Source organism: Mercenaria mercenaria, unplaced genomic scaffold (assembly GCF_021730395.1).
Source record: "Mercenaria mercenaria strain notata unplaced genomic scaffold, MADL_Memer_1 contig_1936, whole genome shotgun sequence".
Lineage (NCBI taxonomy): Eukaryota > Metazoa > Mollusca > Bivalvia > Venerida > Veneridae > Mercenaria > Mercenaria mercenaria.
The window spans coordinates 1-72,089 of record NW_026459956.1 but is presented as its reverse complement, the minus strand read 5'-3'; the positions used below and the strand labels follow the sequence as shown (position 1 = coordinate 72,089).

The 72,089-nt window shown below is 32.7% G+C and overlaps 1 protein-coding gene and 2 long non-coding RNA genes across 4 annotated transcripts; 1 reads left to right on the top strand and 2 right to left on the bottom strand.

The window, feature by feature from the left end:
• Window positions 1-30,563: 30,563 nt before the first annotated feature.
• Window positions 30,564-51,360, bottom strand: LOC128552008 (uncharacterized; the record flags this gene model as incomplete). The annotated part of the gene is made up of 3 exons (XM_053532994.1): window positions 50,776-51,360; window positions 31,296-31,361; window positions 30,564-30,947 (listed from the first exon to the last, which is right to left on the bottom strand). Coding segments are annotated over exons 1-3 (850 nt in total), but the record flags the coding sequence as incomplete, so codon positions are not given.
• LOC123562725 (uncharacterized) lies at window positions 35,220-41,907 on the top strand. The gene is made up of 3 exons (XR_008368946.1): window positions 35,220-35,292; window positions 38,211-38,319; window positions 41,258-41,907. It is a non-coding gene; the product is annotated as an uncharacterized LOC123562725 (long non-coding RNA).
• An 8,060-nt stretch (window positions 51,361-59,420) lies between the features above and the next one.
• Window positions 59,421-71,940, bottom strand: LOC128552007 (uncharacterized). 2 transcript variants are annotated; one of them, XR_008368947.1, is made up of 5 exons: window positions 71,866-71,940; window positions 70,634-70,716; window positions 68,860-68,909; window positions 68,023-68,218; window positions 59,421-59,537 (listed from the first exon to the last, which is right to left on the bottom strand). It is a non-coding gene; the product is annotated as an uncharacterized LOC128552007 (long non-coding RNA). The 2 variants fall into 2 exon arrangements; XR_008368948.1 differs by lacking the exon at window positions 71,866-71,940 and having other exon boundaries at window positions 70,634-70,747.
• Between the last annotated feature and the right edge of the window lie 149 nt (window positions 71,941-72,089).

Genomic DNA, 72,089 nt, shown 5'->3' with positions numbered 1-72,089 from the left:
TTTAAAAACGGGATGTTTCCCAAAAAATTTATACTGATTAAATTGGCGAACAGTGCTGATCATCATCGGGACTGAATGGATGTCCCAGGTGTTTCATGATCACACTGGTCGCAAAGACAGAATAAATCATGTTCAGCCTGATAAGGGTTAAAGAATGGGAATTTTACAGTAATAGTATTTTTTAGAAAACCCCAAAGGATTAGGGGCCGGGGTTTTATTTCATAACAACCCATTCATGATGATGAACATTTTTCCCATTGACATAAAAATTTTCCCTCATGAGAAAAAAAAATTGTACGGAAAAGTCTTTTTTTTTTTCGGCCCTTTTGGGGCCCTAAAATGGTGACCTTCGAGCTGGGGGTTTTTGGTCTTGGCAGGACCCCTTTGGTATCATCATGGTAAACCTTTTGCCAAGTTATCAAAAAGGGCCCCTTCCCATGGTCACGGGAGATTGACCGACAAAAAAAAGGCTTTTTAAAACCTTTAAACCTTTAAAGTGTGCCCTTTTAAACCTTGGGGAGCAAGGGTTTGGGTCTTGTGCATAACACGGGGTCTTTTTGGTGAACATTTATGCCGAGTAATTCCAAAACCCCTTTAGGTAGGGCAGTTTTTGACCAGAAAAAAAAACAAAACCCGTTTAACCTTTGACATTAAGTGAAACTGGACTTAGGAGTTTAGGGGTTTCGGGGTTTTAGAAAATTTTACTTTGAACACCCAGAAAACATTTTCTAAAAAAACAATATGAAAGTTACTTTTTTTTCTAAAAGGGAAAATTTTTTTAAAGTTACAATTTTTATGTGGGAACTATGCTCAGAAAAGTTAAAGTTTAAAATCAAAAGTCCAAATTTTAATTTCCCAAATTTTCATAATATCTTTAAAAATTTGGGTGAGGTTTAAAAAAAGTTTTTTGTAAATTAAATAAAAAGCAAGTTCTTCTTTCCTGGCAATTTTTTTTTTTTCCCCTTTTTCTTGATTTTTTTTTTGTTTCCCCCAATGTTTTTGGAAAAAGTTTTAAACCCTTTTGTATTATCCCTGTAGCCATTTTGGGAAAATTTTTTTTCAGAATTATGCTCAAAAAATTTGGAAAAAGAAATGTTGCACGGAAAACATATTTTCCAGAAGGTACCCTTTTTCCCTTTTTTAGGGAATCAGAAAATTGGGAAGTTTAAAAAGGGTATTTTGAAAATTTTTCTTGGGCAGTTTTCATTCATGATGCAATTTTTCTTCCTCTCAAATTTACTTGATTTTTTTTTCTTGTTTCGGGAAAATATGGTAGACATTTTGCAGATGTATGATCATCAAATAGTTCAGTTTTTTTGGGACCGGGCTTTAAAACAATTGTGGCCCTTAAGATGTTTCATCTGAAAGGAAACCCAATTTAGCCATTTTTACACATTTATAAATTAAAACATGTTTTTTTATGTTCATAAAACAAAAAATTTTAGAATGAAAATTTTTTAAAAATTTTTAAATTTTACCCGTTTTTGGAAAACCCTTATCAAAAAATTTTGCCCTTTAAAAAAAAGGGGAAAAAAAACAGTCCCTTTACCAATTTAAAAAGGACAAAGAAAATAGCTATGACTTTTTTACAGATGTTATTATTTGGGTCTGTATGTTTTCTTTTTTAATTAAATTTTTCCAAACAAACCACTATATATAGGAATGATCACTTAATGCCCCAAAATTTTTATAAAAATTTCTTAGGGAATTTGGGTTTAAAAACGGCAAAGTGGCAACAAAAGAAAAATTTGTATTTGTGAATTTTAAAGGACACCCATTCAAAAAAAAGTCCCCGAAATGAATTTTTGAAATATGGGGCATCCCTACTTGTGTTGAAAATTTTCATATAAACCCTTAAACTTTTGCACTGTGACACAGTATGAAAACTGAGGAGTTTGAAATAAAATTTTTTTAAATATAAAAAAGGGGCAAAAACACTCCAAATTTAGTTTTTGGGCTAAAATAAAATAAAAGGCCTTAATTTCTTTTAAAGGGTTTAAAAAGTTTTTTATTACAAGTTTAAAGGGGGCATTGGTTGAAAGTGGGGGAGGAGTGAGTACATAAAAAACAAAAGAAAAGAAACTGAAAAATTTTTCCCTTTTAATTCAAGTTCAAAAAAGGACCAAAAACTTTAGAAAACTGTCATCAGATGTAAAATCCACTTTTATAATGTATTTTATAATTTGCTGGGGGGCCCAAGAAGGATACCAGGGACCCAATTTAAATATGATGGAATCTGCAGAAAGAGAGTTTTAATGCAAAAGGATAAAGGAAAAGCTAGGGTATGAAAATTTGAAAAAAAAAAGGGAAAATAATTGAAAAAAACAAAAAATAAATTTGTTTACCCCTGAAAATATGTGCCGGTCCATTCATGCGGATGTCCCAAGTTTCTTTTAAAATGTTTAAAAAATAAATTACTTTAAAAATTACATAAACGGGTTTTAAAAACTACCCTGTCCCTTTTGATGTCTACTGTTCATATTTTGGGCCAAAGCCCCAAAACTGGCGCATTAAAGGATTTTGTTAACCTTTAACCATACTGTAACCATAAAAAAACCCCAAATGTACATTTAATATACAAAAATTTTTTCTTTCAAAATTAAACGGTGTTTTTCTCTATAAAATTTCGGCACTTAAATTTAAAAAAAATTTTAAAAATCCCAAATTTAGATAATTCTTAAAACATTTTTTATAGTTTTTTAAAAAAAAATGCTGAATGCCATATTTTTTTCAAAAATTTGTTATAAAATGGTGGGGAAAATTGGAGTTTTTCTTTTTGGCAATTTTAGCATTCTTTTGCCCCTTTTTATTTTTTGAATGAATTTATATTTCTTCTGAAAAAAAGTATAGGATAGTAAAAAAAAAACTATAGGAAAAATATTGGTGGTTTTCAAAATAATAAAGAAAAAGGTGAAAAGGGGGGAAAAATTTAAAAAACCTATTTTTTTGGTGGTCCTTTTTTTTAGGACGGGCAAAAATTTAAAATTTAAAGGGAAAATATAAAATTTTGGGGAAAAGTGTTGAGAAATCCCCAATCAGTAATATTTTGAAACCCTTCCCGTTCTTTAATTTTCGGGAGAATTTCCGGGAAGCCCCGGTAAAAATTTTCCCGGGTTGTTTTATAAAAAGGAAATGTTAACGAAAAATGTTTTTCAAAATATGAGTTTGGGGTTTTTGTGTATAGTTTGAAACTTATTTAAAAACTGTTTGGGGGATTTTTGGTTTTTAAAACCCCCTTTTCTGCAAAAATCGGGACTAAAAAAAATCTTCCCTTAGAAAAGTTTTTTTGCTGAATAAAAATAATTAACATTTTGGGTTATAAAACTTTTTTTTTTTTACATTTTGGGTTTTAAAAAACCCACTTTCCCAAAATTTTCCCAAAAATTTTTGGGTGTTTTTTAAGAGATGCACGGGGGACCCCATACAAAAAATTTCAGTTTTAATATTCTTTTTAAGTATTGTTTTTCTGTTAAAAAACAAGATTAATGGGGGAATATTAAAGACAAAAGTCTATTGAACATTACTTTTTCCCCAAAATAACTACAAAAAAATGAAAATTTTCGCAACACAAACATGAAAATTCAGCAAAAATTTTAATGCTTTTTAAAAGAAAAAAAAAAGTGACTTTAAACCCAAAAACCATTGAAATCATTTAGTTTACTGCACGGGTTATTTGGTAGAAAAATGACAAAAATCAGGGATGGTAAAATGGAATGGTAAAATTTTTAAATTTTATAATGTACTAATTTTTGAAGATTTCAAGGGGAAAAATTTGGAGCAAAATATAATTTATGGAATATGTTCATAGTAAGTAAAATTCTTTTAACACACAAAATAGGGTACTGAAATTAAACATTGTAGGTAAACTTTTTAAATTTAAAAAAAAAAGGGTTTTCCCCCTTTTAAAAATGAAAAATTTAGAAAAAAAGCAAAAAAAAATAAATTTTTAAATTTTTCCCGGGATTTTTTTATAAAGTTAATTATCAAGTATGGGATGCATTTAAAATTTCAAAACTGCTAAGAATATTTGAAATGCCACAAAATATTACGTTTTAAAGGGTATGTAAAATGATGAATGTCAAAAAAAAAGGGGCAAAAGGGGACATCCCCTTTGGCCCTTTAAAATGTGAAGCTGAAAACTGCTTTTGACCAAATTTTAACTTCCCGAGAGTGAAATAAAATAAAAAACCCTTTTTTTTTAAAGGGAAAACCCTTTCAAGGGAAAATTTTTTGGGGGGTAGACATATATGAAAATTTTGGGGAAAGTTTTTTATAAAACAATAAAAACCTAAGGTTTTCTTTTTAAAAGGGGGGGATTAAAAAATCTTAGGGAAAAAAAAATTATGCTTTTAAAAAAAGTAATGGGGTTTGGGATTTGTAGTGTTCAACTTTTAAAAGTATCATTTTTTTTTATGAAAGGGGTTTTCCCTTTAAAGGGTGAAAAATATTTGGGAGGAATTAAAAAAGTAGTTAAAGAAAAGAAGTATTTTTTTTTTTAAATGGGGAGGTTCAGTTTTATTTAAAAAAAGCCCAAAGCTTTTTTAAAAAATTAAAATTTGGTTTTAAAAAAATTAAAACCCCAGTTGAAAAATATCCCTTTTTGCAAAATTTTAAAACTTTTGATGCAGAGGGGACAAAAATTTGCCTTTTAATTTAACATAACTTTAAAAAAAGCTTGAGCCCCCCATCTGAAATTTCACCAATTTCTCGAATTAAAATTTATTTTGGGTATGATTTGCCCCCAAAAACATATTCTAAAAAAAATGAAACTGAAAGAAAGTAAGGTTGGGAAAAAAAAAAGAAAAAGCTTCATTTTTTTTAAAAAAAAATAAAGGGAAACAGCCTTTTTATGGAATCTTTACAAGTGGGATTAATGATCTTTAAAAAAATTTTAGTAGCTTAAATTTTTTTATGCTGATTCTTAGGGGTTACAGCCCCAGTGTTTTTGAAGTTGAAAAACCCCAATTTATGCATGCCATGTAAAAAAAAATAAATTTTGATTCCCATTTTTATTCACATTTGCTGTAATAAGGCCCCACTGTATGTTATTTTATTCCATTGTATAAAAGTATAAAATTTTTTGAATTTTTTGGGCATGATTTATGCTTTATTGACCCCTTTACTTGGGCAGCTATGCAGAGGGGTCCTTTTTTTTGGCTTATTAAGACATTGTTCTTTTTTTTTTTTCGAAATTTTTTTGTGAATATATATTGAACATTGAAAAATTTTCCTTTGAGTATTTTTGGTCGACATCATTATTTTTGTTTAAAAGAAAGTCAAAAGTGAAGCCCGCAAAAGGTTCAAAAAGTTTGCAAATTACATTTTTCCATGGTGCAGGTTTCATTATCTGAAAAAAAAACAAAGACGGAATTTTTAAAAGAAAAGTGACCTTTTATTTTAAAATTTTTGGCTTTAGAAATTTTTGATGGTTTTTTCCGGTGATTCAAACCGTCCCATCAGACATATTTTATGGTAAATGCAGTCTAAGTTCAAAATTTTGTCAATTTGAATGCAAAAAGTCAAACAAAGTTTTTTTCTAAGGAAACCCAATTTATCATTTGTTATTCTGACGTTTTCCCAAACTATGAAAAATGCGTTAATTCTGCATCGATCTCTTTCAAGTTGAGAAAAGATTTGGGTTTTTAGTCTACCGTGGATTTAATGATAAACTATTGGTTTTCAGTGATACAAATGCAAATTTTTTTTTGCCCTTTTTTTTTTTTTTTTTTCCCCCCCCCCCCCGCCCAAAAATAGGCAAATCATTCCCCAGATTCCCTTTAAATAGGTGACTGGGTAAAACCTTTCTTTTAATTTGTTACAAAAATAACTAATTAATAAAATTTAAAAAACTTTGCCCCTTACCAAATTTTTTCCCAGTCCCAGAACAAATCGACCTGTTTAAAATAGTAAAAACCCGGGGGGAGGCTTTTTACGGACCGTCCTTAAATTCCGAAAGGGGAAAAATCCAAAATTTATTAATTAATTCCATTGCGGAAAATTTTGGGGGAATTTAAAATTTTATGCTTTAAAGTATCGCTTTTGATTTTAAACATTTTAAAAAAAATGTTCGTGAATTGGGGCTTTTGCTGTTTTACGTTTCGCGCCCCCAAATCAAAGAAAAACCATAAGGCCATGTGCTCAGCCTGAAACATTTCTACCCCACTAAAAAAATTTTTGTGTGAAAAAATATGCTGAAAAATTTTAATTTTTTTTTGGTTTAATTTCTTTGTGCTGCAACCCTTTTTAAAAATTTAAAAAGGGGCACCCTTGATTTTATGGTAAATTTCCCTTGTAATGAATTTTGGAATTTTTTTCATAGTTTCGCATGTTTATCTCAAAATTTGTTGGGGAAATGATGTTTTTCTGCATGAAAAAAAAAAAAAATAAAAATTGTCTGAAATTTTCGACTTAAAAAAAGGCACTTTATCAAAATTTTTTTTAAAATTGATTGCGCAGGAAGTAGAATTTTTTTCCCAGGTACGTTTTGGTCCCCAATTTTGGCAGAAAAATGCTTGAAGTAGCAGTGTCGATTTGAAAAAATATGACCGCCTAAAAATATTTTTTTTTGTTTTTGTCCCGATTTTCGGGGGAAAAAGTTGGGGATTTTTTTTTCAAAATAATACTTTGAAGGGGAGCTAAATCATTTTCAATGGCATTTATTTATCAAATTATGTAATTCTTAAAAAAAATTTTGCAAAAAAGGGTTGTAAAGACAAGGGAATAAAATGTGATATATTTTGGGTATAGAAGGGACCTTAAGAACCAAAAAAGTATGTATTTAAGCCCTTTCAGAAAAAGAGCAACGGGGAAAACACCCCTTAAGGGGCCGGACGAAAAGGCCAGGAAAACAAAAATCAAAACAGTTCAATTTTTTGGTAGGATTTAAAAATGTTTTCATAAAAGGGGGCCCCCCCCCCCCCCCGCCCCCCCCTTTCCCTCAGGGCGCAATCAAAGTGGGAAAACGTAGTGTCCAAATGTAAAGGGTTTTAACACTAAACATACGGGGATGTTCAAAAAAGTTGGGTCTAACCCCTTTTAAAAAAAACTTTTTTAATCTTTCCAAAATTCTTTGGAAAAAATTTCCATTTACCAAGATTTTTTAAGTTTGTAAACCACATCCCCCTAAAAAAAAGGGTTTAGAAATACCCTTTTCGCAGAAGTGTAATCATGTTCACAAAAAATTTTTTTTCCAAAAAAAAATATTAAAGGAAAGTATTTCCAAAAATTTTTTATATTAATGGTGTCCAAAACTGTAAAATGCTAAAGAGGGAAGTAAAGTACCAAATTTAAAAAATTTTAAAAAGGGTTTTGCGTACCTCTTGTAATTTATGTGATTTCGAAACAAAAAAGGGAAAATTTGTAATGCTTTCCCTCACCCGAATTTCATTTACTGAACCATATCCCAAAAAAAAAATAGATTGTGGTATCGGTTATCCCTTATAAAACCAACTAAGGGTTTACGAGGGCCAATGCCGTTTAAAAAATTTTTTGAAAAAAGCTGGGGGAAGAAGAATTTTGTAAAGAAATTTCTTAAAGAGCCCCTTTAAACAAAGGGAAATAAGAGTCTAAAAAAAAACGAAATTCAATTTTTAAAAAAAAAAAATTTTGTCCTTTTCTGTGAAAAGGAAAATATAGAAGGCGAAATGCCCGTATGGGGAAACACTTCAAAAAAGGAAAAAAAAGGAAGGGGGAAATTCTCTTTAAAAGTAAAATTAATTTTAGACTAAACACAAAACCCAAAAGTTTTCCCGTTATTTTTTTCATTAAAAGGGGGGAGGGTTAAAATTGGAAAAGGCCCCCGGGTTTTATTTTCAAACAAATTGGAAATTCCCCCAAAAAAAAAATTAAAGTTTTTTCCTAACAATATGGAAAGATGGCATTTTTGATTTCCGACTTTTGGGCTTTAGGATTTCATTTCCCAAATTTCTAAATCATTGGATAATGAGTAAAAAAAATTGGGAATTTAAATAATTAAATGAATTTAAATTTTGAAAGTGTTGAATTATTTTAAAAACAAAAGGCCCCTTTATCCATTGATTTCATGGGGTTTATTAAAAAAAAACAAAAAAAAAGAAGATACCTCCCAAAAAGAGTTTTATTCAATTTTTAAAACGAAACACATATATCTGATAAGAATTTAAAAATGTAAAAATTTTTTGGAAAAAAATTTAAAATTTAAAAACAAAAAGGGGAATATCATGATTATAAATTTAAAAAAAAAAAGTATTTCTTTTAGTGTTTTTTGGAATATTAAAAATTTACCCCTTTTCATTATTTTAGTAGTCCTTGTTTAGCTTGGGAAGGGAATTTAAAAAAGGGCGGAAAAATTGGATTTAAAACTGATATTGAATGGATTTTTTTATTGAAAAGGGAATGAGAGGAGGAAAATTTTATTTTAAAAAGATACAGGAAACAATATATTTGAAAAAAATTTTTTTCCTAAATTAAAATTTTAAAAAAACCTTAGGGACCCCGACGCCAATAACTTTATGGGGGGGGTATGTGTCAACTTTTTTCCCCCTTTGGAAACTCAAAATTTTTCCCGAAAAAAAAAAATTTTAAAAAATTTAAAAGCAAAAGGGAAAAATAATTTTTTTGTTGAATGTGATCTTGAAAATCCAAAAAAAAGGGGAAAACAAAAGGGAATAATGATTATCTTTTGGGCCCCGAATAAAAACAAAAAAACCAGAGAATGGCTTTCCCAAAAAATAGTAAAAAAATTAAAAAAGAAATTTTAATAGGAAAAAGAAAGTAAAAAAATTTGTTCCAAAATTAAATGAAAAAAAAAAAATTTTGTTTTTTCCCTTTTAAAAAACTTGAATATTACACAATTAGGGTTTAAAAGGTTTAAAAAAATAAACAAAAAATTAACTTTTTGGGGAAAGTCCCCTTTGGTTTTACAAATTATTTTAATACCAAAAAAAAATCTTTAAAACAAAAACAATCATTTAAAAAAAAACCTTTTTTTAAATTAATGAACAAATCTTTTGTTTTTTTATAAATTTTTAAAAATCTTTTTGAAGTTTTTTTACAGGAAATTTTTTTTGCTAAAAGGCACCCTCCCAAAACCTTATTAATCATTTTTTATTTATTAATTTCCCTTTTAAATTGGGTGTTGTAAAGGTTTTTGGTTAAATTTTTAAAATAACTTGAAGGGGCCAATGGACTTTACTTTAAACTATTTATATAATGGCATCAACGGGCTGTAACTCTCCAACCACTTCCTTCTGAAATCCAATTACTAATTTTTATTATTTTTTTCATCAAAGGGGTTTAAGGGAAAATTTTTTATTTATTTTTTTTTAATAATAATTAAAGCCTTTGATTTAAAAAAGCTGATTTTAAAAATTTTATCTTTTTTGCATTCATTTTTTTCAAAAATTTTTTTTAAACTTTTAAAGTTTTTTAAATTCAGATTTAAGGGATTTTATAAGAGTTTTTTTAAATTAAATAATTTATTTTTTGTTTTTTTGTTTAATTTCAAATTTAATTTTTTTAAAAGTCTTTAATTATTTATTTTTTTTATCTCTCAATTTTCAAACATATTTATATTTAAAAAAAAAAATAAGCAAACATAACAAAAAAAAAAAAAGTTAAAAAAATTTAAATTTTATTTTTTTTCCCTTAGTTTTTGAATTCCCCTTTTTTCTCGTTTTCCTTCACAGCACATTTTTTTTAACCCGAATTAAAATAAGGTCTTTTAAAACCTTGTAAGGCTTTATATAATTTTTTTTTTTCATTGTGCACAACGGTTTGGGAATAACTTTTTTGGGGTTTTTTTCGGTTTTTCTTTTGGTTAAGGGCAATCACATAACCTTCCGGGGATTTTCCCCTTTTTAACATTAAAAAACCACCGTTTCCCCTTCAAAAAAATTCCTTTTAAAGATAAGGATCTATAACATTTTGTAAAATTTATCAATGAAATTTAAATAATTTTTTTTATTTTTACCCCTAAATTTTGATCAAGTTTTATTTTAAAAACGTTTTCCCCTTTTAATTATACTTTTTTTTATGGAAATTTTTGTTTTGGGGTTTATTATTTTCCCAAAGTGCTAGAAATTTGGCATAAAAATTTTGTTTTTACCTTTTTTTTAACCATCTATATAATATACTTATAGAAAAAATTTTTTAAAAAGCCCCTTTTTTTTAAGAACATTTTAAAAAAAAGTTTCTTTATTATATCTTTTTAAAAGATTTTAAAATTTTTTTTTCTAAAAAGTTTTCGAAATGTTAAAAATTTTAAAACCTTCTTTAGAAATTTTGTTTAACCCTTTTTCGTGTAAATTGTGTAGTTTTTCTAAATAATCTAAACCAACTCTATTTTCTTCCGTTCTGTTTCTTTTTTGAAGTCTTTTACGACATATTTCTGGGTCGGTTTTAAGATAAACAAATTCATCAATTGGGGTTTTTCCATATGTTTTTATAATATGATCAGTTAAGAAAAGATTGTATACTGCCCACTCGGGGTCATTTATAACATCGTTGTCGTGATGTTGTTCTGTAAAAACGTGTCTGTTAGTTAAATAACAACGTTCGAGGACAGAAACACCATTAAACTGTTTAGCAGAAGATAACATTTTTATATGACTGTTAGTTGTTAGGTGAAAAGGAAATAAATATTTGGAAGGCCCTTGAGCAGCAAGTTCAAAATAGTTATCTGAATTTGCGCTTGGGTCCATAACATTTTGCCATTCGTGAATTAGTTCTGGAATCATATTAAAATTAGGATTATATTCTTTAATAATATCTAAAAACGTACTTATTCCTGATGCAATATTACCTTCAACTGATATATTTTTTTCTCATTTATATAAAATACTTATAGAAAAAAATCGTTAATTTAACTCTTCTTCGTTTTTACTTTTATATCCGTTAAGTTTAAATTCCTTCATATGCATTTCAAGAGGCATCGAATAGCTTTTTTCTTTCTACATTTCTAACAATATTGTAAAAATATCCTGAATAACTTTTTTCTCTTCTTCTTTATTTACCTTTCCAGGACCATTAGAGCCACGAACAGCTAAAGCTGCAATCCGTGCTTTTGTTATAAATTGTTTTATTTTGTGATGATGTGCTTTTAAAATAAATTTCTCGTCGTCAAGTTTTAGTCTATTAGTAAATATGGTAATTACTGATGGAACAGCGCCAGCAACTGCTACAAATTTAGGAATAGCTGGAACAAGTGCAAATGCAGCTGAGCAACCAAAAATACCTGCTGTAATATATAATCCATTACTTACTCTCCCAAAGAATTTATAACTTTTTCTGTAAGCAGCAGCTAGTTTAGTTAAGTGAATAATTAATTGATCTATTGTTTCTATTCCATTATTAGAAATTAGATTTTTATTACTCATTTATATAATATATTTTTAATTTAAATTTATTTCAATTCACTAAACGGAACCCAACTATTAAATTTTTCATTGTAACCTTTCCATTTTACTAAAGCTTGTTTTTTCTTATAGTCTCGTCTAATAACTTTTTCTATTCTAAAACCTTATTGTGTAGTAGGTAAAAGTTCTTGTTCATAAAATGAATCTTGAATTGTTTCATTATTTAAATCTTTTATAGTGTATGTTCTGGGATTTATATTATTAATTTTATAAATTATAAATATTTCCTCTTTCCAGTTTGGTTTATATCCTTTTTCAAAATGCCGTTTAGGTTTGCTGAAGCGAACTCGATCACCAATTTTAAATTTTGGTTACCTCTTTGGTATCTTTAAATTACTATTTAGTTAAAGTAAACTGTACCTTTGTTTAAGTTTTTACTGGCTTCGGTTGGTGTCATTTTTATACTAGAATGTTTTGTTTTGTTATATCTATCAACCATTTCCTGCAACTTATCTAAATAAGTATAAGTATTTTTTGCTGTAAAATATTTCCACATTATTCTTTTTAAATTTCTATTAAATCTTTCTCTTACTACATCATTTCCTTCATTGAATGTATGGTACATGTTAATCTTATTTTTATTCAAAAATGATTCAAACTTTTATTTAATAAAATTCTTTTCCTTCATCTACCCATACATTTGTTGGTTTTCTACCTTTTAAAATTATATTTTCAAATGCTTTAGTAACAGATTCTCCAGTTTTATTCTTTAATGGGATAACCCAAGCATATTTACTGAATATATCAATAACAGTTAACAAGTACTTTACTCCTTTATTATATTTTGAAAAGGCTTGCATATCAATTAAATCAGCAGACCAAGTATCATCAATGTCATGAACAATCACTCTTCGTTTTGTAAATTTTCTTTTAATTGGCTTATGTAATTCTTCTGCTTATTCATCGCTCCATATGATTTCGGGGGTATACTCTACCCCCTTTTCCCGTTTTTTGACTTATGCCCCAGCCCAAGTTTGTATTTCGTTTTAATTAAAGGTTTCATAACTAAATGTTTTGCAATCTTTTCTCAAAAAGTTTTTGATTTAGTGTTATTTAAATTGGAAAGCATTTGCTTATCACATGTACCCTTTTTACTCCGCTGTCATAGCAAAAGTCATGGGTCTTACATACTGCGTCCAGTTCATTAACGGGGGGGGGGGGGGGGGGGGTCCATTATCTAAAGGATTTCCTGGCCCACAATAGTTATATCCTGGAAGTGTTAAACCTTATTATGTAATAAAGGTAACATTGCTTTATGGATATCTAAATTACCTGCTTTGATAGTACTTTTAACAAACTTTGATTTCATTTTTCCACACCCAATATCATTCTTTTCCCGTTTTTTGCTGTAACATAATGAGGATTTATATTATCAGTAAATCTTTTTTCTTTCAAACAATATATTCTGTTCTGTAAACTCGTCTATATCATATGTTTTTAAAACTTTTTTCTGGGTTTAAAACCCGTGGGTTTTAAATTGTCCGGCATTGGTCAGTCCAGACCATGGACTAAAGGTTAAATCGGGTCAGATTGGCCCAAAACTATCATAATACATTACTACTCACAGAGAGTCTGGCTTCCGATTTTTTGAAAGAACACGCTTAATCCTTGTGCCTTAAAGGCATTCACATAACTTGTCCCGCAACGTCCTTCACATCAGTACAAATATATTTACTATTAAATTAAAAAAATGTGTCCTTCCGTGCTGTCGTTAATCTGATATGACAGTATTTTCCAAATGTTATGGGATGAGCTGAAGTCCGATCGATTCCCGAGTAAGGCAGCGCCTTATTTATAGCAGAATGTATTGATTTAATGATGATATGTGGAGCATTATATGTGTCAGTTGTTCTGTGGATAATGTATACCTACAAGTGTAATTTCGCGCTCGCTTGTTATCAACTTTAGCCTGCAAAGGCAACTCGAAGGATGATATACAGAGAAAGCCAGTAATGTGGTATTTTCTACATGTGGTATATGTCATTCTCTTTTAATGAAAAAACAAAAAAAAACATATTGTTATTATTTCTAAAAAAAAAATATCTCTTAAATAGTTCTCAACACTTTTGTCATTTATTACAGTTTAAGTATGCCGTATGAAATGTTACATCGGCGTATCTATTCACATGCAGAGGATGATAATGATTTACACCAAGCAAGAAAACCTCTCAAATATGTAGAGGAGATGCGGCATTATCCGGTATTAATACATGTTCACCAACTAATAAACCCTCAACTGATTTCAATTTCATTGAAATATTATCATCTAAATCAGGTATTCGGTTGATATTGTGGAAATAATGTTAGTATATTGCAATCAATTTATTGTTTAATTTTCTATATGAAGATTTACCAATAGACAAACGTATAGCCCTGACATTAGTTTGCGACCTGGTCTAACGTATTTTCTCTTTTTTCCAAATCTTATACATATAAATGTACAAAACAGTGTATTCTTTTTAAACTGAATTTAGCTTAGAATTGGAAACTTCTTCCACATCACAAAAAAAAAAATGATTAAAGAATCTTTATGCCTAATACGTGGATTATTTGAAGAAACATCAGAAAGAATCTTATTACAAATCACAACTAAAAACCAGTTTCGCCATTTTAAGTAGAAATTAAATTTCGCAATAGATCTATATATATACGGATTAAATACATCTTTCTTCACATCTTTTTTCATTAATACACACACAAGAGCATTTTTTGTGTTTTACATTACATGCCTTCTGTTGCATTTACGTATGTTATGGTTTCACCTGGCGGGGATAACTTTCATTTAAACTGTCGTGTGACATGGTTGAGGTAAGAGTGGGGTTAGGTGCACCATAAACCGGTTTAAACTCCCCAGTGCCGGTTTTGCCATTGACCGTTCCAAGTCAGTGCCCCACTGCGTCCCTGTATTTGTTTGTATGGTCCTTGTGTGTTGTTTGTGTGTGTGTGTGTGTGGTGTTCGTGTATGCCTATGGGGAGGCTGAGTTTTTGGACCTTGGCTTTCCCTGTTTGATATTTTTCCTTGTTTTTACTTATAAAATATACCTGGTCTCTTTGTTACAAAACCATTTTATATGCCTAAAAGATACGACCCTACTTCCTGATTTTCTTATACAGTTAATAGGATTGCGTGGCATTGCGTCCATTTCTGCTGACTCTAAAACACTTAGGATATACAGTAATACGGATAAAATCAAAGTCAGTTCTCTATTATGTCGCTTCTGTGTATTCCTGGGGCCGTATTCACGAAGCATCTTAGATTCTTAGATTTCACTAATACATTTCTTAACTTAAATATTTCGACTTAGTAAAGAAACTTTCTTAAATTCGTATTCATAAATCATCTTAGAAAATAACTGAGCTAAGAAAAACCTTTTCGTTAAGAAATTTCTTAACTCTGTTGCTATGGAACAAAAGCTGCGCGCGCAGCATCATCAATCGAAAAAATGACGGACCACGTCGACTCGCTGCGTTTTTTTTCAAATGTTTTAACGAAAAACACAGACTATAACTTGATATTTACGTTTATATTGGTGGTAAGTAATTTCTATTACATTACTGGTATAAATGGCATCAATTATTGGTTTGTGAAACTTCGCAGCTGGAAAATATTTGCCCATTGAACACGACTTTCCATGATGGATTTCTGCGGCGAGTTAGTCATTTCAAAAATTGTCATTCGCGATATTGGTTATAATTATTTGTGTAATATAAATATATAGGTAAGATTAGTAACGTAAACAGATATAAATATATCAATTTAATTTCAGACGAAACAGCATGTTTAAATTTGAGTTCTACTTTCACTTTCGGTTTGAAAATTTTGAAATTATTTGGAAATTATGTATGTATACATGGTTTGCATAAAATAATAAAATAGTTTAGACTAACTAGAGAATGATAGATGGGACACCTGCACTTTACCGGTACGCACATTAAATAAACACTCCCTATTTATTCTTATGGGGGCTACTGCCCCCACCCCACCTCCCCACTTTTCTTTTTTTTCTTTCATGAATATATTATTTTTACAATTTATTCAAATGATTGTAATGAGCACATCCTAACTTTTACAATTCTAGCAAGAAGTGCGTACCAGTAAAGTGCATTCTAGCCTGGTATTTTACCAGACTAGACAGGTCTAAGGAGATCATTGATCTTTCAGGGAATTACAAACATTCACACAGTGACAGCTGTCTCAGCAACATCCACCACGTTTTGTTAGTTTTGATTACAAGATGAAAATTATGTTTTTGGACATGTGTATGAATGACACATCAATTGTGCTTTTGACCATAAACTTATTGGGTGTTTAAGTCATGTCCTAGATTTTGACACGTAACACATTTTTCACGTTTTTGTGCAAAAGTTACGGCAGCTAATTGCATTTTGTTCTGCTACATGTATTTGATATATTTTAATATGCCTCCCTAGTTTCTTTAGAGAGATCCTGCAGCCATTCAGTATAAAAATGAAAATGAAATTTTAGTCCCATTCAAATACATGGTTACTTTCACTTTAAAGAACAGTGTATAATTTCCAATCTGCATACTTTCCTGTCTTAAAAATTATACAGTATTTAATATACCCTACTTGTAGGCAACACAATAAACAAGGTTTAAAAACTGAAAGCGAGCATTTTAGTTTTTTTGTGGTCACATTTCTTAGAAATGCTGAATCAAGTGTTTGCAAGAGTTATCTTTCCTGTTGTTATTGAAACTGTCACGTCCACAATTGTCACTTGAAACACAATAATTCGGCCATTTTTTAAAGAAAACAATACAATTTCATTTTTATAATCAGATTTTAAAAGCTGACATGTTTATGTTACACAAGGTTTCCAAATCTTATAATATCACAGTCTGACTGGCATACTTCAGTGACTCCACCATTTCAATATTAATGAATGGTCTTAGTGCAACAATTCTAACTGCAAAAAAAAATTGAATGGAGGCTCTTTTTGGATATGAATAATTTGATAAAGATTTGTTTTAAAAATAGGCTATTTTTTGTTAAGTTAGGCAATTTGGAACAAATGTTTGCTCACAAGCTATAATTAACTTCTACATTCAGTAACATTTAGTTTTGGTAAACACATGTCATGGGTTATTATTAAAATACCGTTAAAACTGTATTCACTTGAATTACAAGACATGCTGCACAGGTGAAAATGGATAGGCTGCCACTGACCGTTCCAAGGCGGTGCCCCACTGCCACTGACCGTTCCAAGGCGGTGCCCCACTGTGTTCCTTTGTTTGTTCGTTTTGTCCTTGTGTGTTGACTTTGTGTGCGCGCGTGTGTGTATGCTTATTGTTCGTCTTGTCCTTATGTGTTGGCTTTGAGTGTGTGTGTGTGTGTGTTGTTCGTTTTGTCCTGATGTGTAAGCTTTGAGTGTGTGTGTGTGATGCACGCGTTTGCGTGCTGGGGGGTTCGTTTTGAGGAGGCTGCGCTTTTGGTGCGTGTCATTCCCTGTTTGATATTTTTCTTTATCAGATTGACTGATTGTATTTAATGAATAATGATAAATGTATAACAAAATATCTTTAAAAACGTTGCAAGAATGAATATTGGCCATGAAATGAAGTTGCAATTTTACTTTTCTTGACTATGTGTTATAAAGGATGCAGAAGTAACCCTAGCTTCTGGTCGTGTATATTATACAGTAGCTGCAGTTAGCTCAGAGTCTCAATGTAAGCAAGGGGTCCTGAGTTAGAGCCCTATAGTGACTGCACATTTTCTCTATGCTCATATAATCTTCAGTGCCCCATTCCTTTTTTAGGCAAAGGCACCAAATCTTATGTCTTCCTGCATATTAAAATTCCATTTCATTAGTATTTGGTGTTGATGTCACTGTGACAAAATTGAATTATTGCTTTTTTGATTACTGACATTGCACATTTATAATAACAACTTCATTGCAGGAATGGAAGATTATCTGTCTTGTTGTAGCAGATCAGCACTGGCAGTGAGGTATTTACAGAATGAATGACTGTAACATGAGATCTTGATTAATCTGGAAAAGTGATGATACTTTAAATTTATAAGGTCAATAAACATAACCCACCCATAATGATAATTATGAAAGTTATTCGTCCATTGAATTTCATGTTTACCTTTCTGATCACCTAGTGAATAGATTAATCTGTAAGATTGAGAAACTAAACAGTATTTCATTATTAATGCAAGATTTACAGCAACAACTATTTTTTTTACAAAGTTTTTATTATTAAATTTATAAAAGATGTTTTATTCCTGTAATCACAATTAGGAGTAATGCTGATAAAATTATAGAGGTTAATTGCGTCTGGCTCAAGATTTGAACCTGTGACTGTTGATCTAACAATCTAAGATTCAGTTGTTGGATTTCTAGCCAGAAAAATCCTTACAAATGCAAAGCAGGCCAGGTATCAGACTGAATAGGATTCTAAAACAATTTTTACTTTGTATAATAGTTTTTTACTGCATAAGCTTTATTTTGAGTAATAGCTTCTTCTAACACTGATTTATCAATACCTTGAAACAATTATTGAAGCATAGTACGTGCCTCTTTAAAGGACACTACACTGATTCATTTAATAATGTATATGCTACGAGGTCCAAAACCACTGAATATCAGTATTTTGTCTATATATTGTTTTGTCCTCATTCCGTGTATATAGTGTATGAAATGTCTTTATGTGTTATTATTTTGTATTATTTCCATACAGCCAGATCCTATATATAAATTCCTATATCATTTTCATTTCATTCATCCATCTAACATTTTCTAACACTTACCAGTTAATTAAAGGCCTTAACGAGATTTGCATGCCGGGCATCATTTTTGTTAAATTTTTCCCGGATGTAACTACACGCATGCGCACTTTGAAATAGATTCTTGATGGATTGGCCTGAAGTTTTTATCTATCTCGATAACTTATTTATCAAGGTTTTGTTTTTGTGCCTTTACAGGTAATTGTTATTGCATTCATTTTGTCATGTATTCATGCATCTTTCCATATCATATTTATGTAATTCGGCACTGTATTTATTGAATTGCACTTGGAAATAGATTCTTGATGGCTTGCGCCTGAAGTTTTTATCTATCGCGATAACTTATTTATCAAGGTTTTGTTTTTGTACCTTTACAGGCCAAAACGCCCCATCCCAAGAGAAAGAGAACACACGACATATACATACTTGATTTTTAGATCGTTCAATTGTTTATTTGTTTATGCGTTTTGTAACTTCACTGTCAAAGTATAAGTTTTATAATTTTATTGTATATAAAGGTGCAAGTTCACATTCTGGTTGGCTGTTCAGTGTTATCAAATTCCACCCACATCAGAGGTGCTCAGGGAGAGACAGCAATGTAAGTGGTTCTTGGTTTGGTTATAATTGCTCTTCCCTAATGCTTTTACATACCTGTTACAGATTTTTTATTTTATTATTTTTTGGAAGGGGTAAAGGTGAAGGTTTGATACAAATCAGTTTGGGAAATTTTGAGATGCTGCAGTAAAACATGCAAAAAGTTATCGGGAGTTTTATTCTTTAAATGTTGCATTTCACAAAAAATTGTTTACAAATGACTTAATTAATTCAGTACATTACAGGTTGTTTCAAATGTTTCAGTCTACATAGTGTCTAAATAGTTAAATTTGTTTCTGAGAGCTCCCTGCACTCTAGCCAAATGTATTAATATGTAATATATCCAAACAGTACAAGCACTTCACTCAACAGCAATACTTGACAAAGCTTGATTATCATTATCTTTTATTTCATGTGGTAGTGAAGTTATAAGTAGCCAGTGTAAATGTCTCCGGGATTTAAACATGAAAACATAATACTTAAGCTGACATTTTTACAAATTGTGGAGCTACTGGAAGTAGAATATGATGATGCATCAATACTGACATTTGTAATTCAGTTTCTCCTTGCTAGAGATTTTAAGTTGCATTGTCAAGTCAATGGTTGATTGTATACATATAGGACCATGATAACATATTTAAAGATGTGCTATGCTCATTTTCACTATTAAGATGTTTTATTTTAACATGTAAATTTTAATCTAGAAAATCCTCATCTGATCAGTTACATTCAATTTGACTGAATAAGTCAAATAATTATGTTTATATAAAGCTTCAGCCATAATTAAATTTTTAAAGCAACTGCACTCTATTTAAAAAAAAAACACACACACACACAAACAAATACATGTACGTTGTGCTTACATATTTACTGTATAGAAATTGCTTATATTTGCATAATATGAAATTTGAGCACAATATACCTTTAAGTTGTGAAGCACAACTACAATTTCCATTAATTTCTTAATATTTATGTGCTTTTCTGTAATTAATAGAATCAATATTTCAGATGAAACGTAATGGACAGCCATGCTAGAAACACTTTGGTTGACAGTTGATTCAAGGTTATACTGTGTGTAAGTTAGATATTTTGTTTTTATCACTGTTAACACAAAACTTTGAGCAAAGCTGTCTACAATACAAGTAAACACAAAACTTAATGCAACAATATCTACAATTTTAAATTTTGTATACTTGGGTGTATTTACAAACAAGCAGTACTGGTTTTAGCTCACATGAGCAGAGTGGTCAAGGTAAGGCTATTGTGATCACCCTGTGTTGGTCCTCCATCCTTTGTTACTTGGTCATCTATGGTTAAAAATAGGTTTCAAGGTCAGTTAATAGGAAATATTGTTAGTGCTCTAGAGGCCACATTTTGTGTTTGATTTTCATAATTTTTTTTTCAGAATGTTTGTCATTGAAATTTAAGTCAGGTTGAAAACTGGGTTACCTAAGGTAACAGGGTCACTAGGTCAAATCACAGAAAAACTGTTTTAACACTCTAGAGGCCACATTTTATGCTCGATCTTCATAAAACTTTATCAGAATGTTTGTGTATGTGAAATTTATGTCAAGTCCTAAACTGAAATATCTAGGTCAAAAACTAGGTCAGTATGTCAAATCATAGAAATTCATTGTGAACACCCAAAGGCCACAATTTCTATCTGATATTTATGAGACTTAGTTTAAATTTATTCTGGTTAAAATCTAAAATACATTTATAACTGGGTCACTAATGGAAAAAAACTAGGTAATTAGGTCAAATCATGGAAAACTTTTGTAAATACTTCAGAGGTCACTTTTTCAACTTGATCATAATAAATCTTTTCAGAATGTTTATCTGTATGAAATCTAGGATGAGTTCAAAAGTAGGTACCTTAGGTCAAAAAGGTGTGTCACTTCGTCAGTCATTGAAAAACTTACTGAAATACCTGATTTTCACAAATCATGGTCAAAATGATTGTCCATAAAATTTAGACCAAATTAGATGCTAGGTTAAGTTGGGTAACTAGGTCAGTGACAAGATGAGCTTTTGTGATCGCGCAGCGTCCGTCGACAGTCCGTCCGTCCGTGCGTAAACATTTGCTTGTGACCAATCTAGAGGTCACATTTTTCATGGGGTCTTTATTTTAATTAATCAGAATGTTCACCTTAATGATATAAAGGTCAAGTTTGAAACTGGGTCACGTGCCATTAAAAACTAGGTCAGTAGGTCAAATAATAGAAAAACCTCTTGATGATATCTAGGTAAAGTTTGAAATTTGGTTACATGTCTTCAAAAACTAAGTCAGTAGGTCAAATAATAGATAAACCTTGAGACCTCTCTAGAGGCCATATTTTTCATGCGATCTGTATGAAACTCGGTCTGAATGTTTATTTTGATAATATCTAGGTCAAGTTTGAAACTGGGACAGGTATAGTTAAAAACTAGGTCAGTAGATTTAAAAACAGAAAAACTTTGTGACCTCTCTAGAGGCCATACTTGTGAATGGATCTTCAAAAAAAATGGTCAGATTGTTAACCTTGATGATATCTAGGTCAAATTTGAAAGTGGGTCAAATGCCGTCAATTACTAGGCCAGTAGGTCAAATAATATAAAACATTGTGACCTCTCTAGAGGCCATATTTGTCATGGGATTTTTATGAAAGTTGGTCTGAATGTTCAACTTGATGATATCTAGATCAAGTTCGAAACTGGGTCAACTGCGGTCAATAACTAGGTCAGTAGGTCTAAAAGTAGAAAAACCTTGTGACCTGTCTAGAGGCCATACTTTTGAATGGATCTTCATGAAAATTGGTCAGATTATTCACCTTGATGTTATCTATGTCAAGTTTGAAACCGGGTCACGTGCCGTCAATAACTAGGTCAGTAGGTCAAATAAAAGAAAAGAACTTTTGACCTCTCTAGAGGCCATATTTTTCATGGGATCTGTCTGAAAATTGGTCTGAATGTTCATCTTGATGATATCAAGGTCAGGTTCAAAACTGGGTCAGATGAGCTCAAAAACTAGGTCACTGTGTCAAATAATAGAAAAAACGACGTCATACTCAGTTCAAAACTGGGTCATGTGGGGACAGGTGATCGATTCAGGACCATCATGGTCCTCTTGTTGTGGTTTCCGGATGATAACTCATGAAAGGCTTGACAGATTTAATTAATTTTGGTACACATATTTTAGCTCAGAAAATACAGGTCAAGTTCGAATTTAGGGTCAATAGGTCAAAGGTCAAGGTCACAGTGACCCTGAACAGTTAAACGTTTCTGGATGATTACTTGAGAACGCTTGGGCCTATGATCATATATTTTGGTGTACAGGAGTAACATCATGAAATATAGGTCAGTTCGACTTCTGGTCTGTAGGTCAATGGTAAAGGTCACAGTGACAGTTAAATTGTTTCCGGATGGTAACTTGAGAACACTTGGGCCTAGGATCATAATTTTCGGTACACAGATGTAACATGATGAAATACAGTTCAAATTCGACTTTGAGGTCTGTAGGGCAAAGGTCAAGGTCACAGTGACTCGGAACAGTTAAAGGGTCTCCAGAATATAACTTAAGAATGCTTGGGTCTAGGATCTTAAATGTTTGTACACAGGTGTAACATGATTAAATGCAGGTCATGATCAACTTTGATGTTAGTAGGTCAAAGGTCAAGGTCATAATAACACAAAACAGTTAAAAGGTTTCTGGATGATAACTCGAGACGTTTGGGCCTAGGATCCTGAAAATTGATTGCAAGGTTGGTTATGACCAGCAGATGACCCATAATTATTTTGAGGTCAGCAGGTTACAGGTCAAGGTCACAGTGACCCGGAACACTTAAACGGTTTTCGGACAACAACTTCACAACGCTTGGGACTAGGATCACGAAATTTAATAGGGAGGTTGGTCATGACCAGCAGATGACCCATAATTGTTTTGGGTTCCAAAGGTCAAAGGTCATTTAAACCTTTTCCGGACAATAACTTGAGAACGCTTGGGTCGAGGTTCATGAAACTTTATAGGGAGGTTGATCATGACCAGCAGATGACCTTTATTGATTTTGAGGTCAGTAGGTCAAAGGTCAAGCAAGTTCAGCTTTGACATTGGCTTAGTTCTGTGACAAGGCCATATTGTGAGGTATAATTTTTCACTCCTGTGACAACTCTAGTTGTTTATGTTTTTAAGGAGTTTTCACTTTATGTTACATTTTTAACTATTCATGATTTGGATATATATAAACTTACATGATGTCTTCTACATTTCAGTATGTTGAGGTGACTTCTGCTCCAAAATTACCATTACAAAACACATAATCAGGAAGAAGTTAAGCAGTGGAATCCTGATATTAAAATCAAATTAACATTTGTGTAGAGTGTGTTGTGTAAATGGAAAATCTGTATATCTTATGCAGTATCTAGACAGTAAAACTTGATTTCAAATAGAAGAATTTCAAAAATACAGTATGGCTTACACTGAAAGTATTAACATAGATATAACTAATTAATGAGTTTTAGCTGAGTGATTCAAATTTTATTACCTGCATCATATAGTCAAGTGTACTGTTTCCTTTTAGTTACTACTTTATTTGCTTGTGGTAAATTACTGTTTGATGCTATGTTCACTAGTAAGTCTAGTAAGTCAGTCTGTCAAATATTGTTCAGTCTAAAATATTCATTGATAAGTGATAAATATATTTATCTGAGAAATTGCCACAAATATCACATTAACCCTTGCTTCCTATCTCAAAGGTCAAGGTCACAATTACAGGCCAAATGTCAAGTCAGATATTAGGCTGACTGTAAATATGACATGCATGAAGCCCTTTTATTTGGCAGATAAAGTTGTCCAACAAGATGGTGTTTCAAAGGGTCAGGGTCACAGTTCAGGGTCAAAGGTGGTACTTGATACAGCAGATATAATTAATGAAATCACCAACTTTGAAAAATCAGAGACTTTGAAAACTGATTACTATCATTAAAAAGTTTCCAGAAATCTTACTGTGTGTAAATATTTTGCTAAATTTGCTTACTTTACATGTAGTTATGCATGAAACATTTATTAAACCGTGAACGAACTTTGTATACCATTTTAACAAAGACATATTTATTTAGTTTAAAGTAGATGCAAGGAAAAGTGTAATTATCTCCACTGAGTAATATCAGTATAGATGTGACATTGTCTGTGTGTGTGTCAGTGAAAACCATGATTTGGTCAGTAAAAATACGGAATTTCATTTATCCTTGTTAATGGTACCTTGATCTCTGGAAAGCATTGTAATGCATTTTTTGTCTGATTTTCTGGTAGACAAATGTTTTATGCTTAATTTACCTTAATATGGCACTTGTTGCAGATCTTGCAAGCTACATATTATGTTAATATGTAATGAGAGATAATTTCAGTAAAAAATAATTCTTATGAGGTTTTGTTTTCAATTTCATTATCTTAATTGGTATGTACGAAATAAAAAAGGAGGAGCGAACACCTGCATTTTGAGCTTGTCTATGAGCAGTATTATAACAGTTCACGTATTTGTCCAAATCTCAATGTCTAGATTTTTATGCCTATGCCCCCCCCCCCCATCCCCAACCCCGTCAGTTGGTAGACAATCCTGTTACTTACCAATGACTAGAAAATAATTTTGTCTACCCTGATGAAAATTTATAGGATGATTGATTGTGGTTAGTAGATCAAATTTTTGCGTGTCAAGGTCAAAGAGACTGAAAAACATTTCTAATAACTTAATTAGATAACTAATTAGACCTAGGCATGTAAACATTTGCATGTGGCCGGAAAAGAACCATTCTCACTTTAATGGGTAGTAGGTTCAGGGCACAGTTATAGCATGACGGATTTCTATCAACTGCTGAATAACTTTAAAAAATATATTTATCATTCAGGATTGATAAGTTGCCTTTATTCATCTGTTCATGCAAACTACACTTTTTTAAATTTTATGTACACGCATCTTGCTAAATGTTATATCTTTCTTTTTAATGATTGGCGATATAGGTTATAATTTAATTATATCGTTGAATCATACGTAATCAAGGGAACACATAGTAAATGGAACATATACCAGTACTATAAACGAATTTCATTTATTATATATCATTGGCTCCTGTTGGAAACACAAAACAAGTGACTCTAGGTAGACTAGAGGTTAGGGTATGTCATGCACGAATGTTGATAGGATAACTTTTAATCGAAACTCTGTAGGTATAATACAATGGAATGTTTTGACCCGTGTTGGAAACCCATTTTGGTGTTGCGTTTGGCCTATCACTTTTCTTCTGAACCCCATACCCTGGAAGTTAAAATCACGAAAACTGCAATATGAATGTCGAAATTATGATGTTGAAAGCACCATGATGAATGTTCAAACCAATATGGTGAAATATCGTATCCATGATCGTAGTTTAGTGATGTCGTGTTTTCATCAACACAGTATCGTATTCCCACCATCATAATTTCGGTTGTCGACTTTATCGTCCATATTTCATGTTTTCATCACCATAGTTAGGACTTTCATCATCACGACTTCGAAAATCGTGGTCTGGCGAGAAAAATAAAAACGCGATGGTCCAAACAGAACACTGCAGGTAATACACATGGCAAGAGTGTGTACGTAAATGAACTTGTTATACATTTTTAATGTAGGTCAGGAGGAGTCAACTTTGGTACCAAAACTGTTATTACGTTTACGAGAACTTAAAATACCCGTGACAAGTTGACTGTACGCAAAATTTCATATTTCGGAATTATAACTGGACTCTGACCTTGGAACTTTCTGACTGGATTCGAGCATATACTACCGTTTGCAGATCAAATTGCCATTTCGCCTTTTCTTAAATCGATAGACTTTTACCTTTACGTCACAAAAGCAGCGATGATGAAGCTATTTTTGGATCTTGTCTATACAGGTAACTCCGCCTTTCCGATACGAGTAAAAATACCGAATGAACTTGTTTACATTGGCTGCATGACCGAGAAATGATGATTTAAATACTGTTGGAAGGGGTGTTTAACCGGATTGTAACAGATGTACTAGATCTAATCTTCATTTAAAATTTAAATGAATCTTGCCACAATGCACACTACATTTAGGTAGCGTGGATGAGAAAAAAGACCCTTTTATACATTACAGGCTTTTTTCTGCCTAAATTTCAGTACCTTTTGCAGCAGAATTTTCTTTTAAATAATGTATCTCGTATTTGGTTTTCACTGTAATTATAAAACGTGCCTGACTCGAGTTGTTGCATTCGCTCATCATTGATTAAAGGGCATAAGTTCGAATCCCGGAACCGACCATGCATCTTTAGTTGAAAAAAGTCGGCAATTTCTTATGGAATATGTGAGTCTTAGTCTAACTAATTTGACGCGATCCTAGGAAACAGTTACGACTTATTTTCTCCACTCGAAAGAAATTGTCATCGCTAGATTTGGGTCTAAATGCTGATTTTGTTGCGAATATGAGATTAATTCAAATAAAACTTACATGTATCAAAAGGTAGTCCAAATAATTCTCAAGAGTTGAATATCGTTATATTTTTTGACTGGTCGATATCCCCTTTAGGTAGACAACGTAAAATATCAAAATGTAAAATCGGTCTTCCCGAGGTCTCATTATTCAGACTAATCAAAAGGGGGATTCAATTCCTCATTAATTTATGTAAAAATTATCATAATTCCCCTTAACACAATTAACGTTACACGTAAAGTGCAAGCGATAAAACCAGTAACTTTACATGATGGTGTGCTGTTATTTATCCTCAGTTATTTTGGTCCTTTTAGAGTGACTGTCACAAATATAAAACAAACTAAACATCGATTTATTTTGACTTATGTGAGTCTATAACTGGTTCTTTCCATGACCGAAGACAAGGCTTATCAACTGCCTGTATGTAAATAACTGCCATAGTGTTTTAAAACTACTTCAAATAAATAGTAGATAAATTCACATACACGTAAACCCCACCAAAAAATAAAATAAAAAAAAACTAGATCTATAATGAAGTCTAAGATTTGCGATAGGAAGACTCTGCAAAAGTTTGAATATCAAATAAATCAGTTTTTATGGATATGACAATTAGATCTACAAGTGTTACGTAGCTTGAAGGTTCAATGATACCTTTCTATAACCTTGCATACCTTGCGTGGTTGAAATTTCGTCAATAATAATTGTCATAACAAACAAAACAACGCTGTTTTCATTTGAACGTAGTTGAAATACATGTTGTGTATTCTATATTCTACTTTTAAAACATATCCATTATCACCTTATTGCATTTTACAATGTATGCAAGTACGGCGATACTTCAAAGATAGAGTCAGAGCGCGCGCTTTGTGTGTCGTCAAGATAAAGAAAAAAGTTTCATGACAAGGTGAATGATTAATTTATTGTGGATGATGCGGGGTTAACCTGTCAGGGTTACTCCGAAAATAGCTTCAGCTTCACAGTTTTTGTGACGTAAACATGCAACTCTATCGATTTGAAAAAAGTTGAAGGGGCAATTTGATCTGCAAACAGGAGTATATTGACTTTAGAAACAATTTTATGCGTCAGCCCTTTCTAATAGTGTATCATTTGTAGTGTATGAACACAACGTCCATCCCAAGCGCCAATACATTAACAAATAAGCATATTTTTCACAAACAGCGTGCTCGTCAGGACATACATAAGGTTTTCAAAATGTCGGTTATATTATTGAAGTTTTCATTCAATCACATACCCGACAGAGCATTCTACAATAATTGTTTAAGCTGACAAATAATTTCTGTACACAAACTATATTTTGTACAGACAGGCATACATATGAGGTTTGTTTTATTTCGAATGTTTAGATATTATTTTCTATGAAAGGACAAGGTATTTTTAATATTACTTGTGCGAAATAAATGTGTTAAAAGTAGTTTACTCCTTATATTTTAGTACATCTTAAAATCAAATTTGTAAAAGTTAAGAAAATGTCCCCGATGGAGCAACCAACGGAAAAAAAATATTATTTTCATATTCATTTAGAACATCTATTCAACTACATTTTAAAACAGATTTCAGCAAAATATCTTTTTCCCAACGTTTTCTACAATTAGTCGAAGTCGGTGATTGTTTTAAGAAAGTGGCCAAAAATACCATTCATTCATATTTAAGAAATTTCTTAAGAGTTAAGATAGCTGCCTAGTTATCTTAAATTTTAAGTGAAAAATGCAAGTTTTAAGAAATTTTTAGCAAACTTAAGTTTAAAATGTTTTGTGAATAGGACTTAAGATATTTTCTTAAAACTAAGATGAAAATTGTAAAAACTAAGAAAAATCTTAGAATATAAGGAAAAACTTGAATACGGCCCCTGATCTACTGATGAAGATAATGAAATATATAAGATGGGTGTTAATCCTGAACATCCTTGCTGCAAATATCTGATCTCAAGCTTTCTAAATAGGACACTTATTTCAAGTAATACAAATTACTCGTAATAAGAAGTATTGACTAAAATTATTCATCGCAATTTACAGAAGCGGGAAGAAAACCAAAAGTATATTCTTAGTAGATATTTCTGTTAAAATGATAATCGAACAAAAGGTAAATTAGCGTTGTTTTATTTTAAATGATAAATCATCTTATATTTCATACAAAAGTTTGTATTTGTGTTAAATCCACTGGCTGCAAAATATTGAATACACTATAAAGTGTGCATTTTTTATAAATTAGCATGTAACATCTTAGTACGGATGGAAACATTCATAGTCATTTTTGCCTCAATTTTTTTGTGAGAGACTCCCTGCCATCTTGTAACAATATCAAATTACAACTAAAAGCCAGTTTCACTATTTAAGTAGAAATTAAATTTCTATATTCTATTTTAGATTGTATTCAAATCACAATGCATTGCATATCCCATATTTTAACACAAATATTCAAGTAGAGTTTTACGAAACACAGAAGTTAACATTAGAGTTTAGTCTTTTTTTATACTGGCTTTGTTTTGTATCCGTAATAAGCACTTTGCATTTTGGATAGAGACATTGGTTATAAAAGGTTGGTACTAAAACAAAATGTTTCAAATAAAACTACCAAATGTATACATTTTTTTTTGGGGGGGGAGGGGGTGGGGGGGAGGCGTTAACGTCGCACCGACACATTTTAGGTCATATGGCGATGTTCCAGCTTTGATGGTGGAGGAAGACCCAAGGTGCAGCTCCGTGCATTATTTCATCACGGGCGGGCACCTGGGTAGAACCACCGACCTTTCGTAAGCCAGCTGGATGGCTTCCTCACATGAAGAATTCAACGCCCAAAGTGAGGCTCGAACCCACATCGATGGGGGGCAAGTGATTTGAAGTCAGCGACCTTAACCACTCGTATACATAATTACGTCACTGTTTTTTTGCAGATGAACATATCATATTCTTCTAAACAAGAGGGTCGTGATGACCCTGAATCGCTAACCTGAGTAATATGAGCCACACTTTTAAATGGAACACTGATGCTTAAATATTGCAAAGTTGGTCAGTAGGTCACATACATGGTCACTGAAAGTCAGTTTTATGATCGGTTTGCAAAACTGTACATGTAATCCAAATTTTAAGGCTATATCTTAAACAACAAGAAAGTCGGTCAGTAGGTCAAGGTCATAGTCAAATGACCCCTAATCGATTGTGGTCATCAGATAATTAAGATTAACAGTCTAGGAAATATGATCTGATTGTTTTAGAATTAAATATTCCTAGTTAACTCATATATAACAAGTGACCCATTTTTAACCCAAAGGGCATAATTTGAACAATCTTGTTAAAGATCTACTAGGCAATGCTGCATACCAAATATCAGAGGCCTAGGCCTTGAACTTTCAGACAAGAAGGTTTTTGTCTCCCTATATAAGAAAATCTGTAAAAAATCCTTTGGAAGCAAAGAATGTAACCAAGAAGAATAATAGGAGATTCGGTTTGATTGAGTCTGTTCATGAGAGGTAATGAAATGTGCAACACCCCTCACGTTAAATATAGGACCCCCAGGTCAGGGCCTCTTTTCACCCCAGGGGCATAATTAGAACAATTTTGATAGAGGGCCACAAGGCAATGCCGCATTTTAAATTTTGAAAGCCTTGGCCTTGCAGTTCTAGGCAAGATTTTCAAAGTGCTTTCCTATATAAGTCTATGTAAAACTTGAGACCCCCGGGGCAGGGCCTCTTTTTGCCCCAATAATTTGAACAATTATGGTAGAGGACCACAAGGCAATGCTACATACCAAATATTAAAAACGTAGGTCTTGTGATTTTAGACAAGAAGACTTTTAAAGCTTTTTCCTGTAGTCTATGTTAAATTTGTGACCCCCGGGGCGGAGTCTCTTTTCACCAAAGGGGCACAATTTCAACAATCTTGATACAAGACTAAAAGATGATGTCACATGCCAAAAATCAAGGTTCCACGCCTTGTGGTATTAGACAAAAGATTTTTAAAGTTTTTCCTTTCGGTTGCCATGGCAGGGAATTCAATTTTTGAAACAATTTTGAAAGTAGGCCACCCAAGGATCATTCCTGTGGCATTTGGTGTAATTCTGTCAAGTGGTTGTACTGAAGATTTTATTTAGAACTTGTTGACGGACGTACGAGCTACGACCGACGCCTGACGACGGACGACAGACATTGAGAGGTCACAAAAGGTCACCATGTGCCTTTGGGTCAGGTGAGCTAAAGAGACATTACTTAGTATGACAGTGCAATATTTTCAAAAAAAGAATATCGTAATTGAGCAGGCTGTTAAGAAACGCCGCCATTTTTCCAAACGAAATTTTATTGAAAAGAGCTGAAGGCAGTAGAACGTGTTGCTAGTTATAAAAAAGGCCTTACCTTGGTTTGGCAAAACTCTCAACAGGCTCTCAATAGTGAAGTGGCCTTGCAAATTGAAAACCTCGTCAAACTGTGAAGCCATTTCAATAGAAATGTTGTCTAAGTGTTGTTGGAACTCCAAGCTGTCTACATAGTTTATAAGACTCAGCAGGGCCTGCTTAGATTGGTATTCTATTGTTAACAAAAGGCATGATTTTTCTACACATGTCAGTTTCACTGATGGAATACTGTTGATTGTTTCTATTGTTTTCCGAACTTCCGGAAAGTCTGGACTTGCTTCTGGTTGACCGGATAATATGGCTGTCAAAAACTTGTCAATAGAATCTTCTGCTTTTTTTTGCTTATCTTTGTCTTCACACACTAGCTGAATCATTATCTCTAGTTCTAAATTTAAGGAGAAAAATCAGTGGTTTCAAGTAATTCTTTTCCTCTGTAGTTAAATTCCATATTAAGTATTGAACGTTAAGCTTAGAAATATATGTTTAACAATTATTCTCAAGTTATCCCTTTAATAATGTGGACACTAGATAGTGGCAATGGCGTGACAGCCTTACTGAGTAGCCAAATAAAAAAAATCCGCAACGTTTATAGCAAAATTACACGTACACAAAGTTCGTTTTAAATTGTTAAATTTACCTTAATAATAAAATCACGCTTATCATTGCTAACAGTACGGTTTTATAATTGAATGTCTTCTTTCAATTTTAATAACGAAGTATTATAAATAAATACCGCAGTTGTCTTTGAGGTTTATATCCACGCTCGTTTCTAATTCAGCTTTTAATCCTTTGTAAAAATCTGAAATAATAGAAATTTATCTCTATAAAAAAAAACAAGTTTTCTTTTATTTTCTGTATAAAAATTTCAAAAAACATAGACATTCGAAAACGTACTTTTTCTTCATTACCTTCCGAAAACTGTATACATGTCCTTTGAAACGTCCTTGACTCAGAAAAACTAAATATATTTTAATTAATAAATGTACATATGCAGAGCAGATATGTTAACGCAAATATATCGACAACGTAAATCTACTGCACAAGGAGGAAAAATGGAAAAAATAAAATCAAGGAACATGATGTGGCATCCCCTTGATTTTGTCGGTGGCAAAACTCTTTCGTGAGTATTTATTTCACAGGACTGTATACAATTAAAAATATCCCCCGCCAGGTGACTGCTACTGCACACATAATACATCAGCTAGCAAACATGAATTAAGATTGCCCTTAAATTTTTACATATATAATTGAATCTGTTAAAGCATTTCAAGGCTTTCTTTTTCATTTTGCTATTGAATAGAGGAATTTTCCATTTAGGTACAACATATTTTTCCATTATTTGTTTTATTACAACGTAACGAACCATATACGCATGTATTCAATTACTTTGCAGAAAGCACAACAACAATAGAAACATCACTTAGGTATCGATTAAACAGGACAGAATACTTATATCAAAGCAGCAGCCAAGTCTCAGTAGGCTTTGAGAACTGCATGCAACTAAGGCAGGAAAAGTGTAAATGGCTTAACATCAAACACAATTGTTTAGGCATAATCTCTTCGAATGAAACGTTTTATTTTTTTTACAGACTACACAGTATGATACATCTTTTCGCAAATGTGTCTTTAGGTTGCCATTAAATGTTAAAACCAAACCTGAATTACAAATATGAAATTTAGCAAATCATTTAGTAAGGTTATGATAGCGGTAGTGTGTGTGTGTTGTTATTGTTCTTTTCCTTTCTTTCTTTCTTTCTTTCTTTCTTTTTCTTTTCTTTTTTGGTAATGTATGCTCTAGTTAAGACTTGAAGAAAACATTTAGTACATGTCGGTTTGTGGGAATATGGGCCACCGTGAGAAAAGTTTTGGGAAATATAGAGACCTATACCACACTGTAGATTGAAGTGAGTTATCGTAATTTCCCATGTTTCTCTTTCCAGAAGCGCGACTGGAAAAAGTTATGACGTCATAAATATGGCGGCTAAAGAGAAAAAAAAGAAAGGCAGAAAATGTATGAGCTGAATGATTAAGTGGTGACAACGTCTTTGAAAACTATGTTATTATTGTAAATATAATATATTTAGTGAAGGTTATCTTTATTCTTGCAGATAAACACTTTTATGAAAAATAAGATGAAATTAAAAATAGAAATAGTCTGATAATCTATCACTTCCATAGTCAAATGGCATACTTATATTATCTATTTACCCTTGTTATCAGTATGAGTGTGTCAGATCAGCTTAAGGTATTAGATCACTAATAGAGAACCTCCTTTTTGAAGAGTATTTAATTCCTACCATAAACCTACTTTTACTGCAAGTCTTAGGGGTCGTAGGTTCAAGCCCTACTGGGACCAAATTTTTTCTCTTTATTTTCCTTTTTTACTAGTAAGTTTTTACTTCTTTCAAGACTTATTCTTGATGTTTTGTACAAAAATGGAAATGAAATCTTATAAGCGATTTTTTGGTGTTCAAAGAGAATTTACTACTTAAACAGAAGGGGTAGAGTTACACATCTTTAAAAATATTGAGTTACGCACGGTGAAAGTTCTCTATTTTGCTTTCACTCTTAGATTATATATTGTGGAAGAAATTTAGGTAGGTTTTACGTCTTCCCTAAGGTTATTTTTAAATGGGGTAAGCAAAATTCAAAACAGAAACACATCATTTGACCTTATTTTTTCAATGTTGAAGCATGAATTCTGTCTCATTAAATCTGTTTACTTGAGACACCATAGAAAAAATGATATTAACATTTCTTTTTTGTGTTTTATAATTGGTTACCAATAGTTTGATGTTTCTTCTATTGAAATTAATGGTAAAATGAGTTTTCTGCAAACGTTTTGAATAGTGGCTATCACTTTGAAATTTGTCTCTACTTTAGCTTGAGGAGATACCGTAAGTTATTCAAAATTTATAAAAAACGACACGGTAAAAGTTGTTTAAAATTTGCAAAATAGTGCAAAACACGGTTACCTTTCAGAATATACCAAGCAAAGGCCATTTTGTAAACATTATTGTTAGTGACCTAATACTTTAACGCCCCGACCATGTGGTCAGAACGCGAAATCAACAGAAAAAATATCTGTTACATGGTGCAATCTTAGGAATGTTATTTTTAATAATACTTTAAAACGTAAATTATTTTATAGTGCAGATTCTCCTATTAAAATCGATCGATACATACTTCCCAGTAAACCTGAGTTAAAGACATCTACGAAATGAATCATCAGAAGATTTCTCTATGTACCTTTTAATCCAGAATACTAAGTGGTATATGATGTCATTGTCGTTTAACGCTTACAGTGTGTTTACGTTTTACATAAGGAAATTTATAGTACTTAAATCTACACCTTGAGTCTTCTAATGACTAGGATTGTGTCACTAATCACAGCCATGAAGTCTGTATTTTCAAAGTCCGCATATATTATCAGCAGGATTATGTTGCATTCATTAATTGCATATACAATCACATTAAGCTCGTTTCATAGATAATATAACCTCTTTTACATGAACAAATACTTATTTATATTATCATATATCTTCATATCTAACTGATATTTTATCCCGCCTGAAACGATTTTGCGATAAAGTATATGTTAACTCTGAAAAAAATGTTGATAGAAAAGTTAAAAACTAACAATTACAAGGTGTGCTGTTAGATGTTTCATATGATTTCTTTATTCTTTATACCCATTTACCTAATGAATGACAAAGGAACTGTATTAATTAAACACATTTTTGTACATTTAATTTCAGTTAAGCCTTTACTCTTTTTTATATTGCTAATTTTTCATGTGAACCTGTGAAGCAGTTTGTCAAACCCTCTCCTTATTGAACAACGTTGATGTCCTGTTAGGGAATGCATTTTTGAGATGTAATAAATAAGTAATCCGTGAGAACTATTTCTGCTTAGCTTGTCGCATATATTACAGTGGCGCCTGCGAGTTTGTTCCCCGAGTTTGCGTGATAACGCGAGCAACTCGCGTGTTGAAGGCGAAACGTGAAACGTGTTGCACGGTTAGAAACGCGTGCATAAACGAGAAATAGTTATTGCGCATGCTCAGCGTGCAGCGTGCGCTGCCGCGCAAATAAATGTTCCCCTGCGCATGCCCAGCGTGCCAAACCGAGAAGGTTAAATGCGCATGCCCAGCGTGCAAAACCGAGCAGTTTAAATACGCATGCTCAGCGTGCAATGGATTTAAGTGTTCATCGGCTTACTGTTCTAGTTTGAAAGATATATGATTTTTCTTTCAAATTTTTTTTTTGATTTGAAATTTATCTTTTTGATCATTTCCGTAAAGATTTTTTTTTTTTGTAAACAGTATACCCGGAAAGTAGTGTAGACAGGATATAGTAGATATTGTCTACGTCATAAAAAGACGGCAGTTCCACTGCTTATCAAAGCGGTGACCCTGAAATTCTATATCGCCAAGAATTTGGATTCGCATTCCATCAGTAAGTGTTGAAATGTAACTAAAGTTACGCTTGATTTTATTGAGCACTATGTACAGTATGATAAACACAGATATAAAATATAGCTTCAGTGTATCTCACATAATTTCGCGCATTTGAAAGATTTTTAATGCAAGCGCGCAAATGTAATTACAATCAAATTGACTAACAGTGGTGACTTCCCTTTAATAATTTTACACCATTTGCTGTCAACGTAGGTGTTGTCATCAGCTGTTGAAAATGTGAAATATTCATGTTGGTTTTACTAGTTCTGCGGTAGGTGCTGTACCTCATTTTACTTTTTAAGTGTATGTATTCCATTTTTCATGATGCTAAGCCTTCAAATAGTGATACCAGTGCAGGGGCGTAGATCTATATTACTCTAAACAGCTAAAGTGTCAACACTGGTCAAGGGAAGCTGTTTTACAGAACTTCACCCAGTAGAGCACACACAGTAGGCAGATCATATATAAAAAAAAGTGTAAATTACGCTTTGAAGTAATGCACAGGTGCTAGACACATAACCAAATATTTTACTTATAGGCCTATATATGTAAAATATTTGGTTATGTGTCTAGCATCTGTGGAAATAATGCATATATGCATGTCTGATAATTTTTAGCATATAAAAACGTAGATCTATATGAAATAACAGAAATGCACGCAATGACCTTTTATTGGCGAAAAAAAAATCTGAATCGTCTGGATGCTTTATGTAACATGAGCACAGTCAGTATTATAATTATAATTCTCCCACATTGAACATAAACACGCATTGAATGGTACTCTATAAACCTAGGTTAAACTATTTTTACAATCAATGTCTGTGTATACAAATAGTTGAGAATTAATACTGATGGTACGGTAGTGTATTTTAAAGTGGCGTTGATTTAAAATATCAACTTCCAGTGTGGGAATAAACAAAATGTCTCTTTCTAAGAATGTATAAGTGAACAATTCGGTAGTGGTGTGAAGCCAAAGCAAGCCAAGGGAAAAAAAGAAGCAAATTAATTAAATGATGAATTGAAACTAAACTGCAAACAAATGCATGGGTGTTACACCAATAAATATGTTATAAAACTGATTTCTGTTTTTTTTTCACATTTATAAATTTTTAAGAGTAAAATTACTTGTAGTCAATTTCAGATATTACCATTTTACTCATTCACAATAAAAATTGTGAGTAAATACTCATTGGCCAAAAAAATTATCTAGCGCTCTGTGTTGGGAAAAAAAAATCACAGTCAAATCAGCACCTTTAAACACACATCTGGGGTTTATTTTTGATTACACAGCACTTAAATTTGTGAAGTTTCAATTTCGAACACTGCGAATTTTGCCTTTGGGGACATGTTTTCAAAGAACTATACAAGTGACGTACTTTAGGGTTATAATATACCCCAAAAATAAGTCGACAATTCGTTTCTCTGCCTTTCTTTCAATTCACCGGAAGCATTTTGATGTTGACCGGTACTTTTCCATCATTTATTTTAACAAGCTGTATGCTAATGAAATTGAATGACCATATTGTAAACCAGTCAATCGTGACCTTCACCTCGGAAAAGAAAGGAGAAAAATTTCGACATTATTAGTTGAATAGTTATATTTTGACGTATTTATAGCATTTGAAACTGTTAAACATGTGTATGTGGTTTAATACAGATATGCTTAAACGCAGTTTATTTTACAAACACGTCATGGGGCTACCGGTATTGGCCATATCCTTTCCGCAGCCTTAACGTAATAAAACATATTAGCGTCTGATGACCCTTTCACGCTTCCATAGAATCAACATTTATTACACAAAATTAATTTTGAAAATATTTCTGAAATGTCTAGGTCTGCAGTTCTCAAATATGGTTATATCTTAAATCCAAGGCATACATGTATACAGACACTCTCAGACAACATCAAAAACAACCTTTTGAATGATTTGATGAAGTTCTAAAAATTATCAGTGTACCCTTGGTCCGTGACGGACCCATTTGGGATTTGTGGGTATCTGAGCTCAACTATCATTTTGTAGATGAAAAGCTGACATGCCGTACTAAAGCCCAGGTAATTTTAGTTTCAATTTGTTACCATGAGCATCCAGATGGGTGACCCCTGCGCGTGCCCCCTGACTATCTACGAATCAAATATGGCTTTCGTTTTCAAGCTTATCGATTTCTACTTTCATTTTCTTTTCTTCCGCAAAAAGCTTAAGGTTGAGTGACTCACTTTTTGTGTTGTCAAAAACATATATATATATGCCTGGCGGATTGCATAAATATGTGCTGGCTGTCCTAAGGTTATGAAAAAATATCTAAATATTTCCTAGGATCACATCAAATTGGAGTAGCCCGGATCTCTACTCTAGACCGAATTCCGGTATTGTATGTTATGGTATAGGACTTGAATATTAAAACAGCAAGAAAGAATGTAGACGGCGTGTAGCTCAGTCAGTAGAGCATCAGAACAGTATTATGAGGCCCCCAGGTTTGAGTCTGTCGGCTGCACATTTTTCTCACCCTTTGACATTTGGCGCCCAGCTTTGGACGGTGATGGTATTACACTGGCTAGTCTCCTATGCCTGTAATTGCTTATATATACTTAAGTACCTGCTGAAAAAAAATTTAAGGAAAAAATTTCAAAATGGTGGGGAAATATGTCACGGTATAGGACTTGCATATTTAAACGGGGAGAAAGTGTGTAGGCGGCAGGGTAGCTCAGTTGGTAGAATATCTGAAAGGTATTCCGAGGCCCTGGGTTCGAATCCGGTCTGACTGCACTTATTACTACCTTGTATATGTGTTCATAACCAGTGTTTAAAGTAATTGCTCTGTAGTATTAGTTATGACTAGTTGTCATAGGATTGTCATTACGGGTTGTTTTTGTAAATATTTCATCTATAACATTAGCTCTTGCTGATGTTTAAAGTATATTTAAATATGTAATTTTATCGAAGAAAAAGTCTAGTTGAATTAAGAGAAAAAGTCTCTCAGAGAAAATGAAAAAACTGTTTTAAAGCCTTACTTGATTACAGGCTGATAAATAAAATCTATAACTCAGTGTAAGTTCTGTAACTAACATTTATTGTCATGAGTACATTAGATTTGTTTTGACTGAATATTAACATTTTGGTATTGACTAAAAAGTTTATTATCAGCTTTGTAGGTTAAATTTATATTTGATGCATTTTTTTTTTGTTACAGGTGTGTGTGCAATTCCACATCTGAGCACTGTAAGGTCTGGCAGCAAAATAAAGATGTATTCAAATGGATCTTGTGCTGTGTCTCACATCTGACATCATACTAGAAAAGGGTATAATCATATCTTTGTTACTATTGCTTATCATGCTTATATTTTACTGTAACTTCACATAAACATTGTCCAGCATTCAAGCAAAGTAAAGTATGTGCAGGGGCAGGGACCATTATACATAAGGACAGTGTTATATTTAGGTTATTTTTAAGGCTAAAGTTTTTCGACAATCTTTGTTTTTCTGTCATATCTTTGTTACTATTGCATATATCTTACTGTAACTTCACATAAACATTGTCCAGCACACAAGCAAAATATGTGCAGGGGCTGGGCCGGTATACATAAGGACAAAGTCACCAAGGTGTTATACTTGGATTATCTTTAAGATTAAAGTTTTTCTGCAACCATTGTTTTTGTGTCATATCTTTGTAACTATGGCTTACATCTTACTGTAACTTCATATAATCATTGTCCAGCATAAAAGCAAAATATGTGCAGGTAATGGACCCTTTAAATACTTAAGGTCAAGGTCACCAAGGTGTTTATACTTAGGTTATTTTTAAGGTTAAAATGTTTTGACAGCCTTTGTTTTCCTGTCATATTTTGTTACTGTTACCTTATATCTTACTGTATCTTCACATAACATATAGCATAGCACACAGCATACAAACAGCTGCGCCTTTACCAAAGTCAAGGTCACCAAGGTGTTTATACTTAGATTATTTTTAAGGTTAAAGGTTTTCGGCAACTTTTGGTATTTTCTGTCATGTATTTGTTACTGTAACTTATATCTTACTGTAATTTCATATTAACATTGCTCCAGCATACCAAACAAAGACTGTGCATGGGCTGGTCCCATATACCCAAGGTCAAGGTCAAAAAGTTGTTAGACATGGAATTATTTTCATTTTTATTATTTTTCAAAAGCTTCGTTTTATATAGACATATCTTTAGCTGCTTAAAATTAAAAATATTTCTTTATTATTATCACCTGCATGTGTAGTTACATTCCTCATAGCTCTGATTGTATTTTTACAGAAATATGCCCCTTTCATTCTTAAAGATTTTTTGCAGTCTTCGCTCTGTGGATATAACTTTACTACAACATAAGATAAAGATTTGAAACTTAAGATGTATCTTTATCATCATCATCTGCATGTGTGATAACAATCCCCATAACTCTGATTTGTATTTTTGACAAAATTATGCCCCTTTCATACCTTAATTTTTTGACAAATTTTGTTTTCTGGGCATAACATTGGTACTTTATAAGATAATGACTTGAAACTCAAAATATATCTTTACCATCGTCATCTGCATGTCTGGTAACAATCCAAATAAATCTTATTTGTGTTCTTGACAGAATTATACCCCTTAGTGTATCTTCCTTTTAAAGTTGAGATATATATTAATTTTACTGTTAGGTCGCCGAATAGTGGAGCGTGCTGTCTTACGGACAGCTCTTGTTTAAAATTCTGTTTTAAATGTAATACTTTGTCACAAGCAAGATCTAATTAGGTCAAATTTTGCTTCAGTTGAGCGACTAAGGCCCACTTGGGCCTCTTGTTTTCTGAAGTCTTGTTATAAAACTTACTGAATGATTTTCTAGTCAATAGTCGGTAAACAAACAACAGGTACAGTAAACAGGTAAATTTTAACTTCTAAAAAATTCTTACGCGTAATTTAGGCGACGGGTACACAGGATTCGCGTTGTAAAACATTTATTAATGCAGATTATCTCCAAATTTTCAGAATCGCTAAAGAACATATATAGCTATATGGCCCAGAGCATTTTTAGTAAGAGAATATAATTAAAATAAGCAAAATCACATAGAACGGTCGAATTTTGATAAAACAACCGCATAATTTCATACAGCGCGATCGTAAATATATTTTCTATACAATACGTAAAGTAATTAATATTGATATAATAATTAAACTTAGACTTTGGACTATAAAGTGCAAAAAAAACAGATCTGAAAAACATCAAAAAATGACAAAATGACAGCACATAGAGTAAAACGGTATCAGTAAAGTACATTCAAAGTTTACGAGTATATAGAATAAGCATATTTATCGATATGACACATTTATGCAGTAGGCGTGGCGTGTAATCTATAAATAACCCGTGTACTGTCAACAATCGGACGTTATAAATGCTATGTTTTAGATGTGGTTTTAAAGTTTTAAAGTTTTAAAAAGTTTACTGATAATAAAATAAAGTAGTAGAGTGTGGTCAGTGGCAGTTCATCTCAGGCGTTTCAGGAGTGTAAGAAAAGGTACTCGCGGCTCTTACCTGGATGAAAAATTTAATAAATTAAATATATATCTCATAATCTATTTATTATTTTGGCAATTTAGACACAATTTAGGGGGATATAACATTTAAAAAACATTACAATAACAATAAATACTCCAGCCAAGACCCAGACATGTTCCCAAAACTAACACCCTTGCCTTGAATTAATGCATCCTTTTTATTATATCGTATAAATCTAATATTTTGGAAATAATCCAGACACCGACCTGTATCTGGCAACGGGTCTCAAAATTCAAATCTCACTGGGCCTACGTTTGATTAGTTTGACTGGAAACAGTCATAACTACGCAGCGCAGCGTAAACAAATAAAAATGATTAAAACAAAACAAAACAATCCAGTCAATAATCTAAGCTGTGATCTTTCAGTGCAGACCTCGGGCAAAACTTTTGCACACTGATCTTAAAACTGACTTTCAGTGACCATGAACGTGATTTACTGACCAACTTTCTAACTCTTTAGCATCAGTTTGCCTAAACATGTGGCTCATATTACTTAGGTGAGCGATTCAGAGTCGTATGACCATGTTGTTTTGTAAAGATATTTAAATAATTCGTCCTATAACTGATTCTATTTTCTGGTGTAAGTTTGTATTCTACTTTATTTATTTTTTCTATTACTCATTACCAGGGGCAGGTCATACAAATACAATATTTACGACTTTATTGTTCTTTTTACAGGTCATGTAAACGTAACAAAAAGTCATGCGAATGGACATCAAATGTTGACACATATCGGTATTTGAGACTTAAATATTCAGGATATAACTTCATAAAACTGGCGGATTAAACCAAAATGCGAAGGTGCTTTCGAATGGCAAGTAAAACAGTTGTGTCTCTTCGTAGGAACGATGATACAATATTTACGTATGCATTCAAATGATGCTGTTCAAGGTAACAATCAAATGATGCTGTTCAAGGTAACAAGAAGAAGTTAACATTTGGCAGTGTGAGAAAGGCAATTTACTGCATGACGGGAAATGATATTTGCATGCATATTTTATCGGAGGCAGCTGCAAAACCACCAACAGGAAACTCTTTTTGATATTATGTTGTGATAGACTATTTGACTGTTTTCGGCCCGCTTTGGCGAGACGGTATTACGATAGTTTTATATGAAAATCTGCGATAAAGTCCGGAAATCTCGCTTGTGGAGAGAAGAAACTCGATTATGATGTTCCCGCTAAGGAAAAAAAAATCTTGCGTCGAACCAGAAGCTGTGTGAATACATCCCCGAGAAGAAAGTCACTACGTCGGCCAGCTGCAGTTTTTTACCATCATCTGAAGATAGTATCTTTCAGGAATAAAGGCTTTTGGCTGGACCAGTTACTCTGCCTAACTGTAAACTCATTTTCTCTGTCTCCCCTTTCCCGGTGGTGCTCAAATTCCGGAGCTCTCGATCCATAGGCAGACGCCATACGACTGAGCTATCATGGCACACGATTCCGTTAACAGTGCTGTGATTGTGTCTAATTGTAGAGCGATGTTTAAAAATGTTAAAATAATTATTTACGACGTTAAGTCAGCAACAGCAACATACTAGCGTTTTTATAAAGCTAAGCTTGTTTTACAATTAATGTGCGAAGCCACTGCTGCAGACGACAATTTATATTGGAAGCGAGACAAGAACAGACGAATACAATACATATCACTTCGCGCTAAGGTAACCACGTAGACAGTTTGTTGAGGTATTGACTCATTAAAGCTATTTTGACCTTGTCTGCACAGTAGCAGCTTCATTTATGATTTTACTCTAACTAAACTTGCGCACAACTTGTAACACCACAAGATCTTGGTTCCATTCTTGAACTGGGCAGATTCCATCATGGATTCTATAGAGTTATGGCCCCCCAAAGGTCCAAAATTGGCTATGTTGGCCTTTGCAACCTATAGAGATTTCTTTTATGGTTTGACTTGATACGAACTTCCCAAAAAAAGCTTCAACAACAATAAATCTTGGATTCCATGAGTTATTTTATATCTGATTACCTCCCCTGATCGTCATCAAAATGGATTTATATCAGTAAGTACTTATAGGACTTATTTGAAATTTCATTATTGGTCTTACTGGCTTACGGAAGGTCGGTGGTTCTACCCAGGTGCCCGCTCCTGATGAAATAGTGCACGGAGGGGCACCTGGGGTCTTCCTCACCATTAAAAGCTGGAAAGTCGCCATATGACCTAAAATTGTGTCGGCGCGATGTTAAACCCAACAAAATAAAAAAATAAAATCATTATTGTCATTAGTTGGATTGAGACAATCAGGGTAGGTAACTATGGACTGATTTCAAATTACCTCCCTTTATTTGAAATTAAAATGTATATATCTCCGTAACCAACGAAGATAATGATTTGAAATTGCATTTATGTCAACAGACAGACTTGGACAATCACTGAAGATACATATTGGCTGAATTTATGACAAATTACCTGCCTTTATTTTTTATCTAAACGAGGACACCTTAGCATCTTCAAATGAGATTTGTTTGAAACGTTATTTATGTCTTTCATGGTAAGAAATAATCGTATTAGGTAACTTTTGATAGAACATTTATCGATATAAATACTTTACTAATATATTGTTGTATAGGCTTGTACTCTGTATCTTCTACATGCATATACCAATGCATCATTACTTCCCCTGATTTTAATAAAAATGGATGTTGATAGAACTCATTTGAATGTCATTATTGTTTTTAGTTTGACTGAGGCAACCAGGGTAGATGGTGTGGACTGATTTTATGTCAAATTACCTCCCTTGTAGCCCGCCGCTTAGCTCAGTAGGTAAGAGCGTTGGTCTACGGATCTCGGGGTCGCGAGTTCGATCCTCGGGCGGGGCGTATATTCTCCGTGACTATTTGATAAACGATATTGTGTCTGAAATCATTAGTCCTCCACCTCTGATTCATGCGGGGAAGTTGGCAGTTACTTGCGGAGAACAGGTTTGTACTGGTACAGAATCCAGGCATACTGGTTAGGTTAACTGCCGCCGTTACATGATGAAATACTGTTGAAAAACGGCGTTAAACCCAACAAACAAACAAAAACCTCCCTTTGTTTCAAATTAAATGGTTGTATCTCAGTAACCAATGAAGACACTGATTTGAAATGTCATTTGTGCCATCAGATGGACTCGAACATAGGGTAGATAACTTTTGACTGAATTTATGACAAATTAACCCCCTTATTATTTGTAAACGATATATAAGTATGTAAGGAATATCGTGTTAGTAAAAAAAATGCAGCATTTGAGCCTAGGACCCTCTATGTCAAAACTTGATCATATCATTTGAGCAATGGTACTCCGGTGAGCGATACAGGGCCATCATGGCTCTCTGGTTTATTTTGTAATTGGAAAACGCACCACGTAGAGGTTGCTTATTACGAAAATGATTTTTTGTTTTAAAAGGATAATTACTTTAAAATATTTTGTGTTTTTAGGATAGATGATACATTGGTTTTTATCACATGACGTGTTTAAAACATGTAAAGGTAGCTGTTCCTGTTTTATTTTGCTTCTTACTGTATTTTCTTTCGATATAAATAATATTTTATAGTATCAATAAAGTTGATGTTTCATGTTGAGATTTTAGATATTTATATCGCTTTGTCTGTCCGTTCGACCTTTACTCACATTTTGCTACTGATGCATTTCCAACTTTTAGAAACATCTCTAAACCAATAAAGCGGGACAGCTCTATCTATCATGACATCAATAATCCCAATATCAGCGCTACCAGATGCATTCGTCGATTTCCGTATTAATTGTTGTTGTTGTAGTAACACGGGGAAGGGGGTCGATAATTAACAGCTTTGATCATTTTCTGATGCATTTTCTAGTGGGCGGTTTGCGAAACTTGAATGGAGTTTTGATAATATTAAAGTGTCGAAAATTTATATTATACTTTATCAGTTGTCAAATAAATGTGATATTTAAGAATACGAAAATCAATGTTATCTAAAATATTTAGAAATTGTTACATTTTATACATCAAACACATAAATTTACGTTCTTTTCAATACATGAAACATCATGTTAAACATATTTCTATGTACAAAAAAAAAAAAGAAATGTTTACACACAAGAAACAGTCTGTAAATAAAATAAATATTCAAGAATATTAATAGGCCATCTAAAGAATTTTAAAAGCGTAACATTCTTTAAAAAAATCTAACATAAATTTACGATCAGTGTAGATCCGTGCAGACTGATCATGATTGCACTGTTTGCCATTCAGCCAGTAACTTTTTGGTTTTGCACCTCATTTCATAATTTATGGTACTGTCCAAATTGAAAGATAGACACGTTCAAAATAGAAATTTAGCATGGTAAGGATTAATTTTCTAATATCGTGCTTAAATAGAAATATCATATTTGCGTGACTTGAATAAGTACTGCTGACAAATAATACTACCATAGTATATTTTAACTATAAATACATTAAAAAAAATCAGCATTAAATAACAATAACTTAAACAATAGCTCAATTTTAGAATAGTAATTACTTAAGTTTTTTTCATGAAATTTGGGCCAGGAGCTTTACTTAGTAAATATTTACGGAACAAATCTATTAACGATTTATGGTATAATCTAAATTCATAGATGGACAAGTATAATATATTGCTGTGAATTCTAAATTTCCTACTGTCATACGATTAATAAGATAAGGGTAAAAATCATAAAAATAACTCCGAAGGAAAGGGGAAAGACTATAGAAAAGACAGAGAAGAAAGTGAAATATATACATATCAACACAAAAACATACAAATACCTAACAGTATCACTTAAGGTAATTGGGGTGACGTATTTTTATGACCCGATTTGAAACAACACTGACCGGATATTGTTTACCCCTAGGCAATATTGTAATCATTCTCATCCATCAGAGGTCCGTCAAAATCCCGAGACGTTCATCCGGGAAACCACGATATACCTCTGGTATGCGACAAATGTATTGTAACACACAGTAATATCAAACGGTAGTTTTAAAACATATGTTACAATTAAATTATATTATGCTAAATGTGTGCAACTTTGGACTAAAAAGAATAATAGATAACGCAATTGTAACGAATAATTAAAAAATGTATCAAAATTACGCATTAATTTAAGAATACAGAATAAAATATAGCTTATATAGGCAAATTTATCGGTTTTCCGACAGATCGATGTTGCAAAAAGTCGTAATGTACAGCCGACATTTCATTGAAACTAAAGATGCACATAGATATCGTTTTAGACGAAGTGCATCTTACAAGAACCTGATGTCTGTGTTGAAGAGTGCTCTGATTATATTTCCATTTATGTAGCTAATATTTTCTTGTCCAAAAGTACTAAGAACATCTCGGACAGTTTAACTTACATGAGATGCAGAGCAGTACACAAGAACAGTTTCTACGTTGAATGCATTTAAAATTATCTCCATTTTTTACTTAATTCTTCCCCGGGCCAATGCGTCATTTTCGAAAATGGTAAGTTGAAATCGTGATGAGACAAGTAAATTGCACGAGAATCTTTATTCAATTTAGGTCATATCTGAAACTGTTTCCTTTTTGCCAAAAGCGGAAGAATATTGTTTTTGTGTTGCCCGTCCGGCTGTCAGTCTGGGTGTTTATAATACTGATTGTATTTAAGCTGAATCGCTACATTTTACATCACGTATTATCCACTTGACCAGGTAAATGCAGTTTATGCCTTGATTTTTTTAATAAACATGAAAATAGTATTCAAGTTAAAATCACCAGATGTCATATAAGTGATAATTTAGCATAGTGCAACTACACATTGGTTGATCATGATGTGTGTGCAGGGGCGGGGTGGTGGGCTCTTTGGCCGAGTGGTTCGTGTCGTTGAAGTCAACAAATATGCGCGTGCGTTACAATCTGTATGCTATTTCTAGGGTACGCCCCCTCGGAAAGAGATGGATCAAAGAACTATAAAAATACATTTTTTATAGCTCTTTGGATAGATATATCTCAAGTGGTGCAATCCGACGTACATATCATTGATTGAGCCTTCTCTTTTGTCACAATATCATCTTTGAAGTCTGTAAATTCTAATGAAATCTCAAAGAAAATGAAAACTATATAATCGAACCTTCGTTACTGGAGAAATTTCTCGTTCTGCCGACAAACACGACCAAATACACAGAACTATGAATAGCAATTTAGATGGAAAAGCAAATGGTAAAATTTGCTGTGGCCGAATTATTACGGTTCCCCTCCCATTTTTTTTTGTATCAATGAAATATACATTACTCTGTATTGCAGAAATAGGTCTACAACTGTTTGAAAATTTTAGGAAATGTATAAGTCAGGTAGGTAATAGTCTTACTAATACGTTTATATTTTTATTAGCCAGTAAAGCTTTTCGTCTGACGAGAAAATCATCCCCCAACCCGCGTTTTTCTAATGTTTGAACGTAATTTCCGATTTGACAGTAAAACTTGAAAAAATTGATAATTATGTTAAAACACACTAAAAACACATTTTGTTAAAGTTTAATGAATGACTTTTTCGGACCTCGGGCAATATTTTCCCACTTTTTTACCGGCAAGCGATCCCTCAAGTTTATAATTGCATCAGGTCAGAAATAAATTTCCTTCAAGTTACGAGTTTAGTAACAGGAAATATACCGTTGTACTTTAGACCAGTTAAATAGCATAAACTGTGGACCGACGACTTAAATAAGGTGATATTTTATAAAAATTTATCCTACACGAGAATGAAAAAGGGTCCCCATAATACGAACACATAGTCAAAATATATTTGGTCCGTTTTGACATTACTTATCGCAAAATTTTCCATTCTTTCACATAATTTGAATTCCTTTCCCCAAATATATGACAAAGTGCACCCGCATGAACACTATGGTGTTTAATTACAAAAAAGAGTGTTTTTTTTTTCTTTTTTCTTTTTTAATTGACACATAGACTTAGTGCGTTTATTCTATTAGAAGGGTTCGGTTTTAACTGCATGAAGATAGTTTAAACAGCTGTTCTTCTATTTACCCCAATATTTGCAATATAGAGATATTGCCCGAAGCTATTCGAGACTAAAATGTACTAATTGTGAGACTCTCATTGTGATTAGGTAGATCACAAACAACACATAACGTTTCGCCAATGGCGGTATTGCACTTTGATCCTCTGACTGGCAGGATGGGATATTGTGTCATCCGGTTTTCATTAATTTTTTAGCGGGAGTAGCATTCTGCGCATGTTTAAATGTGTATAAGTTTTAGTAACTATGATAGTGTATGTACAATTTGCGAAAAGAACTTATGTTTCTTCTTTTTATTACGATATTTTTTAGAGACATGCCTTATGATAAATTTTCTGATTTTCGTTGAATATTATAGTTGAATAATAAATTACATATTATAATATAAAGTTACGCATTTCTCCCGTTCTTTTTTGATTGATTTTTAGACAGATGAGAGTTTATAGTACATACTAGGAAGAAAAAAATGTATCTAGCTCCCGTATAAAAACTGTATTTTTCCCCTAATGTGAATAATCTAGCCTGTATTCTGTGACAGAGTTTAGTTCAGCGTAATTTAATATTTATAATTATTCAGTCATCAAAAGTTATTTAAAATAGTTCATACAAGAATAATTTGATAACTAGGTATACACTCATCCTTGTAACAGCGGATTAAAAACGCAGCAAAATCCATTAAAAATGTAATAAGATCATCACCGAGGCATTTGAAAATATATGGATAATTTCATCTTGTACTTCTTTTTATTATCTGTTCATATACAGTATGTTCTTTGATTTCATTTTTGTTGTGCGCATGTATGTTCAGTCTGTGTTTAAAATAATAGAGAAGTTCACTGAAATGGAATTAAAAATGTATTTTAACACTTGTTTAGAACGAAACGATATGACATTAAAAAAAAACACTTTTATATTTGTTCTTAAAGACAAAGTTTTAATCTGTAATTAAGGAGGACCAATTAGTAAATATGTTTTGATTCCATTTAAACTTTGAAATGGAAGCAACAAAAGTTAAAAACATCCACTTGTGATCATACACAGGCATCATGCAGACGACGCAAGCTGCGCGTGCGCTTTACCATCTCCAATCTACACGCTGCGCATGCGTATAATGCAAAAAAATTCGTCTCCCGCTTTCGCACGCTTACACGGTTTAAAACTAATTTGATTGGTTGCACGATTAACTAAGCGTGTAACGTGAAACGTTTATGAATGGTGCCACGCAAGGGTTTAATCGTGTGCACGGGGAACCAACACGCGGGCGCCACTGTATATTGTCACGTTATAAACAGTCAGGTGAGGTTGTTATATCAACAATAAATTACGCATTCTTGATAACGTTTTCAAATACGAACAATCAGTTGTTGCTCGAATAACTGACATGTTATGCCAGGGAGGTGCAGTTATTAAATGTAACTAACAAAATTAATCAAAGACTACAATACTGCATCGCTTGGGATTGGCATACATGTATCTCCATATCTAAAATTGATTTAAGTACATTGATTTACTCAAGCTTTTATTCTATATAGCTGGGGTGTGGGAACGTATTCTGCTGTCGTTCTGTTTTCTGCAATGACATGGAGAACATGCGCAAATGGTTTGTTAAAAGCTTTAAAAAGATCCCTTGAAAGTATAGAACTCATCTAATCATAATTATAGAAGACTCGGTTTGACTAAGCGTGTTCATGAGAGGTTTAGAAAGGTGAAGTACCCTCACGCCCTTCATAACTAGCTTAAGCGGAATTCTATTGTGATTATATTAAATGAACTCTATAAAACTAAAGGACCAGAGGTTTTTCATAGAGTAATTTACCCAATCATTTTTTGTGTTTCACATCACGTGCCTTTAGTTTCCCTTGCGTGAATAAGACATTCAGTAGTGAGCATCGTTACCAAACTACTGTTTTAAGCACACCAGAGTTGTTTTGCAAGTGGCCGTATCAAGACGTTGCCGCACTGCGTTCTTTATGCTTTACTTTGTTCATGTATTTATCATGTTCTAAACTATACATGTATTGCTTCAGTAGTACGGTTTAAAGAGTCGTTGCAGAGTATATCACATATTGGATCTGTTGAGAAATACTTTCAGTTGCAGAGAAGGAATGATGAAAACAATATAATGAAATGACTACCCCTTGCCCCTGATGCCCTTCCTTCTGCAATTAGCTGAACGTAATTGCGGAAAGCCCATATTAAACTCAGAAAGTTTTAAATGCAGGTGTAATAGATAATTCTGTTTGTAGATGGCTTTGTTATCGCGGGGCTGAAGACGAATTATGTAGAACACTTTCAGTGTTGATGTCAAATCTTAACGAATATAATTAATCAGTAACTCTGAATAATTAAGAACACTATCATGAATCCAACACTTGCATTAATTAAAAAAAATTGTTAAACTTCTACTGGCATAACCGTTTCGATCATGCTTAAATCTAATCAAAATGAACTTGCAAACAATGCATGTAATTTGCACATGATCTTATAATAAGAGCATAGACAACTATTTTGCCCACATTGATTTGTAATACATTTCAAACTCCTTTCCTTCTAGGTACTTATTGAAAGCAGATATTGGTAACATATATTCACTTATTGTATGTTATATTTCTTGTAACTTTCGGAAATAAACTTATTTCAAATTAAACACCATAAGAACAGTCGAAAATAGTTAATATCAAGAGGTAGAAGCGACGTGTATTGTAAATTCAGTGGGTGGGGTACACATTAAACAGTTACAATAAATTGAATATATTTCTTCCTGAGCAAGTGTAAATATAAATATTTTAGATGTCTCATTTGGCTTGTTTTATGACATGATGTTCGATAACATAAGCAGTTTTAATGATTTTTTTTTTTCAGAAATTATTCAGCAGTATTATTTTCGTAACCGGTCGTTATATTGATGACGTCATTTCCGGATCCAGTCGTGGTCCCCAGAAGAGATACATATATATTGTTTTTGTCTTAGACCAAGGAATAATTTGGTATATGTGGCTATATTTCTCAACTTCTTTCGAGCGGGATTACAAATGACCGTGGACTAATTTTAACAATAATGCGCATGTGTGAACACAAATGCTCAACTATAAAATAAACTTTTAGTACATTTTAGTACACAATAGTGAAATTACAATTTTTACTGCAGTTTTATATATTAAGACCTTAACACAGAAAAATACATGACAAAAAGGTACCTCTGTGTACATCATTTATACTCTTAAAGCCCAAGCCTGGAACTTTTAGCTGGTTGACGTATTTATCAACGTCCGTTGGATCTGTTGTCCGGTACTCTTCTATCAACCTCCTACATTCTGTTTCTACTTCACCACCAATACTCTCAGACAGTACGGTTAAACTGGTGACTAAATCTTCACGATGATGATTAAATCGTTGATCATTACTAATTGCATACAATGCAGTATATGCGTAGTTTCTCCGTGAATCTCTGATAGCGTTTACTTTGCTCAGTTTATTTTCTTTGATCGAGCTACCAAACACAGTTGTGATAACTATGGCAAGCAGGTAGAGGTCCCAATTCTTCGTTTCTGTGTTGATTAGCATTGGGTTTTCGCGAGGATAAATCTGATTTACCATTGTTTGGTTGTCACCAAGCTTTTTTCAGCAACAATGCACGATTGTCGGATAGTACTCTACACAGGATACTGTTTTGCTTTCGAACGAGTTTGTCTAAATACGCGGACAGGCAACATTTCCCACCTTTCAGCAAGAGTTTTATGTACCGGAAGAATGGCCCTTGTTTCGTCTTCAATAAGTGAGTGAACTCTGAATCGAAATAAGCACGCACATTAAATGTCTTTTGTGCAGTGAATTTTTGTAATGAATGTGTTACGCTTTATATTTACTGCCATGTTTTCAAATCGTTTTATATCAGTTGCAAACAATATGTCAAACAGTGTTACAGTGAATTGGTTATACCAAGTGGATATTTCATTTGATACAGCTATCAATTTTGAACTTCCTGTCCTGTCTTCTTTGACTTTTGAATATGTTTCACAATTTTTATTATGTATATTGATATGACAATCATGATAATTATCAATGAATTGAATTACATTTTCTGACCGAGCTATATTATATTGCAGCTACATAAAAGATGCCAAATTACGTTCATTGTCATGCGTGAGTTATATTAGCACCTTTCATTACTCCTCCATAACACTGATTTGATACAACCTAAAATAGAAATTCTTGTCAAAGGACTGAACACAATGCCTTCATAACAGTAGCAATTTCATTTCTTGAGGATTGTCAAAATGAACACTTAATTCGCCTACCTTGTAATGCGTTCTGTACTTTCGTTACCTGTAGGAAAAGGAAAAAAATGTCTTTAAATGACAGCCTGCACGTATCTCAAATTAAACGAAGAAACACATTAATCTATTCATAAAACGTACATACATTTTAATTAACAACCGACAGAGCATGTCATATTCTAGCTAAAACATTTCACATTCAGGGATGTTTATCATGAATCTTTGAGCAGAAACGTCCGTATTGAAACCTAACCAGAACAGTCATACTATAATTTTATCAATTCACATGCCACAGACTATCCTATTACTTTTTAACCTATTTTCTTTGATCTGACACAAAAAAATCACGCAACACTATTTAAAGACAAGTTATAAACACAAAATTCAAATGGGTACCGTTGTCTGCAACATTTTACCCACCATTGCAATTGTCCAGTGACTGGGACATTCTTCATTTTGAAAACAAATAGACAGTATAGAATCGTTACTTATTGTTTTTTTGTGAATTAAAACTTTCTAAGGTATGTAGATTATAAAATTCGAAAAATTACACATAATGCTCATTTTAATCAACTATTTGTAAATGTGTCAAAAACTTAATCAAATTTCTTTTCAAAAGAGGATTCAATGCGATAATCGTTAAACATGTTTGGTGACTGACTCATCCGCAGGTAATCGCTAAGATTTCTTATTCGATAAGGCGATGACTAATAAATGTGAGACTCTTTGATGCTTTTCTCCTAAATCCTACAAAAACGGACGGAGGGTGTGGAAATTTGTCTTGTGGAAATTTGTCTTGCAGCTTGCTTATCAATAAAATAACAATTATGTTAGCTATATTGTTTGAAATTATAGATTAGACACCTATTTGAAGGGGAATCAGTATATAACATACTTTACACATGTTACGTTACCATTTCAATAACCTTGTTTTATAACATCAAAAACTTTTTGTATTCAGAAAATATATATGTGACAGTTTTGACCTGGTCTTAATGTCATGTCTCTAAGTGTTTTCTTGAATAGTATTTTGTTACTCTGAAGGCAAACATTTTTTCTACATTGGGTATTTTAGCTAATTTGCAAAAATGAAAATATGCTAGAACAGGTATCTCTGGAAACAAGATAGAACTAAAACTGAACAACATAATGAAATAAACTGTGACTATTAAACTGGTGATTGTTTGAGCTGCATTATATGAAATTATAGTGTAAATAATTATTCGAAGGAAGAATCGCTGTGCAACAGACTTTACTACGTTACGTTACCATTCCAGTAATGTTGTTTTATTGTATTGTTATTTTCTTAGAAAAAAATGTATAGGAATATTTGGTTATCAAGTTATAATATACTCTTATAACATACTAGTAATATAGTTCCATACTTCTCAAGCAATGAGAGTTTTTCCATAAAGTTGCTTTTTGTACTTTTAGCATGTATAAATGTTGAGTTCTGCTCAACCCGGGGCTAGAGGGCGTTGACGGTAGCATGTATTTCCACTACCGTCCATGAACAGGCTCAATAATACCGAGCCTGCAACATTTTCATTTTTTGTTGTGTTAAGCGACCTGTGGAGTTTCCACTTTTTCTATTTTAGTTTTGTGTAATTGTGAAGTACATCTATGTAGTCATTTATTTGGGATATGAAGCATTTTGTCTTTGAATTTCTGAAACACATGCATTGTATTTAGATGTCTGTGTGCTTATTGATAAAATATTCACTGTTGAAAAGCAGCACTGAACAAAAACTAAAAAACATGATGAAAAAATCAGGTAGTTCAAGTAATCTATAGATTTAAAATGATGAAATTGCAAAAGTCAGCCAAGAACTGCCATTATCAACACTACAGGACATGCATTTCTTAACAAAAAGCCACAGACAAGTCCTTATCAAACTTGTTAACACTAACAAACCAGCTAATTGTCTGAAATATGAACTTCCTTGACATTTTATACAGAAACCTCATTAAAAAAGGCGTAAAAAGTTTGTTTCGGAAAATGGCAATTACAAGGTTAGTTTCAATCTATATTATTTACTATATATTTTACAGATCTAAAATAAAATGTCATTTGTGCAAGGCTTGGTCATTATTCAATAGTATTATCCATGGACATTTCCATTATTTCATTGACTTCCATATACAATACATTGTACAAGATACATCTCAAATTTGGGATTCTAGGCACGAGCGGGCAATGGTTTATTTTCATACACTATCTGTATAAAGTCTGTTCCATTCATGATAGGAGTATATATCTAACATTTAACTGCAGTTACAGACTAAAGAACTGTGTGCCTTGTTATAATAAACGTATTTTCATTGTTTAGTAGATATAAAGCATGTAATAATTAGTTGCAATTATATAATTTCAGATAGAATGTGCACGAAGTACTGAGTATATTGAAAGATGACGACTTTCAAAGTGAAGATGTATTTTTACCATCACCAGAAGATAATACCAACAGTGATGAAGGTAGTGCTAATGAAGATGAGCATGGTAGTGTTAACAATCTAAGTGGGAATCAGTTACGAGCTGTAGTAGCTGCTACTCTCAGAAGTATAAATATCAAAGAAACTGTCGGCAGCATTGGAAATGCGGATGACTCTCATGACACTATATCAGGATCAGATTTTGATAGTCATATGTTAGCGTCGAATACCGATACTAACGTTCAAGCGTCTGGTTCAGAAAGAAATGACTCGGGTCCCGATTCCAGTTCCACTGTTGACTACGATTTTACGTCTATCATGAAAAACGGAAAAGTGGACAATTGCGTAAAACTGCCGTTAATAAAAATATTCTTCCGTATTAATGAGTAGAAGGTATAACAGGTTTGCTTTGATTTAAGACTATAGTCATTATTTACGTTTAAAAAAATGTTTGGCAACTGACAATGGTACTTCTGTAGTATTATGGTACGTATTAGTGTCCGAAACTGGCAAAAATAACCTGTCACAACTTGGGTAGCTTACTCGGGTCTACAAACCCTGCCAGAGAGATGCTTTTGTATGCAGTTTTTGCATGTCAAAAATTTTAACGACAATTTTTTTTTTTGTTAAATTAACAAAACATCGTTTAACTTTTTGTTATATATTTTCGTTAAAATTATCAGTTGTTCGCCCATTGTTATTAAAAATTTTACGTTAAACAATGTAGTTTAACACAGAAATTAACGAAAATTTTAATTCACCTATGTAGTTGATTTAAAAATTTCGTTAAGTCTTAACAACAGAATCCAATATGGCTGCTGTCATTGGTGCTCTTTTGTGCAACACACGAAAACCTAGAGTTTACCGTGAAAGTAATACGTACCTGAATTTAACAAATCAAGAGTTCCGAGAAAGGTATCGTTTTTCTGAAAATGGCATTAACTTCATATGCAATGAAATAAAAGATGTTGTGAAAAATGACACTGGAAGATCACGTGCACTTTCTGTTAAAGAAAAGGTTTTTATTACTCTGAGATGTTTTGCCTCCGGTTCATTCATGCAAGCTGTTGGTGATACAGTAGGTCGTGATAAGACAACAGTATCAAGAACTGTTAAAGAGGTGACTAATGCCTTATGTTCTTTTTAGTTACAACTACATTCACTGGCCAGGCAATGTTACAGATAACAAAAAAGCCTTTTATCAGGTTGCCGGCTTCCCGAATGTTGTCGGATGGAACACATGTCCGAATTATTAAACCAGGAGGAGATAGACAAAGGGCGTATATGAATAGGAAATGTTTCCATCTCTAAATGTCATGGGTGTTGTTGATCACAAAGGTATGCATAACCTTGTTTCTTGTATTTTTCTGTTTTTGTTATTAATTCTCGCATTTCGATCATAACACATTCATTTATTGTACTGTAGTAAATGTTATTGTAACTAAACTTGAAATGACTCTCAGTTATGTGGCATGCAGTACGGTGGCACAAGCAAAGGAAATGTAAAATCTTACTTACAGAACTGTTGAGCTTCTGTTTTCAAACCTGTGGTCCCATTTCCAAGTTACAACTGAATATATATTGCTTTCAAGTAGCTTTTACTGGCGACAGCACATTTAGTTGATTGTTGTTTTAGTACAAAATACAAGACAACAAGTCAACAATACGTAAAGTGCCAGTATAAAATCCTCGTTTTAATTCTTGTGTTACACGTTTTCGCGACCTCAGCTATTCCATCGATAGCGTACATAATACTCAACAGAACACAATATTTCTACCTCATCTGCAATTAATCCATGTTTAAATATAGATCTAATACTGCAAGTTAACATGTCAAAGAAATTATGTTCTCCTTCCTCTTTTGACATTTTAATTTTGAAACGACAACACGATGTGCAGTTTCTACTCGATTAACTCCCTTCCGTATTGAGGCCCTGCTTGGGAGATACTTGAAGGGAGTATATCCTGTGTTCTCATATTTTCAGGAGCCTAAGGGGGTGTTTTATTTCCCAGGAAGAGATTAACTATTTCATAAACAATATTTGGGTGTTATTTTGTAGAATATTCACTTGTCTATGATGGAGCCATGAAATGTTACAGAAGTTATCGCATTTAATTATTCTGTTACAGATCTTCAACCAAAGAAATGAACCTAGAGTTTCTCGTATTCTCGTGGATTTAGATTCGACTCTTCATTAAAAATAACTTGTAGAATTTGAAACATTAAAATTACAATTGTGTAATAAAAATATATGTTTTGTAGTAAATACATCGAGAAATATGACAATTAATTGCATGGTGTATAATTTATGGCAAATTTGCTAACATAACCAGAAAAAAAAAAGATTTAAAAAAAAACCCCCAGTAAAATGCCAATACTTTTTATCGATTTGCAGTCAAATTCAGTGTGACAGTTTTTTATCATCCCTGTCTAATACATAACAAACATTATATAATTGGACAACTTTAATGAAAAAAAAACAACAAAAACGAGAATTATGAAAGTACCTCGAGAATACGACAGAGATATATTCAGTACCTTCTATACAAATTGAAATGATGGAACAGTCATAAATAAACATACTTAATGCATTTAATGCATGGATCCATATATTTGAATTTCGAAGCTACACACTATCTCTAGGCCCCAACTGTTGAAATACTGATTGAAAAACAGCCTGGACGAGTCCAGTTGGGGTCATGGGGTTTCGGACCCTACACTAGAATTTTTAAATTCCGACATGGTTGAACAAACACTACAAAAATCAAATTATAACGTACTGCGGCTGCGGGTAAGCTGAATCAAAGCAATACCTCTGGTATATAGTACTATGGTAAAATCAGTTTAAGAATAAATGAGCCGCGCCACGTGAAAACTACCATAGTGGCTTTGTGACCAGCATGGATCCAAACCAGCCTGTGCATCCACGCAGTCTGATCAGGATCTATTTAGTTCGCGTTCAAAGCCTATTGCAATTAGAGAAACCGTTAGCAAACAACATGGATGCACAGGCTGGATGCAAATCCACTACACATGGTGGTTTTCTAATGGCGCGGCTCAAATTCGCTTTTATATTATAATTTTAAAGCAATTTAGAAGTCGTAGAGTTAATGGCACGGACTGGAGCTTAAACTTAATCAAGGACATTAAATAATTATTGTTTCATCCTTGTTCGTGTGTATCCCGAGTATATCTATGCTCATTTTCAAATGATAGGAACATTTGTGAAATAACATTGGATATCTAATTTTCGAAGTGATGATCGAATTTAATTGCATTTTTGGGGGCCCTCCGCGGCCGAGTGGTTAAGGTCGCTGACTTCAAATCACTTGCCCCTCATCGATGTGGGTTCGAGCCTCACTCGGGGCTTTAAATTCTTCATGTGAGGAAGCCACCCAGATGGCTTGCGGAAGGTCGGTGGTTCTACCCAGGTTCCCGCTCGTGATGAAATAATGCACGGAGGGGCACCTGGGGTCTTCCTCCACCATCAAAGCTGGAAAGTCGTCATATGACCTATAATTGTGTCGGTGCGACGTTAAACCCAACAAAAAAAATAATTGCATTTTTGAGGTGTTTCAGGAAAAGGGCAAACTTTAGAAATGATGAGAAAATTCTCATCCATAATTATTTTGTATAAAATCCACTACTCCACTGAGTAGATCACCAGAAACTAATACAATCTAGCAACCAATTGCGTCTCAATCAAAATAGTGACCTCCGGTATAGTTGTCAGATTTGATAAGGGAGACAATTCTGTCAACCTGATCAAAATCATTTCCCCCCTTAGACCAATAAATGACCAACCACTACTGATGTAGTGATCATCAAATTCTATGTTAAAACAGATTTAACTATATGAAATTTGATAGTATTATGTTAAAAATGTTTTTGTACATCTTTTAAAAATGAAATAAAAACTGATTGAACTGCAGTCAAGATCTTCAAAAGGGGGTTATCATAAGTTTTTAAACTGTATTTTTTTTACATTATAACCAAACCCTTTTTAAGTTGACAGTCTTTTAAAAAATCAGATAAAAACTGATTGAACTGCAATCAAGATCTTCAAAGCGGGGTTATCATAAGTTTTTAAACTGTATTTTTTACATGATAACCAAACCTTTTTTAAGTTGACAGTCAATATATCATCACATTTATGGTGTTAAAGCAGAGGCTACTAATATTGCAACTGGCACTTAACACTGACTGAAGCTTTATTCTTCCTATAGAAAGTAAAGTATTGCATTAAATTGATTATCATTTTTCTACTACTATCCACCTGCACAGCAATCTTGACATCATCTGGAATTCAAAATGTGCATGATTGGCAGTGAGAATTTCTTTTTTTTTTCCAGGATGTTTTACATTTATGAATGCAAAGTGGCCCGGTTCTGCACATGACAGCTTTGTAATCCGGTCATCTTCTTTATGTCATCATCTACAGAACAACATCATGCGGCCTGAAGATGGACTACTTCTTGGAGATAGTGTGTGAGGAATAAATGTATAATAGGACTGGATTGAGAATGTAAATTATCATGAACTTAAGCATTTTGAGCATCTCTCATATTATTTTGTTCTCATTTAATTAAAACAAATAAGTTATGGTATGTTTAAATTATTACCACCCCATGTAATGTAATTACTGAGTGCATTTTCTTAATTCAAATCCTTTGAAATTAAAAAAAAAGAAAAAAAAAAAAAAAAAAGATTTATGATTATCATAGAAAAAGTCTAGTTTGAGAAATGTTCAGATGTTTGAGTTTATATTAATTTCAGGATTCCTTCTAATAAAAATACAGTCAAACTTCCACATAAAGACCATTCTTGTGAACCTGTTATGTAGTAGTTATGTGAAGCAGTTGTTTAAATTAAAGGTTAAGATGAAGTGTAGATGATAAGTTTCCATATAAAGGTAACAAATGGTTGCTCAATTCACATGCAGTCCTTGTCTTGGGTGTGACTGTACTAGGTTTGTATAATCTTACATACCAAAATGCTCACAGTGTAAGGAATATTTTGTTGGGCAAATTTATAGCTGAGAATGTTTCTTTTTTTTATTTCTGGTAATATTGGTGCAAAACAGTAGACAATATTCCATTCACATTTTTTATTTTTCATTAATAGATCTTTTATCACATCAATCCCTTTCACTGTGGTGAACAGTTGTGCCATCTTCATTCAAAACTATTATACAGAATTCCAGAAAGTCCAAACAGCTAAGTTACTGCACAGCCTTTAGCTTGTGGTCCTGAAATACAAAAAAAATGTGCATAATTAATTGCAGGTATGCATGCTCAAAGTATCTCACGACTCCGTACAGGATTCCTGATACCCCAGCAAAAGAAAGGTACAATAAAGCTCATTCCAAGACCAGAGTAGCCGTGGAAATGACCTTTGGAAGGTGGAAAAGGAGATTTGGTATCCTGCATGGAGAGGTATCATTATTTCAATATAATACTTGATTACGAACTAAATAACACAACAACAACACCAACAAATTTCTATTCAAAATTTCAAACACATTTAATGCAGTCATCAGTCATTGTATGGATATATTGAAATAAATGTAATATAAATGTTGTTTTAGGTTGTTGTTTAAATTTTGTCATAAACAGAAGAATTGAAAGTATTAAGAAGTACAGTCAAACCTTTGTCAGTGATAGCCACTTGACATATGCATCCACAATTATTGCTGTTTCTATTTTTGCAAATGTTATAGCTGATTATCATGCATTAAACAACATGTCTTAAAAGGCCAATTTTGCTCATGCAATACACTGGCTGCTTAATACAGGTTTGACAGTATTGGCTAAAATGATGTGAATTTCTGGAAAGAAATAAGTAAGAATAAGACTTGCTGTATGTCCTATTAATTTCTGTATGCATTAAAACAGGTCATATTAAACTAGAGAACTGTTTTCACCAAATAAGAAGTGACTACCAAGTGCTACATCTGATACATAAGTCATATAAGGATATCTCTTTTAGTGTTAAAGCCTATTGAAATTTAAAAAAAAGCAAAAAAAAAGCACCACTTTAATTGCAAATTTACAGGATTTAGTTTTACCCAATGAGGGAATGTGTATATTAAAATTTTCCAAGGATCTTTTTTTCTGTATTTGTATGGTTTTGGTAAGAAGAATTGTTACAGGCATTGTGTACTGGATACTGGAATTGAGGTCTTAGTATTTTATTGTCTAAAATATATATATAAAATTAATGAGGATCACAAATAGTTTAATGTTTCATTGAAAAGCATATTTATAAAACAGTGATTGTGTGCATGTTATTGCATTTCTGATACCTTTATTTATATAAGCATTAAATCTACACTATTAAATCTGATATAAAAATATTTTCATCAAGATAAGACTCACTCCAGAGAAAGCCAGCAGAGTGATTATTGCATGTGCTGTACTGCACAATATAGCAATTATACTTGGAGAGCCAGACTTCCCAGATGATGGTCAGCAGATAGACCCACCACAACCAGCAGTACAGTACGCAGGGCCAGAAGATGGACGCTTGATAAGGGACTACATAACAAGACACTATTTTTAATTTGGCTATCTATTAGTAGGCCTGGATTTTAAGAACAACTATTTGAAGAATTTTCTGGCTATTATACTCACCCTGGAGTTGGCATAACACGTTGATCAAAGTTTTGTATGTGCAAACACACATGGCTAGCAATTAAAGGCATTTGTAGCTTTTAAACATATATTTTTGCCAAATTTTGCCCCCTTTTGGACTTAGAATATCCTTATTAATGTTTTGTATGCAAATAACTGTCTCCAGAATTAATGCAAATACTGAATTTAAACTTTACATTTTTTTGTGTGTTTTCAGGGTTATAAATCAAAGTGATGGCATCATAACTCTGTCATGCATTTTAAACAATTTTATGCCCCTTTTAAGACTTAGAATATCCCGGTTAATGTTTTGTATGCAAATTACTGTCTCCAAATCTAATGCAGACATTGAATTTAAACTTTACATGTGTTTTCAGGGTTATTAATCAAAATGATGGCATCAGCCCCTTTCAATTGTTTATTCATACTTCATGAAGTACTCATGAAGCATTCATGACATCTTCATGAGGAGACTTCGTGAAGTCTTCATGACAAAAACATGAAGTGCAAATGAGACCAATGCATCAGCAGCTCATGGAAACTGATTCATGAATTATTCATGAAGTGGTAAATGCATTAAAATGCATGAAGTTAAGCATAGCCTGTGTTCATGAAGAATCTGTGAAGTCTGTATTTATTAATCTTCATGAAGAATTCATGAAAATATTCCTGAAAAAATACTTTATGAAGAATTCATACATTATTTTATTTTTATTTCAATGTCTCATTTGAACTTCATGTTTTTTCCATGAACACTTCAAGCATAGATATTCTTATAACTTCATGAAGACATTTGTGTTTAAATTCTTGAATACTTCATGAACAATACAAAACATCATAAAAGGACTTCTTTGCCATAGATGAGTATACAGGGAGTAATCCATCATGGATATTTATTCATTGACTATTTTTGTTAAAAAAAGTTTCATGAACTAGTCAAGGTAACCAGTGGTAGGAGTGAAACCTCAGAGATCTGCACGTAATGGGATTCTTTGAACAATATTGTATTGCTTGATACAAGAAAAATCATGTAGGTCAAAGTGTTGTTCAGTTAGTGGCTAGAGATTGTTTAAGTCCCTATTTTGACAATGACATTTTCTATCCTCATCAAATGAAATGTTGAGTCAAACAGTAAACTGGAGTGGGATTTGGAGCATAATAAGAAGTAAACAATTGCTGTATAAAGTATAAAACATTAAGTTAAACAATGTATAATTTACTTTAATATCAAGATTGAAATTTAGATACTAGCTTTGCTTCAGGATCCTGAAAACTTGTGACATTTTAGAAGGATTATGTATTTTTAAAATGAATGATTTAATAACAACATCATAATTACTTATTTGATATTCAGATTCAGTACATGTATTATAACTCGTGTTCCTTTCAAATCATTCCTAACTGTAGTATGATAAATAGTTCCTTCTCATTTGCTGTGCAAACTTCTAAAAAATTGCTGAATCCCATGTGCAAAAAAATTTAATGAACTTATTCATTTATTGTAAAAGGTAAACCTAAGTTTTATGTTTAATGAATGGATAGTTCAGAAACTCACAATTAGGTTCAAGAACTGGCACTGAACTAGAAAAAAGTTTTGAAATTTAGTACTTTTAATGAATCATAGATATACTCATTACATTTCTTCTCAAAAAGAATGTTTTAAGAATTTATTATTTTTAAACTATTCATAAAATTTTCATCTTTTTTTTTTCAAAAACTTTTCTTGAATTCTATAGGTATATTGACATTTATGAAAAAATCTCGATTCATTCTTAAACTAGTTCATAAATATTTTAAGGATTTTATGAATCTCTCAATAATGTTTGATATCTTCATGAAGTAGGTCAAATGACACTTCATGCATAAAACTTCATGAAGTTAGATTAAGAAGTAATCCAGACCAGTTCATGAATAATTCATAATGGTGATGAAAAATTCATGATTTCATTAATTCCATTTCACCAGGGCTTGAAGTCCCATAACTCTGTCATACATCTTAAGTAATTAATTAAGTTTATGCCCCTTTTAAGACTTAGAATATCCTGATCAGATATTGTGTGCAAGTTACTATTTCCGAAACTAACTGAAACTCCATATGAGCTATGCCATGGGAAAACCAACGTAGTACTAGTCAAGATCCTTGCTGTTCAATTTCAAACCATTTTGCTATAAGAGAAACCAATAGCAAACAGAATGGATTCTGATCAGACTGCACAGATGAGCAGTCTGGTCTGGATCCATGCTGGTTGCAAACACACACTGTTGGTTTTCTCAAACAGTGGAGCATTGGCTGTCTTATTGACAGCTTTTGTCTAATTTTCCCCAAGATTTATCACTTAGAAATTGTATAATGCCACAAGTTAATGGTCATAATTACAAGGTAAATCAAGGCTGTGTGAACGATATTAACTTAATAACATAATGCTGTAGCATATATATGCGTGGCAGTGAACAGTCAAGTGAAGTTAAGTTTGGTGTAAATCTACACAGTGGTGTTGGAGGAGTTGCAATTGGACACAGACGGCCTGAATTAATATTGTACCTTATTGGCCTATATTATGGACTTCGAAAATATCTTTTGAAATTTGTTTCAAATTAATAAATGCAAAGTCATGAAATCTAAATGTGAATGAATGATAAACAATGTGGTGTAAATATATTAATGAATAGTAAGACATGGATATGAATGTGAAACTGATTAAATGTGGTGGATGAAAAATATGAATTTTAAATTCTGAAGTAAATTATCATTTAATCATTACAGAATATTGTGTTACTGTTTAATCCAACTGTTATGCAACAAATGGAATTGAATAATTGCTAAGTCATGTTGTCTGACTATAGTCTGCTAGTGAATGGTTTTCCATGGTGATTGAAAAGTAAATCTTCTGGAATTAAATTTTATATTTTAACATACCTTAACATGTTTCTTTTAATCCCCCTAAGGTCCAGGTCACAGAGGCCAAAGGTCAGATACAAGAATGACTTTGTCCAAGCATTTCTGATTCATGCATGGAGCCAGATAATAATTTTGATGCAACTTGGCACAAATGTTCACCACAATGAGAGGGATTTTATTGTGCAAGAACAATGTAATTATATCTGTATCAAGGTCACACTTAGAGATCAAAGGTCAAATTCAAGAACAGTCTTGTCAGGAACATTTCTTCTTCATGCATGGATGGACTTTGATGTAACTTGGCACAAATGTTCTCCACTATGTGGCAACCTTGTTTTTATAATTATTCCCTAGGTTAATAATTTATAACATTAGATAGCTTATATTGTAACTTATTTTATTACTGGCTGTAGGGAAAAATTGACACCATTTTTCTGTGGTACAACATGCCTGTTACATCCAACTTTAAGTGTCCTTTGATTTATGTCTACCTGGTAAAGAGTTATGTGTGGACTTATATTATATAGATTGTTTAGAATCAACTTCCCTTTGTTGTTTCTATAAATAACAATAAGAGAAAATTAGGTAGGGAACTTTGTTTTGCACGGCAAAACTTCTTTCACTTGTTCTGCCTTTTGTGTTTAACTGTTCAATCCCACTACTTTTTATGTCTGTTTAAATATATGGATTTTTCATGATTTCTTATAAGTAATTTTTAAGTTCGCATTAAATTGGAACATAAAAATTGAATATGCTATCAAAGGGACAGTCTCCATAAGGCTGTTTTCCTGGTACAAACAGATTTTGATATATTTCTGCTAACAGTTAGCCTTATGAATGGGCCTTACATCCCATAAGTAGTTAGCCAATCGGAGCTTTAGTGTTGAGAGAATTATGTCTTAAGTGTGGGTGGGGTAATTCCATACTTGTCCTGCCTTACATAACAAATAGGTGAACTTCAATGTTTTTATATCAGCTGGACTAAACGTAAAGGGGTATAATGTGTACACTATAAACACATACTGACATCATGTAGGACATTTGATTCTGCAGCATACCTTTACAAAAATATGCCACTTCATACGCACTTTGTAGAATCTTATACATTTTGCATCTACCATCTTTGCGGAAAACCACAACATTTCTTGATACAAGAAGAGAGACAAATCCCATTTATTGAGAATACTTGTTAATGACTAGACATTGCAGAATTATGGGAATTTTTCTGTGCTTTGCCTGTGAAGTGACCTATTTGCCCTTGACTGCAGAAAAAGACATGAGAAAAATGCAGAAAATGCTAAACTTTCTTATTTCACAATTTCAATTATTTTTATGTGTAAAAGTAACCACTACTTAATGAATGTACTGTACTTGACTCTTAAAATCATATTTTAATTCTCAGTTACTATTAATTTGATATTGTCATACAGCCTTTACACTCTCTTAGCGTTGCTGTACTGGTGAAAGCAATAGGGAAAAGATACATACTTTGCAATTAAATATAAGAGCCTGGTGTATATTTACTCCTTGTGTTATGTTTTCTGTTTCAACTTTCTGATATTTCATCGTCTTTATGTTATTCTGCATAACCATCACGTGAGGAGTTTCGGTGCCCCATACCTCAGATGCAGCATCTGTCGAAGCTATCATGAGTTTGTCATGTGTATTGGGATGGCTTTAATTTTGCGGGTGGCATTTAAAACTTAAATAATAAGTAATAATAATGCCTGTTTTTATAAATATGTTAGTTCTCTGTTTTGGCGAAAGCTTTGTCATATTGGCAGATTTATATCTATGTCTGTCTTTTTGACACACAAGCCACTTCACAGAAGAAGGGGATGATGGTGGATCTAGTTCTGAAGTGCTGACATTATTATTTGATTGCCGGTCCCTTAAGATGGAGTTAGGCAAGGAGGAAGCTTGAATCCCGTAACATTTATCACAAAGGAAATTACTCTCACTAACTTTTGATTTTGACATTGAAGGTAAAACACAAATATCATGTTCATTCAATCTTCTTAGTCGGGACAAACGCCCATATCTGACTTTACAGCCTCTGAAGATTTTGCCTCTTGACTTTGCCACATCATATTGAAAACAAAATGTATACAAATATAAACTTGTTATTATATAATGCAGAACAATAATCCTCCTAGGTTTTATATTCAATTCTTTGAATTAAAGTATTAACAGTGCATAACTACAATAAATAATCTACCAGAACATATACGGTAATGATTTACATAGCATGTGTTATGCAAAATAAAAAAAAAACTTGCATAATTCATTAAATATTGGTGCAAAAGTTATGCACCTTTTGTCATATGATGTGGGTGACGATGTGGAACAACTACTTAAAGTTTGAATTAAATATGCATTTCATAATAACTCAGCTATAGTGAAAATGCATCAAAATTAACCTTAAATTCTAAGTAACAGGGGGCTTAATTCATGAAAATATTGTGCCAGATTTATGCACCTTGTGTCATATGATGTGGGTAATGATGTGGAACAATTATTTTAAGTTTAAATCAGATCCATGCAGATATAACAGAGATAGAGTGAAAGTGCATCAAAACTTTAACCTGAAATTCTAAGTAAAAAGGGGAAACAATTTATGAAAAATTTGTGCCAGAGTTATGCACCTTGTGTCATATGATGTGGGTGATGATGTTGAACAACTACTTTAAGTTTGAATCAAATCAATTCAGTAATAATAGAGTTAGAGTGAAAGTTCATCAAAACTTTAACATGACATTCTAAGTATAAATGGGGAATAATTCATGAAAAAAAAATTGTGCCAGAGTTATGCATCTTGCTTCATATGATGAGGGTGATGATGTTGAACAACTGTTTAAAGTTTGAATCGAATCGATTCAGTAATTACAGAGATAGAGTGGAAGTGCATCAAAACTTTAACGTGAAAATCTAAATGAAAGGGGGGGATAAATGATGAATAATTTGTACCAGAGTTATGGCCATTAGGTCAGATGATGCGGGTGATGCTGAGGAATAACTATTTTAAGTTTGAATCAAATCCATCAAGTAATTACAGAGATAAGTAGAAAAAAAGAGAGAGTTTAAAAATAACTTTAACCAAGGTGAGGACGCGGAAAGACGCCGACGCTGACACCAGGTCGAGTAGGATAGCTTTCCTTATACTTCGTATAGTGGAGCTAAAAATGATATTTAGTTAAATACGGTATGATTCGTTCAGCCAGAATTATTTTTACACATGAATGGATTGAAATTCTGAAATAAGAAAATTTGGTATTTTCTGCATTTTTCTCATGTCTTTTTTCTGCAGTCAAGGGCAAATAAGTCACTTCATAGGCAAATCACAGAACAATCCCCATAATTCTGCAATGTCTAGTCATTAGCAAGTATTCTCAATAAATGGGATTTGTCTCTCTTCTTGTGTCAAGAAATGTTGTGGTTTTCCGCAAAGATGGTAGATGCAAAATGTGTAAGATTCTACAAAGTGCATATGAAGTGGCATATTTTTGTAAAGGTATGCTGCAGAATCAAATGTCCTACATGATGTCAGTATGTGTTTATAGTGTACACGTTATGCCCCATTACTTTTAGTTCAGCTGATATAAAAACATTGAAATCCACATATTTGTTACGTAAGGCAGGACAAGTATGGAATTACCCCACCCACACTTAAGACATAATTCTCTCAACACTAAAGCTCCGATTGGCAAACTATTTCCGGGATGCAAGGCCCATTCATAAGGCTAACTGTTAGCAAAACTTATCAAAATCTGTTTGTACCAGGAAAACAGCCTTATGGAGACTGCCCCTTTAAGTTTAACACTGTCTAAATGTTTAAGAATCTATCTGAAGCAAATATCAAAACACTGCGATAATTATTCTATGGAAGCTCTGAGTGAATATTAAAAGATGAAAAACACTAGAATTGTTTTTGCTTGTGATATTCAATAAAACATTAATTATTCCACATATATCCATTTTGGTGGCTTCTCTGAAACTAAAATTATACACAGCTCATTTATCATATACATTTTCAGACCTTATGGCAGTTTCCCTGATTTAAATTTGTATTATAATTAGACCATACACTGTGTGCCCAACTACAGTTTTCCTAGTTTAATATATGGCACTTTAGTAAATAGTTCAAAAATAAAGTTCTGAGTAATCTTTGTATTGTTCAATTACATTTCCTTTCTTTATTTTACCTTTTAAGTTTCTTTCAGACAGGGAAAGATATCATGTACTATATTTCCCATACTTCCATCATGTATGGCTGCAGTAGCAGCCTTATAAAATTCCTCTTTTGTGTCCATTAACTGTCTGCGCCTTCTTTCAGTTAGTGTTTGTTCTTTAAAAAACTGCAACTGCGCCTCCCAGACCATTTCTTGGGTAATTCTTTGCCTGCAAATGCAACATACTGCACTTATTGAATTGCATACAAGTATATACTCAATATTATTAGCCTATTGTCCCCTTATTTAATGTCTCTTAATTGATGGATTCTATTATTGAATGAACTGCTGGTCATTACAACAACATATGTTAACTATAAATGGATCCTAAAACAATAGATCAATATTTTTGAATGGCAAGCCATGTAATAAGTGAAGAAAAATGAAAACTCTTTTACTTACTGCCAGAGGTGTCATGTCACTGAAGTCAGATTCTAAGAGAAGTTTAGAAAGCAAATTCCTATATCAGTAATCACTGTCTTAATTAGATTGAAACTACGCAAGACTTCATAGCCATCAGACATAATCAAAACAAATCATTTCCATATACCTATTATTTACAATTTATTGAATTGAGCTATTGTTACATTACAACATCATAAAATGTTTTAATGCTTTATTACTTTAAAGCACGCAATGCTTTTGACCATGAAAAATTAGGTGACACGTGTATTTTGTGACAGTCTGGCACTCTTGTTCGAAGTTCAGTCATTTGACAACAGACTTGGTATCAATTTTGTTCAGTCTAGTTACAAAACATCCATTTAAAAGTATTCCATTAATTCATTTTTATGTATCTTACCCTCTTACCTCTTCTTTCTTGGTTCTGGCATGGTAATATCTTCTTTCTTCTCTTTTACCTGAAAAACATATGTACACATCATCTTCAGGTACTATAGAAAATAATTACATATTATTTTTTTAATATTACATAGAAATAAGATATAGCGTATAATTGAGTTACTCTGCACTTAATTTAGAGACCGTACCATAGCTCTTTGCATACTTTGATTTTTCAAACTAAAGTGATTTTTACAAGTGCACCGGTTACGATAAAAATGTAAACAACGGACTCTGTCTATGAAACTTTGAAATGAATGAATGACAGTCGATCTCAGTCATAATACTGATTGACAGTGAATGCTAATGACTCCATGTGTTGCAGAAAGGTATTTAGTTTGTAACTGTAATTTCCCATCAATTGAAATCCTCTCAAAACTGGTAAAATAATTATTTATATTTGGACAAATCTCATCGTCTTTGCCGTTCGGCAGCTGCAAAAAGGGCAAATATAAAAGATTCAGTGTAAGTAATATTTCACTGGTACTGCCAGTTAGTAAGTTCATACTCTGAACAACACGTCAGAGAAATTTGGGCAGATTTGACCAATTATGACGTTGGCAGCATTAGATTATATTTTTTCTTTACACAAAAATTGCCGTTAGGTAACAAAGCGAATACGCCGATAATCCGAAGTTCACCGATTATTGTTCCAGTTCACGCAATGTAATCCAGCAATTAAACTGCATAGCTATTAGCTACTGCTGTTATAGGGAAGTGGTAGAGTGTCTGCCTTAGGGGTGAGAGGTCCTGGGTTCGAGTCCCAGTTAGAGCTTAACTCTATTTAGATTCTGCTAAAGCATAGTTTTGCTGTTAATAGACTGTTCCAGATGTTCTAAATTTTTAGCACACAGTATCATGGATCAGTATTTAGCAATCCAGATCAAAGTTGAATGTTAAATCAAATGCACCCAATTAGAAAATATTGACTATATTATGTCCCTTTGATGTCTATGCTCTCCATGTTCAAGAAGAGTTACATTTCCTTAATCACAAAATTTTCGTTATCATGAAAATATTAAATGCTCATAACTCCGCACTTCTGGTTAAAATATTGTCTATATTTCTGTTTTTGAGAAATATATGGACATTTCTCTTCATTTCAAAGCTTTTTAACTTCAAACCTATGATTTGAAAAACTTAGGTACTATCTCTACTTAATTTATTCATATATATATCTGACATGACAGGCATAAGGGAAATAGCTACGCAAGTGAAAATGTAGATCTCCCTTGTCCAGGGTGTAGTCAATTAGGATTTATAAATTAATTAATGTTGGTAAAACTTGTGGTCCGACCCATTTGCTTTAAAAATACATGTTCCTGATTCCATATTTATTCTGTTGTGTACTATTTATGTTACATGTTTTAAAAAGCAATAAAATATGATTAAATCAAATCAAAATTAGGATTTATACTACAAATGAGATAGACTAGCCACTAGACTGATAATAATATATTTCTGCATTTTTCCTTTTTTTTGACGAATTTAATTTCTTGGAGACAAAAGCCAGTCTATTTTAGATATATTTTCACAGAGGAATTGTACATTGAATATAGACTGGCTCAGTTCACTACATTTAATCATAAAAATGTAAAATGATATATCATAGTCTAGGAGCTAGTCTACAAATGAGATTGTATGTGACGGAAATGCTATTATTGCGATCTACACTGAAGTCATGGTGACTTTATGCTTTTACATATTCTGTAGAGATTATCTCAAATCCTTGTAAGAATCTTACAGTATTTGTTATCTCCACATCCACATCAACATCAACCGGGTGTATAATCTGCAAACCACATGCACTCGTAATACGTCCAGTACCTAAATAGAGAAAATAAGCGTGAGTTTATATAATTTTATGTGTATCACATATAATATATTTCAAAGTCCTGTAGCTATATAAAGAAAATTTATTGCAACCTCAAGTCAAATAGTATTTTGAACGTATTTGTTTATTGTACGATACGTGTACACTGTATTGCTCACTTGTGCGTAAGAATCATACAGATAAACATTCTGACCAAGTTCCATGATTCTAGGGTCATTTATGTAGCCTTTTGCAGTGTTAAAATGTTTTCCTCTATTTGAGATTTGACTATAGGCTAGTTTTTGACCCCGTATGACCCAGTTTCAAACTTGCCATTTGAATCATCAAGATAAACATTCCTACCAAATTCCATGAAGACAGGGTCATAAATAGGACCTGTAGGGTGTTTACAAGCAGTGAAGCCTCTATACGACTGCAAAAGTCAATTTAGCAATATCTGGCGCTTTATTGGGCTTTAACTCTGGAACACATGATGTGATCGAACCAGTTTTCGAAAGGAACCGATATATTATGCTAATACAAGTTATGTGTAAGTTTGATTATTTGCACAAATGTAGGCTATATCGTGTTCACAAGCTAAATAGCACATTTCGGCCCTTTAAAACAGGCGCGCTCACGATGCATCTGGTATTTGGGCGGTGCGAGATCTGGTGGGTGAGATGGGTTGGGTATAGGAGTCTCTATTAAATTATTACCATAAATGAGGAGCGGCTGTCCCACCACCAAAAAGACAATCCCACAATTAACTTATTGATTTTGACAATGATTCTGCTTATTGACAATACACGTGTCCCTGGTAACGCTTTGTAGCTTTCCACAATTTTGCATGAGCATAGAAGTTGATGATAAAATCTGGACATTTTCATAATGTTGAAACACCATCTTGCCATTACTGGCCGAATTATTGGGCCTCCTACCGCCCCAGTTTCGATGCCTCTGCAAAACGTGGTTTCTTTCGTGTTTACAAGAAATTGTGAACGGACGACCAAACGAAGGGTGATCACAAAAGCTCACCTTGTTACTAAAATGTTATGTCAATAAGTTTGTACCACAGCTCACTTCCAGACCACGCATTTTATGGATTTTGAGTGACTTAAATTTTCACATAAATTGTGAGGGTGAGTCTACACAAAAAAACTAACCAATCTCAGGTTGTCTGATTACAGCTTCCTCATCATCACGTGCATCTGCAGAATATAAATATAGGATTAAGATAAATGAGTCAGTACCATAAATAACTATCAAAGACAGAAATTATGTTCTTTACTTTGTTGTTGTTGTTTTTAAGAAATATATATTTCATTCGAGCTGTTCATGTTTTCCACAGTTCACGTGCCGAGAAGAAGCGATAGCACAATAGCATTCT